Source organism: Petaurus breviceps, unplaced genomic scaffold, assembly GCF_028583685.1.
Source record: "Petaurus breviceps papuanus isolate PSGF00001 unplaced genomic scaffold, PetGlider_PUasm1.0 90515, whole genome shotgun sequence".
In the NCBI taxonomy this organism is placed as follows: domain Eukaryota; kingdom Metazoa; phylum Chordata; class Mammalia; order Diprotodontia; family Petauridae; genus Petaurus; species Petaurus breviceps.
This window is the reverse complement of record NW_027187269.1, coordinates 3690760-3762848: the sequence shown is the minus strand read 5'-3', so window position 1 is coordinate 3762848 and position 72089 is coordinate 3690760. Positions and strand designations below refer to the sequence as shown.

Here is a 72089-nt window from a genome sequence, read left to right as displayed (position 1 = left end):
ACATCAGTTTATTGGGTTTCTCCAAACTCATTTAAAAACAACCTCTCATTAACATTTCTAAAATTTCTAAAAAAGAGAAAATTAATGCAAGAAATCCAACCAGACTGAAATACTGTCTTTATAGGGATTGCAATCTATTAGATGAATCCATTACTGATTGACTTTTCATATGTTGACTCCAAACAATACAGCAGAAAATTATCTGATGAGTAAGGAAAAGTCAAGTGAAGCTTCTAGTCAGTAAGGCAACATATTCAGGCAACCAATAAAATATTGACTAAGAGCCTACTACGTGCCCAACAAAATAATACAAGCTACATTTGTACAATATACTGATAAATTGTTGTCCAGAACAGGGATTTGAGTCCTTTAGACTGTTCCTTGACATTGTCTCAGTGAAGAAGATAAAGGTTTATAGGAATAGCTCCATTTTTCGAGAATTTCAAATTTTCAAAAACTTTCAAAAAGAGAGTTTGGATGTAGAGAAGCCAGTCATAAAACTGTTTAACAATATGGACGTGAGGTGATTAAAAGCCTGGATGATAGCAATGGATGTGAAGAACAGGGAATAGATTGTAGACACAAGGAGAACATATGGTTTTGTTGGCAAATTGAATACAAGGGAGCAAGGAAGATTAGAGACAGACATAGAAAGGACCATAGAAAAGATCTAATTCAATTTCATTATACAAATGAAGAAGGGTGTGCCATAAAGGTTGTAACTTGCCCAAGGTCCAAAAGAAACTAGTTAGAAACAGGGATTTGAACCCAGGTCCTCTGACAAAACATCTAATACAGAACATTTGAGAAATGTATGAGAATAATCTCTGTTTTGAGCAAAGAAACATAATGGCAATAGATGAAGCTATAAAAGTGGAAGAGCTCTCTTAGAGATGAAAGAGAGACAAATGCCACCTCATAGGATCATAGATTTAGAATTGGAAAGGACATGAGGTCATCTAGTCTGTAAAGGTTAAGTGAACCAACCAGGGTCACACCATAAGTAGCAGAGCTGAGAATTTGAATCTAGGTCATTTGGACTCCAAAACCTGAGCTCTTCTCTCTCTATAATCCAAGGTCATTTAACTTCAGTGGAAATATGAATTATGAAATATAATTTTAATTATAGAAAAAAGAGTAAAAAGTTACAAGATTCTAATAAGGAAAAAATATTTGAAGCAAAAGTTTAGGAAATTATTGTTATGATTGACATGCAATGAAACTTTATTTTTTTTCTGAATAATATCACCAACTAGACAAGTAGTTTTATTATGCTCCACATATGAATCTTATCATCTCAAAGAGTCTTCTTGGTGTTGTTCCCTTTCCTGGTATGTCTTTGCTCCTTCATTTTTGTCTCTCCAAATCTCACCTTTTCTTCAATATCTAGCTTACATACCACTTTCTCCAGAAACTTACCCCAATTATTCAAGCATGCAGTAACATTTAGAGTTTCTATATTTTGTGAGGTGAGGTCTCTTTACTATATATAAATGTGATCTTCAATATTCTTGGAAGCAGAATTTCTCTGAGTCTTCTACCTAAAGGAATGCAATTGCTTATGCCAATTGCTGTCAACTATCACAGCTGGGCTGTATTTATATTTTCAAAAGAAAGAAAGAAAGGAAGAAAGAAGGAAAGGAAAGAAGAAAGAAAGAAAGAAAGGAAGAAAGGAAGGAAGGAAGGAAGGAAGGAAGAAAAAAGAAAGAAAGGAAGGAAGGAAAGAAGGTAGGAAAGAAGGAAGAAAGAAAGAAACTAATAGAAACAAAGAAATGAATAGAAACAAAGAAAGAACAATTGTATAAAGTTAGGAAATAGAATATGATTTAAGTGTCCTAGTGGAAGAAGAAAAAAATTCAGAAGTTAGTCATTGTTCAAATAAAATGTAGAAATAATTTTCTATCCTTTAGATTGATTACCAATCACAAGAAACTAGAATCAGGAGGTCTTAGGATAGAGATTTCTATTAGAGTAGTGTCAGTACAGATCCATGGTCCCAAATTTCAGAACAAGGTGTCTTTCCTGGATTAGGGATTGGAATTTTATTAAATAGACAGCAGAAAGAACCTGATTTCTCTGAGGTAAAGAGAATTTAGAAAAGGCTTGTAAGGTTGAAGGTAAAAGCATCACCTGAATTTTTGGATAGATATCTTAGATGACCAAGAAGAGAAACATGGGTCAGTGTAACACCAATACAATATTCACAATGCCCACGGTGGCTATGAATATGCTGGTGTAGCTGTGAATCACAAAAAATGTAACAGGCTCTCCACATGGAGGACAGAACCAAAGCATTTATTCAAATACCAGAAAACTGAGTCCCAAAACCAGAAAGTCAAATCCATTACAGTACCCATATAACCGATGCAGTGAACACCCACATTCCCAAGCCTTCCCAAACCTTCCCTCAGTCAGGCCTTCAAAACAAAACAGACTCCCTCAAGCAAGGATCCTCCTTTCTTCACTCACTTTCTTCATTCCTCACTTTCTTCCACACTGCTTGTTCCCAGAAGTTCTCAGTTCTTCTGAATTCTCTTCTCAGTTCTCAGTTCAGCTCTCAATTCTGTTCTCAATTCCCCTCTCTCTCTCCAGCAGTAGCAGCTCCCAACAGTTCTGTCTCTTTAGCTTGGGCTTTTCCTTATATATGGTATTAGCTCCTCCCTATTCCACCTCTTCCTGCTACATCAGCAAGTTCATCCCACTGTGGGATTCACAAGTTCTGGATCTCAATACTTGATGCAATCATGAACTGAAACAAGGTGCTAAGTAGTTAGATAGATGAAACAAGGTGTTAACTTGAAACAAGGTGCTAAGTACCTGTTTGCCTGCCAATAAGGGGCAGGGAAGATCTTCAAATCCCATTACCATTACAGTCAGAAGTGAGTTAGACAATATAAAAGGATATAGAACTGAGGAATACATAAAGATACCTCTTAAGCTTGAGAGAGCCATGCTCCATAATTTTGCTTTCTACCCATAAATTATTACCTGTGTATATTTTATAAAGTTAAAGTGTTACATCCACAGTAATTTTCTTGTATTTCATATGTATACTAATGTCGTACTCTCTAAATAGGATTTATTATCTCAATAATTCAGGAATTCTCCCTAATAATACAAAATGCAACGTATGCATGGCTCCCCATCTTATGCAAGTTATGTCCATGTATAGATGACTCTCATAAAGATTTTGTGTATGTAGCATAATTTGGCAGCTATTGATATTATGTCCCTCTTTTACCTATTTTTTTTAGTATTAATAATGAGAAGGACCTTATCCATGCTTTTGCTATCTTTTCTTACTTTGGATACCTTGTATATCAGTCTCTCAATATGCTTGCAAGTGCATTACCTTCAGTACAAATTTTCTCTATGTAAACTTGGTGCCATTTAACTACTTTTTCTATCTTTCTTCCCTTTAGTTTCATTTCTACCCCCTCAATAAATACTGGCACTATAGCTTGGCAAATCTTTTCACTATTTTTTTGTTGTACTTCTTCCAAGTTCATCTTTGAATGCCCTTAAGATGAGGTACTTATTCTGATACCTTGCCAAGCTTTCCTTAAGCTGATTTTATCCTCCACTATTTTTTTTTCTGCTTTATAAGACAATGCAGCTCATAATAATCTGCAAACCTTCTTCAAAAGATTTTACAAATGAATTTTTATTTTAACCTTGTGCTGCTTTTAGCATCCCTCTCCAGTTGACAAATAAGTCAGATGGCTAAGATATTTTTTAGGTTATTCTGGGTCCTTGTTTTTCTGGATAAAATTTCTGGATAAAATCATTATAGCAAGTGTCACTGTCATTTCTGTTGTCCATTTCCCATTTTAAAATGTTTAATTACTTGCTTAAATAGTTCAGGGTTAGTTGTTTCAGTTTTATGTCACATATATGTCTTATTATTTTCTTTTTTTTTAAACTAATTCTGATTTTAGCTCTGATGATTTTATGGTCTGACTAAATACAGCTGATTTAAGGATAACCCCCACATAAATGACAAGTCTTTTCCTATCTGTTAATCCATCTTAATTATAGTGCCTTCCTTTTCTTAAATATTTCTTTTGTATCCTAAACATAGCTTGCTTTGTATATATTTGCATGTTGTCTCCCCCCCCCTCCCCCCCCCCATTAGATTGTAAACTCCTTGAGGGGAGGGACTATATTTTGCCTCTTTTTGTATTCTTGGTGCATAGCACAGTGGTGGCACAGTGGATATAGTACTGGTCCTGGAATCAGGAAGATTCATCTTCATAAGAAATGTGGCTTCAGATATTTACTAGCTGTGTGACCCTGGGTAAGTCACTTAACCCTGCTTACTTTAGTTTCCTCATCTATAAAATGAAATGGAAAAGAAAATGGCAAACCCCTCCAGTATCTCTGCAAAGAAAACTCCAAATGGAGTCACAAAGAGTCAGACACAACTTAATAACAACATGTCATATAGTAGCTGCTTAATAAATGTGTATTAATTGGTTGAATGATGAAATGCTATCTATTTTTATTCTTTATGGTATTGTTTGGTGCTCACCTACCAGTTTTTAGCACCTACCAATTCTATTCTCAGAGAAAGTATTCATGAGATAGAAGCACAAGACTTCTATGCAATATTTGTTTTTGTTGCTTTTATTCCTTCTTCTTATACTATATATTTCCACACATTTCTCCTTACTCATACCCTTTCCCTCTCTAACAATGTCAAAAAGTATCAACAATTATATTGATTTGGTTTTTGAGAGTCTTATCAAATTTTTCATAGAATTCCTTTACCACTTCTTCCCCTGCAACTGCCATACCTCCAAGTAATAATTTTAGAATCGACCTTTTATTAAAACGCCATGTTGGCTGATCAGGCCACATGGTGGGCTGAGCAGTTACTACCACATGTCCCAAGTATAGCAATAGCAGTAGCAGGAGCCAGAAACAGCCCTGGTCTGGGGCAAAACCTCAGCTTATAAAGGGGGCCTTATGTAAGCAATGATTGGTCAGTACACACCTTGAAACTCCCAAGCCTGACCCAGAAGCCCACCCACTTCTATGCAGGTGAGCTGACTGGAAAGAGCAGAGACCCAGTGGGGAGGGCAGAGCTGACCTGGCAGTCAGCTCACCTCCTTGAGGTAAGGGGGGATGGGGAAAACCTGCAGAACACAACTAATGCTAATACATAAATCAGAATTATTTTCATGGTGGCCTTTTGCAAATTCTTATCATTAGTGCTGAAATATAGGATAATCAAATGTTCCATGAAATAATGTTTCTTGTTTCTACAAGATGTATAACCAAACCACTCTGCCAATTCCTCTCTCCAAGGTTATGAGCCATCTTTACATTTAGCTAACATTTTCTTTTAGTTTCTTTTACAGCAAAAATGTCAAGATTGATAGGATTCAAGTCCTCTAGGAATATTTCAACTTATTAGTCATTGGACAAACATCTCACATTTACTGTCAACAGTCAAATTAAAATTTATCAATTATCCAAAAACTGTGATTCTTAAGGTAAGAGTGACCCTTAAATGACATCATGTTCCTGTCATTGAAAAAGGGGAAAAGATCAATCAGAACTTTGTGATTTTTAAATTTTTCTGGTGTCATGGATTGCCAAGATAAAGAATGATTATAATAACTAACATTTATATAATGCCTACTATGTGCTGTACTAAGTGCTTTACAATAATTATCTCGTCTGATTCTCACAGTAATCCTCAGAGGTAGGTGCTATGATAATACCCATTTTACAGATGAGGAAAACAGAGACAAAGTGACTTGCTCAGGACCACACAGCTAGTAAGTGTCTGAGGCTGCTTTTGAACTCGTCTTCCTACTCTCAGTGGGTGCTCTGTTCACTGAGTCACTTAGCTACTCACTAGGTAGCCGGCCTCCGGGTGAAATATCTCATTGTGGTTAGCTAAATGGAGGCTTTTAAACTGAAGACAGACTTCAAGCTTTTCCAACATAATAGAACAGCTTTTCTAGCATAGCTTTAAGAGCTCAGAGAGAAAGGAGAAGTTGCATTCCTGAGGCCATCATTGTTGGCTTCAGGAATGAGCTTCCAAGGTCTTTGCTCATGGCAATGCAAATGTAAATTACTCATGAATTTGTAATTTTAGTGCTTACTTTTTTTCCTGGAACATACATTCCACTATTTGCAATTAACCTACATATATTGCTCTTCAATGTTTATGTGTGAGTCTTGTGTCTCACTGAGATTACAAGTTCCTGAAGGTATATCTTACATTGCTTTTGAATTCCTAGGGCAAGACATAGTGACAGAAATGATCAGCATTTTTGTACCTGGGGCAAAGACACTAGCTTTGGTGGACAGAAACTTCAAAGACATCATGCTTTGGAGCTGGTGGATAGGGGGTTGGGGGAAAGTAGTCAGAGGAGGGAAAAAGGAATTAACTTGAGAGTGGTCACCTGAAACACATTGTCTGATATTTTTCAATTGCAACTAATTATTCTTGCTATTTACATGCTAATCTTAATTTTTCCTATGTTGTTGAAGGACTTTAATTATCATCAATGCCCTCTAAATTTCCATACCCTAGTAAAAATTTCATTGTTGTACCCTAGCTAAGTCTATGCTTACATTTATGGACAGATCATTTTTAAAGTCATATATCCCCTACCACACAGATGAGATCATGGATTTAGGGCTGGAAGGGACCTCAAAGTTCAGTTTGCTCATTTTGCAGATGAGGCATAGAGGAATTATATGATTTGCCCAGGATCACAAAGCTAGTGTCTAAGAAAGGATTTGAACCAATTCTTCCTGATTCCAAGTCTAGTGTTCTATCTAGTGTATCTCTTAAGGGCCAATAAACACTTTTAAAAGTTGGTTAAATTTGTTATTAAGTCTGTATGAATGCTGCTGAGAAAAAAATGACCATAAATTAATTTTTCCTCTATCACTTTATCAAGTGTTTTTCCAAGTTCTCTCTTCCCTAATTTTATACACACACAGACATACACACATATATACACACACATATACACATACACACATACACACACATACTAGCTTTAGAATATTTACACTGGATTAATTTGCCTAGAACTTTTTTCTCATCACCATAAAAACACTATCAGGAGCTAAAATATGCAGATTTTGTTCTGAATTCTCAAGTGCTTGTGTCCATTGTAAGCTTATGTAAATTTATGTCAGGATTAATGTAGAAAAGTTTGTATTTGTCTCATTCATTACATGTTTTAGGGATTTGCCTATAGAAAAAGAGTTCTTTTGCCATAACATAGCATGTTGGCTTTAAGAGTTGGCATTTAGGGCAGCTAGGTGGCACAGTGAATAGAGCACTAGTCCTGAAAAGTCAGGAGGACCTGAGTTTAAACATGGCCTCAGACATTTGACACTTAATTAGCTGTGTGAACTTGGGCAAGTCACTAAACTCCAATTACCTTGCCTTCCCCCCTCAAAAAAAAAAAAAGAGTTGGCATTTAATGAAGCTTGGATAGCATGTGGAAACAATTGCCTTTGCCTTAAATTGAAATGCACAGCATCAGTGATCAGTGGCATGTGTCCAGAGGTATATTATCTCTATGTTCAACTTGTTCCCTTTTTGAGGTAATCTACGCCTCTAGAAAATAAACCAATGCTTGATACTTTAGTATTAGGATTTTAATATTCATTACTGCAATATAGTAGGTTCAGTTTGGAAGAAACTTCAGAGTCATAGAAACATAGAATATCAGAGCCAGAAGGGACCAAATCTATAATATTGTCCAACCCCAATTAGAATGTGAATTTCCTCTACAGTAAATTTTATAAGTTATTAGTTAGCCCCCCATTTTATTTCATTTTCTTTAGCAACTCTGTATTATTTAAATCAGGTCAATGAAAGAAATATGAGCTCCTAGTTATCATTTAAAATTCTATTTTTATAATAATTTTTCTTCTTAGAAACTATTGCAATAGCCACTTTAATTTGTTTTTTTTTAATGAGCAGAAATCTAATTTGATCCCTTCTACCAACATTAGAAAAAAGAAAAGAAAAAGAAAGCCTTTGTAACAAACATGCATAGCTTAGCAAAACAAATTCTCTCATTGGTCATGTCCAAAAAATGTGTTTCATTCTGCAATTTTAATCTATCATCACTCTATTAAGGGAGATGTTTCATCATCAGTCCTCTTTAATCATGGATTGTCACTGCATTGATCATACCTCTCATGACCTTCAAAGTTGTTTGTTTTTACAGTATTGCTATTATTGTATAAATCGTCCTGGTTTTGTTCATTTCAATCTGCACCAATTCATACAAATCTTCAAAAGTATTCATTTTATTATGTTATAATGTTTGATGTAGTATTTATTTATTTTAGATATTTATATTATAGTATAAATTAATTTTCTGATTGTCTCGACTTCACTCTGCATCAGTTCATACGAGTCTGTCCTTGAAATTACCTCCTTGAAATTCCTCTCCTTGAAATTACCTTTTTCTTCATTTCTCATAACACAATAGTATTCCATTACATTAAAAACTACATTTTGTTTAGCCACTTGTAAGTTGATAGACATCCATTTTTCCAATCACATTTGAAGTGGATTACTTTCTTATAGTCTTTGGATCCCATATAGTTCTTGCGTGAAGAATCAATGGGATGAATGAGGGTTCATAAATTTGTTTTTATCTTAAATTTTGAGCATTATTATTTTTAATTAAAAAGCATTATTTTTTAGCTGTCTCTTACAAGGGCCAACACAACCCTCCCTTGGAAAAAGAAAAATAAAACAAGACAAAATCCTGTCACAAATACATACAAAGGAGGTCTACAGATTTACACTAAGGTTAAAATTATTCCAGGTCATATCCCACCTACAAGTGAACAAGAATTTATTGCTGCACTTCCTTTTTTTTTTCCCCGTTTAAAAGAATGTCACTCAATGATCTTCAAGGCAATTGGGAAACTCTGGCAGGTCAATAAGATCTTGTAGAGATTAGTATTTTTCTGAAGTGCAGATTAGGAAAAAATGTTTTCCTTAATCTTGCGATGTGTAAGTCATAAACAGCACATGACATAAGCCAATTTAGAGGAATATTTTATAGACTTACACAGGCAAGTTCCTACATCTCAGCACAGCATCATAGACTAAGAGAGGTGATGAGACTATGCTGGAAAATCATTTCAAGGCATGCTTTTAAGCTCTGTCCTTTCCATGCATTAACATGGGCCCAAGACACCTCTGGGCCCTGGGAGACTTCACTAAGCTGAAGCACTGAAGGATAGTGATGGTGGCAGGGTAGCTAGATTTTCTAATTTTTCATTTGACAACATAAAGAGAGATCTCATACTTGGTAAAGACAAATTGTTTTGACATTATAGCCATTACACAGTCTTCCTGCTTTTGTATTTGAACCAATATTTCATCATCTTTTTTGGCCTGCTATATTACAAGTCTATAACAATACAAAAAAAGTGATGATGATTGTGTCATCATCAGAAAAGTATTTGAAAAACAGAGGGGAGCTTGGAAAACTGAGCCCAATTGGTCATTTACTTCTCCTTTTGCAAAATTATAGCTGACAAATACAATAAAACTTCAACTATGAAATATTTATGCAGGTGCTATTTTATTTACCTACACTAAAAAAAAAAAAAGTCTTTTTGTCCCAGGCCTTGTTGAAAGTTCTTTTCTTCTCTTTTTTTGGAAGGGGGAAGGCAAGGCAATTGGGGTTAAGTAACTTGCCCAAGGTCACATAGCTAGTAAGTGTCAAATGTCAAAGGCTGGATTTAAAATCAGGTCCTCCTGACTCCAGGGCTGATGTTCTATTCACTGTGCCACATAGCTGCTCCTGAAAGTTATTTTCAAATCTTTTAGTTCACATGTCTTCTTCACTAAGTACAGAATAGGGAAAGTAAAGTGCCTGGCACTGATGTAAAATAAATTTTTTTTTAAAGAGGATTTCATCATCCTTTCAAGTTTACAAATTTAAACATGAGTTTTCATTGTGCTCTGCCATAGATAACACCATAGGTCCTAGGATTATGAAAGGGGCCTTAGATAAGACAACTGGTTCAATCCTTTCATTTTCTAGTTGAGATTGTTGTGTTTGTTCCTCATTTAAGAAGAGGACCATGGCATCAGGGAAATGATGACATGACTTGCAGTGGACTTTGATTTGAGTGAGGGAGGGCTGAAGAGTTGAGAAAGCCCAAAGTAAATGACTTATCTGAGGTCACAGAATAAATGGAAGATTTTGAGTCTCAAAATAAAGTCATGGGATTATGGGATCACAGATTTAGAGCTCAAAGGTACCTGGAAAATCAATCAGTCCATCTCCAAACATTTCACAGATAAGAAAACAGAGACTCAGGGAGGTGAAAGACTTACAGTCACACAGGTGAAGAAGTAGGATTTGAACTCAGATTGATATAATTCCAAATCCATTGATCTTGCCACTACTCTAATTTTTCCATTTTATCCCCAATATTTCCAATTCAGTATGGTTCCCTCCCCTCTACACCCCCCCCCCCCTGCCACGTTAACTGCATTGTGATGTGTGCTATTCCATGCACGGAATTCTGACTCCACAGAATTTCAACATATAGTGAGGTCCTCCATACGTTCTAAATGGTCCTTCAGAGGCTGACCCTGTGCTGATTGCATCATTTCCCAGCATACCATAGAGCTTCCAAATGAAATCCAACTATCCACCATGGAGAGACCAACTGAAGGAAGAAATATTATTACCCTATAATATATAGTTGATTAGATTAACTATGGAACCTGTCCATTAGTATATTTGCTAGAAAGACCCTGAATATATGAACTTTGAGCTGGTCTCAGAGTTGAGTAGGAGGAACATGGTCTGGACTGACTTTAAGAATTTACAGTTGTCCACCAAGCTTCATCCTAAAACAAAAATTCAACTTTTTAAATAGTGTGTTTAAATTTTTATTTATTTAAATAGTTAAGCATAATATGTGATTAACACACAATATGATACTATATTATATAATAAATGCTATATATAATAATTATATTAATCATATAATTAATATTAATGTATATTTAAAATGATATATAATGAAATACTTATTTAAATAGTTTGAATAGTGATATGCTTCTAGTTACCCTGGCTGGCCTTTTTTGTATTAGCCAGGACCTCAGTTTTAACCTACCTCATGGTTTCAAACTCAAATAGAAAGGACCTTCGCTGGCCACTTACAAATTTTTTTCTTGTTGTTCAGTCATTTCAGTCATGTTTGACTTTTTGTGATCCCATTTGGGGTTTTCTTGGCAAATAAACTGGAGTGGTATGCCATTTCCTTCTGCAATTTATTTTACAGAGGATAAACTGAGACAAACAGGGTTAAATGACTTGCCCGGGGTCACACAGCTAGTCTGAGGCCAGATTTGAACTGAGGAAGATGAATCTTCCTGGCTCTAGGCGTGGTGTGCTATCCACTGCATCACCACTGTACAAGTACAAGTCTAGATAGAAATTCAAGGTTCTTCCTGAATAGGGGGAAGCTAGGTATTCTAAGAAAAAAATAAAAACAAAGCACCTACATGTGTTCAAAAGAATAATGAGGTGCTGTTACATGGGATATGAACCAGAAAGTGTCAGAGGAAGAAGAAAAGAGGTTCAGTGGTTGGTAACTTCCTACAGATGGGGTTGTAGGTAGCTATTACTGAACTCTAATAATAGAGAGGTCTTTTTTCTTCCTTGGGAGAGTATCCAACATATAACAGAGGACCTCCCAAGACTTGTCAAAAGTGATGAATCCTATTTATTTCTGCTTGTTCATGTAAGCACAAAATATACTACTAGAAGGAACCTATTGTATTAACAAAGAGGAAAAAATCTGTAACAAGAAACAGAAGACTAGGGGATCACCAGTGAAGTTTTGTCATTGCTACCCTTTGAAGATAAGGGGTACCAAAAGAAGGGAAAGGAATAGCTCATTAAGAAAACAGTGTCCAGTGTGCCATAATATTCAATTGAAGTCAGTGTGTTCCATTAGATGGCTACTGAGATCTCAGTTTAAAAATTCTGGATTGCTTTGCACATTTCTTTTATTTTATATTATTTCATTTTTTTAAAAATTAATTTGTTTACTTTTAGTTTACATGATTCAATTCCACAATTCCTTGAGTTTCACATTTTGTCCCCCTGCCTCCCATAGCGGCATATAGTCAAGTATAGGATCTGTAAATACTTTCACATTATACATTAGTCAGGTTATAAAGATGGATTGTATCAGATGGAATGAAAAATGGTAAAGAGGACATAAAACCAAACAAGAAAAGGAAAAAGATCAGGTATTTTGCTTCCATCTGGATATAGACTCAGTTCTTTCTAGTTCGTTCTCTGTATGTACACATTTCTCTCCATCATGAGTCTTTTGGGGTTGACTTATATCACTGCATTGCTGAGAAGAGTACAGGCTATCAAAGTTGGTCATCACACATATGTTGTGTCTGTAATTGTGTACAAATTTCTCCTGGTTCTACTCTACTCACTCAGCATCAGTTTGTATAAACCTCTCCAGGAAAATGTGAAGACAGTCTGCTCCTCGTTTCTTATACCCCAACAGTATTCCATAACATGCATATACCACAACTTGTTCAGCCATTCCCCAATTGATGGGCACCCCCTTAATTTCCAATTCTTTGCCACAACAAAAAGAGCTGCTATAAACATTTTTATACATATAGGTCTTCCTCCCACTTCTATGATCTCTTTGGGATATAACCCTAGGAGTGGTATTGCTGGGTCAAAGGATATGAAAGTATTTATAGCCCTTTGGGCATAATTCCAGATTGCTCTCCAGAAAGGCTGGATCAGTTCACAACTCCACCAGCAATGCATTAGTGTTCCAATTTGCCCACATCCTCTCCAGCATTTGTCATTTTCCTGTTTTGTCATCTTAGCCAATCTGACTGGTGAGATGTGGTACCTCAGAATTGTTTTGATTTGCATTTCTCTAATCAATAGTGATTTAGAGCATTTCTTCATGTGCTTATAGATATCTTTAATTTCTTTCTCTGAAAATTGTCTGTTCATATCCTTTGACCATTTATCAATTAGGGAATGACTTGTATTCTTATAAATTTGACTCAATTCTCTGTATATTTTAGAACCGAGTCCTTTGTCACAGACATAGGTTGTAAATATTCTTTCCCAATTTCCCACCTCCCTCTTAATCTTGGTTACATTGGCTTTGTTTGTACAGAAGCTTTTCAATTTCATGTAGTAAAAATTATCCATTTTACATTTTATAATGTTCTCTAATTCTTGTTTAGTCATAAAGTCTTTCCCTCTCCACAAGTCTGACAGGTAAACTATTCCTTGTTTTCCAAGACAGCTTACAGTATCAACCTTTATACCTAGATCATGCACCCATTTAGACTTGATTTTGGTATATGGTGTTGGTCCTGGGTTTGTTTTGGCAGGTAGATTCCCAAATATTTTATAATGTCTACATTAACTTTAAATAGGATTTCTCTTTCTATCTCTTGCTGTTGAATTTCATTGGAAATATATAGGAATGTCAAGGATTTATGTGGGTTTATTTTATATCCTGCAACTTTGCCAAATTTATTTATTGTCTCAAGTAGTTTTTTACTTTATCCTCTAGGATTCTCTAAGTATATCATCATATCATCTGCAAAGAGTGATAGCTTGGTCTCTTCTTTGCCTAATTTGATTCCTTTGATTTCTTTTTCTTTTCTAATTGCTAATGCTAACATTTCTAGTACCAGATTGAATAAGAGGGGTGATAGTGGACACCCTAGTTTCACCCCTGATCTTATGGGAAATGCTTATAGCTTCTCCCCATTATATATAATACTTGCTGATGGCTTTAAATAGATACTACCCTTTATTTTAAGGAAGGCTCCATTTATTCCTGTACTTTCTAATGTTTTTAATAGGAATGGATGTTGTATTTTGTCAAAAGCCTTTTCTGCATCTATTGAGATGATCATGTGGTTTCTGCTAGTTTTATTGTTGATATGATCAATTATACTGATGGTTTTCCTAATATTAAATGATCCTTGCATTCCTGGAATAAATCCTACCTGATCAAAGTGTATTATTCTTGAGATAAGTTGCTGTAGTCTTTTTGCTAGTATTTTACTTAGAATATTTGCATCTAATATTCCTGTGGGATTTTGGTCTATAATTTTCTTTCTCTGTTTTATCTCTTCCTGATTTAGGTATCAGTACCATATCTGTGTCATAAAAAGAATTTGGTAATTCTTCTTCACTAATATTCCCAAGTAGTTTGTAGAGTATTGGAATAAATTGTTCTTTAAATGTTTGATAGAATTCACTAGTAAATCCATCTGGCCCTGGAGATTTTTTCCTAGGGAGTTGACTGATAGCTAGTTCGATTTCTTTTTCTGAGATGGGGTTATTTAAGTAGTTTACTTCCTCTTCAGTTAATCTGGGCAACTTGTATTTTTGTAAATATTCATCCATTTCCCTAAGATTGTCAAATTTAATGTGCATACAATTGGGAAAAATAATTCCTAATTATTGTTTTGATTTCCTCTTCATTGGAGGTAGATTCACCTTTTTCATTTTTGATACTCTTAATTTGGTTTTCTTCTTTCTTTTTTTTTTATCATACTGACTAAGGGTCTATCAATTTTGTTGATTTTTTTCATAAAATCAGCTCTTAGTTTTATTTATTAATTCAATAGTTTTCTTAATTTCAATTTTATTAATCTCTCCTTTGGTTTTCAATATTTCTAATTTAGTATTTAATTAGGGATTTTGAATTTGTTCTTTTTCTAGGTTTTTCAATTGCATGCCCAATTTGTTGAACTCCCTTTTCTCTAATTTAATCATGTATGCACTCAGGGATATAAAAGTTCCCCTAAGAACTGCCTTTAATGCATCCCACAAATTTTGGTATGTTGTCTCATTATTATCATTCTCTTGAATGAAATTACTGATTGTTTCTATAATTTCTTGTTTGACCCACTCATTCTTTAGGATTAAATTGTTTAATTTCCAATTAGTTTTTAGTCTGTCTTTCCATGGCCCTTTATTGTATATAATTTTTATTGCATCATGATCTGAAAAGGATGCATTTAATATTTCTGCCTAACTGCATAGAATTGTGAGGTTTTTATGACCTAGAACATGGTCAATTTTTGAGTATGTGCCATGAACTGCTGAGAAGAAAGTATATTCCTTTTTATCCCCATTCAGTTTTCTCCAGAGATTTATCATACCTATCCTCTCTAAAATCCTGTTCACCTCCTTAACTTCTTTCTTGTTTATTTTGAGGTTAGATTTATCAAGTTCAGAGAGGGGGAGATTAACGTCTCCCACTAGTATAGTTTTGCTATCTATTTCTTCCTCTAATTCCTTTACCTTCTCCTCTAGGAATTTGGATGCTACACCACTTGGTGGATATATGTTAAGTAATGATATTGCTTCATTCTCGATGGTGCCTTTTAACAGGATATAGTTTCCTTCCTTATCTCTTTTAATTAGGTCAATTTTTTCTTTTGCTTTATCTGAGATAAGGATTGCTACCCCTGCTTTTTTTCACTTTAGCTGAGGCATGATATATTTTACTCCAGCATTTTACCTTTACCCTGTTGTATCCCTCTGTTTCAGATGTGTTTCTTGTAAACAGCATATTGTAGGATTATGATTTCTAATCCATTCTGCTATCTGTCTGCTTTTTATGGGAGAGTTCATTCCATTCACATTTACAGTTATGATTGTTTTCTGTTTCTTTCCCTCCATCCTATTCCCACCTCTGTTAATGTTCATATTTTCCCCCTCTTCTCCCTTTCCCCCTTAATAGTTTTCCTTTTGACCACCACCTCCCTCAGTATTCCCTTATCAGCCCCCCTCCCTTTTCCTTCCCTTTACCCTTACTTCTTCCCTCCCTACTAACCACCCTCTGCCCCCTTTTGTATCCCTTTCCCCCTCCTACTCCTTGTAGGATATTTTTATACTCAATGAAGTATGTTATTTCTTCTTAGCACCATGAGTGACAGGAACAAATCTCATGCGTAGCTCCTCTCCCTCCCCTCTTTCCCTCTAAAATGTTACTTTTTGTGTTTCTTCTCCATAGAATCCTATGCTTAACTGGTTGTTATTCCCTCCTTGCACCAGAACCAATGAGGGAAAAGCTCACATGATTCCCATCTCCCTCCCTTCTTTTCCTCTGCTATACTGTTTTTATGCCTCTTTGTGTGGCATAATTTACCCTTTTCCACTTCATTCATTCATCTTCCATTGCAGTCCCTTTGTAGCCCTTAATAAGATTTTTTTTATCATCATTTTGTATATTTTAAACTCATACCCTCTACTTGTCTATAACCAGTCTCCTTTTATCAAATAGCAGGGTGTGTGTGTGTTTTCCTTGCTCACCTTTCTATGTCACTGTTGCATCTCGTAATTGGAGGTTGAATTTTCCTTTGAATGCTGGCTTTTTTATCAGGAAGATCTGGAACTCTGTTATATCGTTGAATGACCATCTCTTTGCCTGGAAGAATATGCTCAGTCTCGCAGGCTATGTGATCCTTGGTTGTAACCTGAGCTCTTTTGCCTTCCGGAAAATTGTATTCCACTGTCTCTGATCTTTCAGTGTAGAGGCTGCCAAAATCCTGTGCAATCCTCACTGTGGACCCTCGATATTTGAATTGTTTCTTTCTGGCCACTTGAAGTATTTTCTCTTTTATCTGGTAGTTCTGGAGTTTGGCCACAACATTTTGAGGACTTTTCAGTTTGGGCTCTCTTTCAGCAGGTGTCCGGTGGATTCTCTCAATTTCTATTTTACCCTCAGGTTCTAGTATCTCAGGGCAGTTTTCCTTAACGAGCTCTTGGAGAATGTTGTCCAGGCTCATTTTTTTATCATGATTTTCTGGTAGGCCTATGATTCTCAGATTATCTCTCCTGGATCTGTTTTCCAGGTCAGTTATTTTTCCATTGAGGTATTTTACCTGTTTTTCTAATTTTTCATTCTTCTTGTTTTGTTTGAGTAATTCTTGGTTCCTCATAGAATTATTTGTTTCCATTTGGTTGATTCTAATTTTTAGCAAATCATTTTCCTTGGTTAATTTTTGGAGCTCCTTTTCCATATATATATATATATATATACATATATTACATATAATATTTTCCATATAATTTTTGGAGCTCCTTTTCCTTTTTCTTTTTAGAGAGATGTTTTCTTCATTATAATGTTTTTCTAATTCTCCTATTTTGGTTTTGAGAGAATTATTCATTTTGTCTTCTTTCTCTGTCATTCAGTTTTCAAAGTTCCTTTTGATGTCATCTAGGAGAATTTTCTGTGCTTGGGACCCATTCCCTGTTGATGTTTCATCTGTGGGTGTGGAGTCCACATTGTCTCCCTCTGAGTTTGGTTCCTCTCTCTGAGGATAGTAGGACTCCAGAGTCTTTGTCTTTGTAGTCTGCTTACTACCCATTTTGTGGCAGGGCCCTAGCCACTCCCTTCCTCTAGGTATCCCAAGCCTTTACTGTAGAGGGTTTTGCTCTGGGGCAATAGTTACCATGTTTTCAGGGTAGGGGGGAAGTTGGAGCTGGTGAGGTTCACTCTGTCATCCTGGTCCTTGGAGGTACTGATACGGGCTTTTTTTTTTTTTTCAATTTCTGGGCTATGAAGTGGTAGCCCCAGGAGTATTTGCTGTCCAGGACAGGGGCCCTTGTATTTGGTTCTTACCTTGCTCTTTCCAGTCCCAGCCCTTTGGTGATAGGCCTGCTAGTGGCCCTTGTGGTTGGTGGAGGACTTGCCTGAGTTGATCAGGCCCCTTCCGGGCCTGCCTCTGAAGCTTTGCACATTTCTTATGCCTGGGAATTTAATTTAGTTGTAAATGTTCTTTTAATCATTTTGCCTCATGTACCACCCCCATGTGACAACCTGCTTTTCATTAAAATGTGTAAGAAGTTAAATTTGAGTAAAGATGGTACTTTGAGAATATTAACTTTTTAGTACACAAAAAAATAAAAACCAAAAAAACCTTCCCACCATCCTGTAATTCAGGCTTCCTGAAAGATGTAAAATCTGCTACTGTATCTTAATGTTGCCCAATGTCTTTTATCAGTTAAAACAAACAAACAAACAAATCCACTTTGAACCTATTGTTTTTAAATCATCTAAGAAAGATGATTTGGTCTTTATTAATTGTGGGAACTAAATTGCATCTTTTTCAATCAGATAAATCCAAGGATTGCTATTTATTTTCATGAGTCACTAAGTGGAATGTGAGTAATTAAAGGGTACAAGTAATTTTCCAAATGTGGTTCACAGCAAAATTTACAGTTCATTTGAATGTTATTTCCCAGTAAGGGGTCAATAATAATTCAGAATACAGAATTTATAGAAGAAATTGTATTTATTTATAACATAATAGCAAAGTCTGATGATGTGACATAGATTAAGGCCAAACTTGGAAAATCATTCACAGTTTTATAAACAGCATATAAGATAAATCTCAGGTGGACCAGACATTTAGAACTTGGCATGTTATTCTTACTACAAACTTTGGTTAATATTTTCATTGTTATTTGTTTCAAATCTTGCAGGCTTGGGTGTTTGGAAACTAATAGCTAGCTTGATATGATTTTAAAAACAAAATATTTTTAAAAGCAATACCCTACATGGTGTATAATTTTACAATTTCAAATGAAAATCCAATATTCCCTAGTGAACTTCCTTCTGCATTCTAATAGTCATGCTTTCCTAATCTAGCTAAGATCCATATTATGGTTCTAAATCTCATATAGACCACAGAATTACACACACTATGATTATGTGATTGTGAATACAGATTGTATGGACATAATATACTCTGTACTGATGCTAATTTGATGTGCCACAGGTGCAGGCCGCATCAGTTACAGAAGTATAAAGAAATGCAGGTACTTCCAATTATTTTAGTGCTCAACATTTTTTCTACAGCATTTAAAACTCATTGGGGATGTTAAAAGGAAAGTGGAGAAAACAGGACTTGTTCTGGGCACATGTGCATTTATTTATTAATTTAATACATATTAATGTATTATCCAACCTCAAATAATTCAACAAATATGTATTATTATTATATTCAGCTGACTTTTTAAGTTCCCTCCTAGCTCTGAAATTATTATTTTATCATCTACATATGTAGGGTGGGCCCCAGGTTTAAGGTGCTTTATGGGTCTGCCCTCCCAAATTCATAACCCATGAACTTTCACTGATATTGTTTATGGAACAGTCAGCCAAAGGACACAATTAGTTCAGAGAAAAGACACTTAATGAAAAAGAGCATTAAACCACTTCTCCCAATCTATCACAATCTACCACAAATAGCCTCAGTGGGGAAAGGGAATATGTATAGGAACTTTTATGGCCGCTGTACACATACAGGGAATGCATGTGGCAAAGATTTTTGTATAGAAGGGGCAATTCATGCTTCCTCTAAGCCTGCTTCTTAGAATGACAGACACAGAATTTGAGAGTTAGAAGGGAACTTAGCTGCCATCTAGTGCCACCCACACGTGAAATGAATCACTGGTGTAATATATTCCCAGCTAGTCTTGTGGTTTCTACCTGACTTTGCCCTGCTGAACTTGCAGTTTCCACTGCCAGACTCTGTTCTGCTGGATTTTGCTCCACTCAACTCATAGAGTCTCTTGAACACTGCTTTCATGGAGTCTCTATTTTCTGGCACAGCTGACATTCTTGGCTAGCTCTTCTTCAAGAGAAGAGCAGGTGTTGTCATGTTCTTTTTAGTTTAAATAAAGCATGTAGATTTTTCTTAATTCTTTTAAAAAATGCAAAACCATCTTCTAGAAACTATACCTCTCCTGCCTTTTTTCCTCAGAATTTTGATTGCTGAGGCTTGATCTTCCCAGGAGGAGAATCTCACCCCCAGGTGGCAAGCTTTTTAAGAATAGATGGCAGGAGCTGTTAGGTGGCACAGTGAATAGAGCACTGGCCCTGAAGTCAGGAGGACCTGAATTCAAATTTGACCTCAGAAACTTAACGCAATTACTAGCCATGTGACTTTGGGCACCTTACTTGACCCCAATTGCCCTCAAAAAAAAAAAAAAGAATAGATGGCATTTATAAAGCACCTACTATTTTCTAGGTACTATTGATGAGGGGTAGTTCCCAATAGGTTCAGCAGGAACTCTGATCTTACCTAAGACCAGAAAACCTGCAATAGCATCTGGAAAGAATTCAAGGTCTCAGGCTTAATTGGAGTGAGAGTTGTAGAAGTTTATTGTTAGGCTTCTATGAGAAGCAGGCAAGAGTCCTTTAGGTGACCTTCGAGTTAGAGGGCTATATGCGTTTACTTTTAAAGGGTAGAGCTGCCATTGTCAGGGCAGACCGGAAGGAAGGGACCTCAGTGCATAGATAAAGGCTGCTGGAGAGGAACTTGAGTTCATAGATAGTTTAGATGAGATTTGGGCCTGATGGGAGGAGACTTGAAGAGATTAAGTAAGAACAAAGGAGTCACAAGTTGTTGCCTAGGCAGAGTTCGGATAGGGGGAAGGGGCAGAGTTTGAGGCTGGGAAAGGGATTTTACAGATTACAATTTTACGATACAAATTGCAATTACAATTGTACAAACTGGTTTTACAAATTGGTTTTACAAATTGATTTAGACCCCAGGTACCCCATCATGATGCTAAGTGATTTGTAAACATTATTTCTTCCTCATAACAACCCTTGTAGGGAGGCATCATTATCCCCATTTTATAGTTGAGGAAACTGAAGTAGACAAAAGTTCATTGATTTGCCTAAGATCACACAGCTAATGCATTGGATCCCAGATCAGATCTTCCTGACTACAGGCCAAGTGTTCTATCCACTGTATCAACTAGCCACCTTTTTTAAAATTTTTTTTCAAAGAAGAAAGAACAGAGTCCTGTCAGCTACTTATGCTTTCAAGTTTATTCTTTTCTTGGGACTTCTTTACTTGATCTGGTAGCTTGAGTCTTTCTACTGGAGACCTCACTCTAGCTAGCTAATGGTGCTGAATTCCATTCCTGAGTGCTAACCTATAAGCCAGGCAAAGGTCATTTGTTCAGTAACTACTGAACAGTTCCAGGATTTGGGGTTCCTCAAATGTTTGTCTTTTTAGTTCTCCCAAGTAGATGAATAAGACAGAAAAGGCCTATACAAAAGATAAGCCCTAAGTGGAGGTTTCTTCTCCCAGCCTAAGAGAATTCCTGGCCCTTTCATATGCAGATATGACCAGTTAAAGTTTGAAAAGGGTTTTAGTGCACCCCTTTCTTTAGGAAAAGCTGAATTAAAAAAATCAAACCCTGTAACTTCCTCTTGTTGGTTCGAGTTCAGTCTTCTGGGACATAGCGGCATAAATTAAATCCCTATTCCACATCAATCAATCAAGGAACAAACATTTATTGTGCCTGCTATCTGCTAGGATTTATACCAATGCATAAGAATTATTCAAATATTTGAAAATTGTGAATGTTTCTACTAAATTTTCTCTTTCTTGGTTAAACATCCACAGTTTCTTCAATTTGTCCTCAAGTGCTGGAAAGCATTCAGAGAAGGATGCCCTGAGTGGTCTTGCAGGTGTGAGGAACCTGTGGCCTCAAGGTCACATGTAGGTCCTCAGGTGTGGCCCTTTGACTAAATCCAAACATCACAGAAACATATCCTTTTATTAAGGGGATTATTAAGACTGCCAAGGGCTCAAAATCATCATGTATGAAAGAATCCATGAGAAGAATGAGCTGCCCAAGGAGTCCGTGAGTTTCTGTTCATTAAAGATCTTTAAGAAAAGACTAGACAGCTAGTTGTCTAACATTGAGTCTTGGTCACCTTCAGATTGGATTTGATAGTCTCAAATGTCTTTCTATACTCCCTGATTCTGTCATTCTGTCATCACAGAATTCATTCCTATTTCTCCACAGGCATCCTGGTCTTTCCTCTACTGGTCACACTCCAGCTTGTCAATGGTTTTCCTAACATATGATACAGTTAGTAGAGCTATATTTATAACATATTTAATCAACACATATTTTTAAGCACTTGCTTACTTGCCAGGGACTGTGCTAAGCTCTTGGCATACAAATACAATGAATGAAATAGATAATCCTTACTCGAAAGGAGCTTATTTATCTAATAAATCTCATCTCAGATGAGAGGCAATGTGGTACAGTGAATAGAAAACTGGCATGGGGGGTTAGGTCTGAGTTCATGTCCTGTGAAACATATAAGCTCTGGATAAATCATTTAAACTCCCATTGTCACACATATCTCTAAGATTGTAAGATGCAAAAGAGTTATTGATCACTAAGTGTTCTGCATTGTTAGTTACCTCAGCAAGAATTTCCCATACCAATAAAAATTATAGGTCTGGACAAAAAAATTTCTTGTAGATATTTTATTAAAATAAAACCAAACATGTTAATTAAGTATATATTTCAAGATATTTACACAAAATTACAGGCAAAACCCCAGTTTCCCAAGGGGTTATGTCTTCTTTTTAAATACTTTTTTATTATGAACTTAATAATTTAACACAAACATAATATACAAAGAGTGAAAAAACAGAGATTGCACCTAAAGCTGCAAACTTTTGTTACATGTAGCTTTTAAAAAGTATATAGGTACCTGTAGCTTTTAAAAAGCATATAGGTACCTATAACTTTTAACAAGGTAGTAATTTTCATTTGTGTTCTCTCTAAGCTTTTGTTTTCCTGTTTTAAAAACACATATTGATAATTTTTTTTGCATCTTTATCACTACCCATTAATTCATCACTTCCCTTATAATAAATTAGTATAGTTAAGTAAAATAAATTAAGTGTCTGAAAATGAATATCTCATTACGTCCCTTAGTCTATGCATCACTACTCTGCCAAGAGTCAGGAGTTAGGTTTCATCTTTCATATTCTGAAGTTGTGATCAATCACTGTATTGATTGGAGTTCTGAACTCCTGCAAAGGTTTCTCAGTTGTCTGATGAATCCCCTCTATTCACACAATCACCACTTTCTCCTTCAGTTCTTCCCTACTAGATTATTTCAACAACTCCTAATTGGTTCCTGACTCAAATCTCTCATCACTTAAGTCTGTCCTCCCCAGGGCTATCAAAGTGATTTTCCTTAATCACATATCACTCCCCTACTCAATAAACTCCCCCTTTGCCTATAGGATATAATATAAGCGCTTCTGCTTAACTTTTGGACCCCTTCACAACTAAGCCCCAACCAATCTTTTCAGTCTCATTGGACATTACTTTTCCTGTACTCTGCGATCTAGATTGATCTCTTTGTACCTTGACCCACAGCACTCCATCTCTAAACCCCAAGCCTTTTCACTGCCCCTATTGCCCTGGAACACACTCAATCCTCATGGATGACTCCAGAATCTGTCTCTCCAGACACAAACATCTCCTTTTACACTATATATTTCCTTATCTTTTCCCACCTCTCCTCCTCTATTTCCTGTCAATAAGCATTTATTAAGTGCCTACTGTGTCCCAGACGCTGTGCTAAGTGCTGGGAAAACAAAGAAGGCAAAAACATTCCCTGTTCTTTATATTTGTTCTCTGTACACTTATAGATGTACTTTTTCTTTCCTGTTAGAATTTGAGATACTTGAGACTAGGGATTATTTCATTCTTTGTGTTTGTATATCCCTAGCACCTTGCAGGGTCCTTCAAGTTTTTGTTGTTCAGTCATGTCCTAATCATCCTGACCTCATTTGGGGTTTTCTTGGCAAAGATACTGGAATGGTTTGCCATTTCCTTCTCTGCTCATTTTACAAATGAGGAAACTGAGGCAAACAGGGTGACTTGCCCAGGGTCACACAAACAGTAAATGTCTGAGGCCAGATTTGAATTTAGGAAGATAAATCTTCCCGATTCCTGGGATGTTACTCTATTCATTTTGCCACCTACCTGGTCACTTCCAGCAAACAGGAGGGGCTTCATAAATGCTTCTTCCCTGTTTCTTTTAGTTGCTTGTGGTCAATGTGTAAATTGTTCTTGTTTTGCTTATTTCACTCTACTTAAATTCATTCTAGTCTTCCCCCTTTTTTAAAAATTCTTTATGTTCATCATTTTGTGTTCAGTGCAATAATATTCCTTTATATCTATATACCATGGGTTAGCCACACCCTGTTGACAGGCATTTCCCTCCTCACCTGTAATTCTTTCCACACTTCATTCGAAGCTTAACACAAAAATAACCTCCTACAGCAGAAGCCTTCACCAGTTCCTCAAATTAGCATCTTGTCCAGGAAAATATTTTTTGTCTGTTTTGTACAGTACTTATATTTACTCGTTGTTTACCTAAGTATTATATAAGCTTGAGGTCAGAGACTGTTTCCCCTTTTTGCCATTGTATCTTCAGTACAGACATTGCTCTTAATAAATTCTTGTTGAATTGAATGGTGTTGAACTATTGATAAAATTGTTTCTATGGAAAAACTATTCTTGGCACAAGCTCCAGATGCCTGTTTTTGTATACATTTGTATACAACTTTGAGTGCACTCACACTTGTTATCTCACGATTCTTAAAACTTTCTGGAAAAGGCAAAAATCACCTCCTTTTTACACGTTAGGAAACTAAGACTCCAGTGAAATGACTGGTATAAGAATGTAGGAGGAGAAACAAAGACTCACATCCTTCCTCAGTCTCCTCTCCCCTCTAATTGGAGGGCTGGGGGATGGAGAACCGGGGGATGGAGAACCAAATTCTTCCCAAAACCTTCCTTTATGAAGGTCAGAAAATGGATTTTAAACTCACTCCACTTTATATCTGCTGCTCTACCTGGTTTCAACTCCAGCATTGCATACCCTTGGCTGCCCTCCTCCTCCATTAAATCTTAAGCTCCTAGAGTGCAGGGGCTGTCTTCCTTTTTATTAATTGTATCCCCATCCCTTGCTTAGTAGTCATCCCAGTGCCTGGCACATAGTAGGCACTTAATAAATGGTTTTTTTTGGATTGGATTGGAAATCCAGGTTCTTGGACACTAATCCAATAGATACTTTCCCCACTACTCCATGCTGTTCAGACTAGAAGGAAAAGTTAAAGTGTCATTGCAATCAGCCCACTATCGTACTTTAATTATGCTTGTGGGCATGAGGCTTATGTGTATTTCCTACCCTCAAGAAGCTTCCATTGTCTGGGTTAAACATGTTGAGCAGCATGCAATCGAACAGGAGACATGTACATTTCTGTACGTATGTATCAAAAATATGTACAAGAAAGGATGTGGAGGGTCAGCCTGGGCAGCTCTCCTTCCCGTACACCGGGATTCCTTTATTTGGCCACGCTGTCCATAAGCATTTTTTGGGAAATTCCAGGAGCGTTGCAAATCTTAGGTGCGAACCCTCCCATTCTTCATAACTACTCGATTTCAACTGTAAATTTCCTTTTTAAAAATGTAACTTCCCCCTTTTAAAGGGGAGAGGGAAGGGAGGCTGCGTTTGCGCAAAGCCAGGGCTCGGGGAGGGCCGCGGAGGCAGCATAACCACACGCTGGGCACCGAGGTCCCAGCAGCACGGCGGCTATTAGCAAACGGCACCCGTGCACGCGTCCTAGCTCGAAGACTTTGGCGCGCCGACACGTCACGAGCTCACTTCAGGGCTCCGGCCCGTCCCCTTCTCCCCCCAACTCCCCACCAGACCCTGCGTTCTTCCGGGCTGCGGCCAAGGCCCGGAATGGAAAAGTCCTCGCACCTCTTCTCCCCCCTCCCAACCCGGCCTAGGGTTTCGGGTATGCTCAGTAGCCCGGGGCAACCCGCAGATCTTCGCGACCCTCTCAACCTCTCCTCTGGGAGGGGGGAGTTCGGCCCTCCAGGCCCCCCCCTCACCCTCCCCACCTCCGTCGACGTCGGCGCGGCGGCGGCGTAAAAATAAAAAAGGGGTGGGTGAGCGCGTGCGCGCCGCGCTTTCGCGAGGGCCAGGTAGCTGGAGGGAGGAACGAGCCAGGGAGATTGGGCGGGTGGGGGGGGCCGAGGGGCAGGCAGGAGCGCAGCCTGAGCGGGAGGCGGAGCCGAGGGAGGGCCAAGGCGGGAGGGGGTAAAATCCGGGACGGAGCAGTCTCTTTCTCCGCCCCCCCCCCCCCCCCCCCCCCCGGCCCCCCCACCGCACCGCACCCCACCCCCACCTCGCACACTGCTCCTAGCGACCTGGATTTTCTCCCTCTGCCACGATGAACAAATGAGCTCGTGCGGGGGAATGAAATTTAAATTTCAGTCAGGGGAGAAAGTGCTGTGCTTCGAGCCCGACCCCACTAAGGCGCGAGTCCTGTACGATGCCAAGGTGCCACTGAACGGGGCGAGCGGGAGGGAGGGGGGAGGCAGAGGGAAAGGATGGAAGGGACGCCTGCGGAGGGCGAGGGAGGAGAGGGGATGGAGATGGGTGCGCGGTTTCCCCAGGGCTGGGAATGGTCAGGACGAAGCTTTGGGGACCGAGCGGGGAGAAAAATGACGTGCTCCTTCCAGGCGGTGCCGATGAAAGGGCGCCAACTGCGCCGGTGGCATCGGACCGGCGCCAACCGTTCGGGTGGATGGGTGGGTCGGGGGAACCGCGCTTGGCGCTGGGAGCTGCGCGCGCGCGGAAGCAAGCCGGCCGGCAGGTTCCTGCGCCGCGCGGAGGACAGCGCGAGGGGGGCGCGCGGCGGTGAGGGGCGGGGCTGGGCCGGGCCGTGGGAGGGGCTGCGGCTCCTGAGGCTGTCAAGAGCTGGGGCGAGCGCCGGCACCCAGCACCCTTTATCCCCTCTCCCCCGCGCTCCCCCCAAACCCAGAGGGTGGCCCTGTGGCTGCGCAGGACCGTGTGTGATCTCGCACCTTGCTAGCTACTTGTGGAAAAGCATTCCGCGTTAAGGAAATTTTAACTACCCGCTTGTGCTTTTTTTTACCCCACCCTTTTTTTTGCGTGTTTCTTCCACGCACGTTAGTGGCGTGTGCAGTAGACAGGAGTAAAATTCTCCCACGGGTGGTTTCCTCTGAAGTTAAAAAAATTGTGGGAATTAGGAACTCTGAGTTTATAGCAGCCGGATTGTCTAAATTAACAATATTTGTTTGTGACTCTGGGCCAAGTCACTTAACCTCTCAGCCTCGGTTTCCTCATCTGTAAAAATGGCGACATTTATAGGACCTACCTCTTAGGGTTGTTGTGAGGAGGAAATGAGATTGTACTTGTAAAGTACTTTGCAAACCTTAAGCTCCACCAAGGCTTGATTTAGTGTCCTGAACCCCTTTGGTTTAATGTATCATGACAAAGGAAACCAGGCATATTAACATATCTAGCTGTAGCCATCTATTTCTTTATCTATACCTATTCATACATATATCCCATCCTTCATCTATCTCTATATAACTCTGATCTATCCATCTATAAGTATATTATCTCTATCTCCCATCTAAATCATCTGTCCCTGTCTGTATTTCTCATCTGTCTGTCTCCTATCAATTTATATTGTCTCTCTACCTGTCTCTATGTGTGTGGGGGGGGTGGGGTGGGGGTAGGTGTATACACACACAGATATTATACCACCAAGTTCACAGAACCCAAGTTAAGAACTGGGGTCTTGATTTAGGGGAAGCCTAAGGCATAGCTCTGATTGTAGGTAGGAAAAGGGATGAGTGACATGCAAATTTAAATTTTTCCTCTTCCTCTCTTCCAGCTCACTTGTAGCATTCCCAGCGGCCCCCTGGCTGCACAGCTCTGCTCACCCTGACACCGGCTTTCAGGCCTGGCTGCATGTTTTCGATGATCTCTTTAGCAATCCTTCGTCCGCCCCCCTTTGCTTGCATCACCCTGGTGTTTTTCTCTCCGAGAGCCGTGTCTCATGGCAGCTTCTGTCCTCCCAGGGCCTCCCAGGGCCCTTCCGTTGTGGCTGCCTGCCTTGTATGACTTTAAAACGGGCGCCCCCAACATGTTCCTCTATGATGCAGCCCCTGAGTAACCACGTAGCTTCCGCTCCCAAATCTTTGAAGCCTGTGACAGGGCTGTGCTGGGAAAAAATTCTCCAGTTTAAGGGAAGAGGGGGTATGTTGTGATCGAGAGGGAAGTGGGAGTTGTGGGCCTTCTCTTGGAGGTGAGCAGGAAAGAAAAAGTTGAAAGAGTTAGCTTAGAATATCCAAGTCTAGCCTGGAAGAGGTGGAGTCCCAGGGACTACATCTCCCAGACTTTCCCAGGGCTGAGGCCAAGTTGTCCTGCCTGTAGTTTGGTGTTTTTTTAATGATAGGTTCCCTGGCCAATGGGGTGAAGAAAATAGCCCTGACTAAAATCCATAGAGACCAATTAGAAGGTAGTTGGGTGGATACTTCCTATTCCTAGTGGGATGCATCCACTAAAGAAAAAAAAAACGGAAATTTGGGAAGAAATTGTCATTTCGGCACAGATTTAAAAAATGAGAGAAACCTGTTAAAAATTATGACTGGTCACTCTGATGAGGCTTATAATTTCTGATGTATGCCTCCTAATTTATAAATGATATCTCATCTGTTTTTTCCTATTTCAGATTGTTGATGTTATTGTTGGGAAAGATGAGAAGGGCAGAAAGATCCCAGAATATCTGATCCATTTTAATGGTTGGAACAGAAGGTAAGTGTATACTCCAGAACAAATGTATCATGGGACTATCAAAAACATTAAAAAACAAACAAAAAACTTTTAATAACACTCTTTACAAAGGAATAATTGTGTTTTCATTTTCTAAAGAATGACAGCAGATTACATATTTTGAAAATGTGTGGATAGTTAAGGAATTTTGATCTTTCAATATACTTTAAAGACTTAATTTCTTAATTATTTAACTACTTTCTGATTTTAAACTACTTGAATATATTTCTGAAATTGAGAAAAAAAAAATCCATGACATATCCCTTCTTCCCCCTCCCCCTCCTGCTTTTTTAGGGTTGGCTTTACTATAATTTTAGAATTTTGGCTATTTCTAGTCATTTTTTCTCCATTTATTTCCTCAGCTGGGATAGATGGGCAGCCGAAGATCATGTTCTTCGTGACACAGATGAAAATCGTAGATTACAACGTAAATTGGCAAGAAAAGCTGTAGCTCGCATGTAAGTATTTTCAATTCATGTCAGTGTAAATTTTTTTTTATCTTAAAGTGATGTGTTGTAGATTTAATATATGAAAAATGAACATTTGCTTAACTCATTTCATTTTAAACATATTTAAATGAACGTGGAGCCATTTAACGTGAATCATTTGATGGAGTATTTATAATGACTGTATTAGGATATTAAAAACTGATATTAACCACTAACCTTGTATTTTAACTGTTTTTTCATTTCTTCTATTTAAGTTGCTAAATTCACTTAGATATAGTTCAATTGGATTTATCTTCTTTAGGAGAAGAAAAGGAAGGAAGAAGAGACGCTGCAGGTTGCCTGGTGTTGACTCTGTGTTAAAAAGTCTTCCTGCTGAGGAAAAAGATGAAAATGATGAAAACTGTGAGTTGGCTAATATGCTAAATAATAAGTTTACTTTCTTAGACTTAACCACCCACATAGATGTGTCATGGTGTAAGGAACGTTGGACATAGGAGAAGTAAGTGCAGGTAACTTAAGTTCTCTAGGTGTCAGTTTTCTCATCTATTTAGTGGAAGTAAAAACCTTTGCAAAACCTACCTTCTAGGACTGCTGAGGTTCAAAATAAGATGGTTTATGTAAAGCCTTAAATAAATGTGAATTATTAGGAGATAATGGATGTGAAATGATTTGAAACTGATTGGACAAAATATTAATATTTTACATATCCAGTACATAAGAATCAGTGCTTCTCCATCACAATTCATTCATCTCCCTGCTTCTCCCCATTGCCTTTCCATCTTTTTTTCTTTATTCTTTCTCAGGTTCTGATATGTTTCACTTAGCATTTTCTGTGTCTGTGTTTGAGTGAAATATGATTAAGTACTCAGCCACAGAATCTTATTTTATGTAAGATTTCTATTTGTTAAAGGTATTTGTTAAACTGTGTCATTTGGCACTTGAGTGTTTTATTTGAAAATTAAGGAAAAAACTCCTACTACTTCTTAAATACTTGAATGTATCTGTGATCGCATTAGTAAGAAGATTCTATCTGTTAATGCAGATCATAACCCAGCCTAACTTTCTAATCCTGTACAATTCTTGCTTATGTTGGAAACATATTTCTAGAACTTTTTATATTTTACAGCACTGGGAAAGTGTCACCTTTTATCCTGCATTTTTGCTGTATGACCAATTCTCCTAATTTTCTGATCATATATTTCCTCCTCATTTATATTCTTAATACAGATTCTTACACATAAATATAATTGGAAAGAATTGCAGCTTACTTTTTTCCCCACCAATAATCTTTCCATTTTCCTTTGGGTCACCCACAACTTTTAAGTTTTCAGCAATTGTGATATTATTAACAAGCTTCACAACTATACCTTATCATCCCTGGGAGAACATTAGTGTTGAAATGATGTCTCTTGTGAGAGGGTACCTGTTGGGATCTTTGGCAGTACAAATGCATTACAGTTTGTACTTTTCCTCTTCTGTTGTGGGCTGAGCTCATTATAAGTCTGTAGTACCTGTCATGTCTACATTTATGAGAGGTACCAACTCAGTGCATTGACCATCCCATTTCATAAGATGCATACAAACATGTTTTATCTGTTTAGTTTTTCCTATATGGATTGTTTGGCTGCTCTTTTTTGAGTAAACATGAATCTCACTGAGGAAGCCCTATGATCTCAAACGCTGAATTGTAAAAATCAGCTTCTTTTTCAATAAATTATAAACTGAAAGCTTTTTTTTGTGAAGATTTTTGGATGACTACAATTTTAGATAGACTAGTGGGATATAAGATAATGATAAAATATGATTTATGTTTGTTTTATATAGCCATAAGTAGCTCTTCTGATGATAGTAGTGAAGAAACAGATGAGGAAATAAGGAGTGAAGAAAGCGACATTGAAGAAAAAACAGAAATGGTAAAAATTTAAGACAATTTAAAAACTTTTAAAATATATTTTAGAAGTAAGAAAACAAATTTATTGTAAAAGAATTTTTCAAATATGATTAATGACAAATATAATTTTAAAAAATTCTCTTCAAATTTTACTTGACTTTGTAGAAAGGGTTTACATTATTTATGATACTGTATTGGATGTATTATTGGTTCTTTGCATTTATTCAGATGTCTAAAGGTATTTGTTCAAGTACTAAATCTTTCTAAGTAACTTTTAAATATGAATAGTTTTCCCTTATAGTGTGAAAAATGCCACCTTTGAAAATTTGTCTCTATAGTTGAATGATGAAATAAAGTGAATGTACAACCTGCAAGGCAATGCGCTAAGCATTGAGGGTACAAATATTTTTTTAAAAGAAAATCCCTGTCCTCGAGGAGCTTATATTCTGATAAGAGAAGACAAGGCATAGAGGGCAATGATGTTCAGGAAAGGGAGTTTATTCTGGAGAGGTGGAAAGTGGGATTAAGGTTGAGATGGTCTGAAGGGGATGTGAAGGTGAAGCATAGTCTGAAGTGTAGAATGATCATTCAGTATAATTAGCTTAAGTTGGCCAGTTTATACACACTCATTGACTAGTCAGCTGGATTGGGTGGGAGCTCCAAAGATAACAGATACATTTTCTCAAGGTCAGTGCATGTAGTTTCTGGAAGACCTGGGTATAGAGGTCCAGTTTTCAGGTCTATTGTGTAAGATGATGGTTGAGGTGAGGAGGAACAAGTCGGTGGTGTCTGACAAATGGTGATACGGCCTGCAGCCATTTACTTAGGTTGTGAAATTGTTTTATTGTTTCTGGAGGCATCAGACACCATTTTCTGGCCTTTTTCATTTTTCTCTCTGGTTACTGAGAACTTAGTCCCCAGTGCTAAACAAGTAACAGAAAAACTATAGAGCTACAGTTACCTTTGGGTCATTAATATGTATGATTAGGGTTTGAGCTGTTTTAAGAATTCATAAATTCTGATATCTCTCATGGAAGGTATTATCATTTTGCAGTAAAAAAAAAAACTTCCTACTGTTGCATATTAAACTGTTAAAAATGGATTTGTATTATTATAGAAAGAAGAACAGGAGTTTCATACAAAAAGGGACATGGAAGAAAGAACAATAAGTATAGAAATACCTGAAGTTTTGAAGAAGAAACTTGAAGAAGATTGCTACTATATTAACAGGAGAAAACGTGTATGCAAAGGAAGATATAAATTGGGGGGCAGCTTACATTTTAAACTTGCTTGAGTTATATCTAACTAATCTTTTTTTTTTTTTTTTAAGCAATTGGGGTTAAGTAACTTGCTCAAGGTTACCCGGCCAGTTATATATCTAACTAATCTTAACAGTAGCTGAGGAAAACTTCTGAGGGTAGAAAAATTGTAGTTTTTGAAAGTTTAATTTTAAAAATAATTCTTGTAGCAAAATATATTTAACAGTATTTTAAAGTGCTAGCTCTGATTTTTCCCCTAATTACCTGTATGGTCTTAAGATATTTCAGAGTTCAAAGATACCTTAGAGGTCATTTATTCCAGCTTATATTTGAACAAGACTCACTTCTACATCATCTCTGACAAATAGTCCACTATCTTTCTATTGCTCTTTGTGGTGCCCACAACTTTAATTCTTTAGAACTTATATTGTTTCATGGTTTACAGCTATACATCATAGTCATTTAAAAATGATCATTATAGCTACTTCATGATATTTACATTGTAGTCATCATAGAAATGTAGTTAATTGGTTGCTATATATGGGAGAAAATATGGCAGGAAAATTGGAACTTTTTCCTCTTTTTTGTTACCTACCTATATTTTTCAAGTAGTTTCTCTATGAAGGTTTACTTGAATAAAATAATTAGGTAGAGAAACTGAGGTGGAATAACTTTTAAGTCAGTGCTTTTTAAAAATTGCTAAAAAGGAAGTAATAGTGATTTGCAGTCATTGAAATAATGATTGTTATTATTTGGATGATTAACAGTTTAAATGTTTGTTTCTTATAGCTTGTAAAACTTCCATGCCAAACTAACATAATAACCATCCTGGAATCATATGTGAAACATTTTGCCATCAATGCAGCTTTCTCAGCCAATGAAAGATCTCGTCACCACCAAACCACTCCACATGTGAACATGAATGTGCATTACATCCCACCAGAAAAAAAGTAAGTCATACTGCATCTGAAATGTGGCATTGTTCTGTAGGGTAGAGAGGGGAATTCAGATAGTGGGGGTAGGGAAGCCACTTGTGTTTCAGATATTTTAAGTTCTGTACTGCAGAAAAGAGGTGGGTTGGGAAGGAGGATTCCCCAAGCTATAGGAGTGGTTCAGTTTGGGTTCTGTGGTTCAGCTTCAAAGCACATTTGTAGTAGTAGTTCTGTCATGCATCTTCATGTCACCATAATGAGTATGCCCTCAGTAAACTGAGGTGGCTGAAAAGGAAGAAATGTTAAAACATGCAAGAGAGGTAGAAGCTCTCTGATGATTCTGTAGCATAGCAGGCTTCGGCAGACAGGCACCACTTTTTGACCACACTGTTCAAGCCACTGCCACACCATTTCATGAAGCCAAAAGTGGTGCCAAAGAACAAACATTATCCTCCTAAGCCAAGTGTGACTCTAGATACACAAATTGCTAGTTTTAAATATAATGGTTACTGTGTATTTTGTTAAATATGGTAATTTGTCAGTATGGTACTTTGTGGCTTGTATAATATATGTATTTTCCCTACCAATTTAATTTACTAACATTGACACATCATTATAGCATTTATATAACATTTCAGGTTTGCAGAGCACTTTACAAATATAACTTCATTTTATCTTCACAACAACCTTGGGAGATAGTTCCTACTATTATCCCCATTTTAAAGATGAGGAAACTGAAGCAGACCAAGGTGAAGTGACTTATTTAGGGTCCCACAGCTAGTAAGTGACTGAGGCCAGATGTGCTTTCTCAAGTCTTCATCTTCCTGACTCCAGGTCCAGTGTTCCTATCCACTTCACCACTTAACTAAATTGTTTCGTTCTTGTTTCTGAAAATTTAGCCTTTTTTAGTTTGACAACATTTAGCCTATAGGCCTCCACTAAAGTCCTACTCTGGGACTACTCCATTATGTGGAGTGAAAGCCCTGCAGACTCCAAAGTTACCAAGAGGCAGCTCCATGCTGCCATCTGCAGTCTGGAAAACTTGGTTATGTGAACTTGACCCGAGTCACTTGACATCTCAGAGTCTGAGGCTCTCCATGAATGTAAGTTGCAGAATGATGCCTGATTTGCATTGGTAGCAAGAGTTTTCTACATCAGTGAAGTCACAGCTCCTGACAAAAAAAATATATATATATTAGCATTTCACTTAACCTCTGTAAGCAAGCTGTAAAATGAGGATAAGTACATCCATTGTACTTACCTTATGGAGTTGTTGTGAGGTCAAATGATATGAAAAAGGTAAAGCACTTTGCAAACTTAAAATACTATATAAGTATTAGTTTTTATTTAGAAAGGGGTGAAATATCAGCCCAGAAAAGTACTATATCATCCAATAACTGAGTATAATTAAGTTCAGAGAGGTACATCTTTAGAAGGTTGGCCACTAGGTGATGAATTTTTTCAGCCACACCAACAAATGAAGACTGCCCACTAAGGTTTAAGAAAGGTTGTCTAATGAGTACCCATGTGAATGAAGTCACATATTTCTGAAGTATTGAAGTAATAGGGCTAAATAAAAACACTGGTTAACTAACTGTCTTCTAAAAGACTAGTGATAAAATTGTCATTACATAGAATTCATTAGATCCATATAAATTCAAAATACTGTTTTAAAATTTGAGGATTTTTTTTGAGACCTCATTAAAGTAAGGAAATTCAGAACTTAATTTACCTGTTTATATTCATTTTTATGTTATTTATTTATATATTTTCAATTTTTCAGTGCCAGGTTTAACGCCTGTATTTCATAAAATATCTTAAAACGATTTCTCTCTCTTTTAACATTTCAGTGTTGAGCTTTGTAAGGAAATGGTTGATGGATTAAGGATAACTTTTGATTTCACACTGCCATTGATTTTGCTTTATCCATATGAACAAGCTCAATATAAAAAGGTGACTTCATCAAAATTTTTTCTTCCAATCAAGGAAAGTGCAACAAATACAAATAGGTAAGTTCTGTATAGTAGTTTGATCAAGTGATTGAAACTTAATAGTTGAAGTAATTTTCTCACATGTGCATTCTTTAGCAAAACCACTACTTTGATATTTCTTTTCTGAATACTATTGTGATTCTTTTAGATTTGATATCAAGATGAACATTATGCAGTGTAATCTAATTTTTTAAAATTATATTCCTATAGCACTTCAATGAAATTTTTTATTTCCAGTTAGAGAACTTAGGTCAAATCCTTCTAAAAACACTATAGCTCTTTGTAAGGTGATGTGATAAAAAGAACCTCGTACTTGCTCTGTTCATAACTTTTGTTCCTCTCTATTTCTTAGTTCCCCATAAGAAGTACTGTCTTGTAAAATCTTTAGGTATTTCTGATAAGTATTTCAATTGAACAGATACTTTTTAAGTACCTATTATGTGCAGTGCACTCGGGTGGGACTTCAGTAAACAAAGATTTAAAAATTTTTGCCCATAAGAAGCTTATCTTGTAATAGAAGAAGCTTATCATAATACATTGTAATAACACTGAATTTAGGTCAGAGATCTTGGTTTAGTTACTTATATTCTGAATGATTTTGGTCAATATGGCTCAGTAGATAGAACCCTGGACCTGGAGTTAGGAACACCTGAATTTGAAGTCTGCCTCAGACACTTAGTAGCTATGTGACCCTGGGCAAGTTATTTAACTTCTGTCTGCCTCAGTTTCTTTTCTTCTGTAAAATAGGCACAATCATAACACCTGCCTCTATGTAACTTTTGATTTCCTGCCTGTAAAATGCAGATAATACTCATTAGAATATCTCATGGGTTTATTGCAAAGATCAAATGAAATAAGGTATGTAAAGTGTTTTATATAAAATACTAGATAAATATGAACTGGAGAGCTAGATGGAACAGTGGATAGAGGGCTGGGTCTGGTATCAGGAAGACTTCATCTTCCTGAGTTCAAGTCTAGCCTCAGACACTGTATGACCCTGGGTGAGTTGTATAACCTTTTTTGCCTTAGTTTCCTCATCTGTAAAATGAACTGGAGAAGGAAACAGCAAACCACTCCAATATCTTTGCCAAGAAAACCTCAAATGGGGTCACAAAGAGTTGGACATGACTGAAAAACAACTGAAAAAAAAATTTAAACTGTTCTAAATAACAGCAATGTTTATTATTTTCATTTGTGTCAGTGTTCCTTTATAATCATAGCACATGATTTAAAGGCATAAATCTTCCCATTGCAAAAAAGTCATTTGTTATTATTGGTGGCTAATATATTTAAAGTTCTTACTTTTCTTCTTTAGGAATCAGGAGGAACTGTCACCAAGTCCACCCTTGTTAAATCCACCAACTCCTCAGTCCACAGACAGTCAGCCTGCTACAGGAGAGCCAGCAACACCCAAAAGGCGAAAAGCTGAGCCTGAAATGTTACAATCTCTAAGGCGTTCTACACGTCACACATCCAGCTGTGACAGATTGTCTGAAAGTAGTGCTTCTCCACAGCCTAAACGAAGACATCTTGACACCTCTGCCACAATGCCAAAACTATTTTTGCATTTGGAAAAGAGTAGGTTAAAACTTTTTAATTAAATAATTCTCTTTATGACTTTTATTGTTATTGTTTTTTGAGGGCAATTGGGGTTAAGTGACTTGCCCAAGGTCACATGGCTAGTTTTTGTGTTAAGTGTCTGAGGCTGGATTTGAACTCAGGTCCTCCTGACTCCAGGGCTGGTGCTCTATTCACTGCGCCACCTAGCCACCCCCTCTTTATAGCTTTTAATGATTAAAACCTTTTATTTTGGATTTTTTATTTATTTTGGCTAACCTAGTGCATAAGCTCTTCTTGCTGATACTCTTCTACTTTTACAAAACATAGTTTAAAACTAGTTAGATTTAAACATTTTAAGATTTATTTTAAGGATTATTTACTGATTCCTCTAACTGGTTTCATTTTAGAGTGAGTAAATCATAATTCAACTCAGCAAACCTTTATTAAGTACTTATGGAATACGTAGCATTTTACTAGGAAGATAAAAATAGAAGACAGGTTCCTAGCCCTGTAGAAGTTTGCATTCTTGTTAAAGAGTCAAGATATTCTCTCTCTTTCTCTCTCTATGTCTCTCTCTGTCTCTCTCTCTCCCTGTCTCTCAGTCTCTTTCTATCTCTGAAACTTTTAGAGAATAGTTAAGTACAAAGCAGCATGTAATAAAATCTTTTCCAGACTTAACATTGTTAAAAGAAAGATCAGAAATTACTGTAGGTTAGACTTCGTGGAGAGAACTCAAGTTTTGAATTGAGCCATGAAAGAAATGGAGGATGTAGAATTAAGGAGAGGGAAAAGGGGGGTGACAATCTTAGGAAGATACAAATAGAATTCCTAAGGGCACAAAGAAAACAGCTTGGCCCCTGTAGTTTTTCTGGGGTTCTGGGCTTGGGCATAGTGAGAGATATGAGGTTGGATGAGAATGTCGAAACTGGTTAATTGAGCATTTCATTTCATAAGTCATAGCCATTCTAAATTATGGCAGAGGAAAATGAAATTAAATCATTTTTTCAGATGAGTAACTTAGGCAGCATAAAAGAGTATTGACTTGAATTCATGGAAGTCTGGGGTTGAAGCCTCACCTACCACTTGCTATTTGTATGACCTTGAGCAAATCAGTCTCTCAGCCTCCATTTCCCCCTCTGTAAAATGGTGGGGGTATTGCTGGCATTAATAGTTATAGATGGGTTGTTATGATAATCAAATGAGATATGTGGAAAATGCTTTGAAAAGGTTAAAGCACTATGTAAATGTTAATTTTGTTGTTATATAGTTCTGCCTTTGCCTATGAGATTTGTAAATTCAGTGACTTCATTCCTATTAATGCTGATTTTAAGGCAAATATATAGACTGAAGATTGATATTTTTGTATAAGTTAGTTAAAGGCATTCTTGAGCCCTTTGTTTCACCTCAGCCAAGTTCAGTCCTTTTTATCTGGACCTTTTAGGCCCAACATCTTAACATAGCAAGCACTATCTAGAACAGTGTATGCTTCTGTCAAGGAAATGGAGATATGGAATAGAGGATGAAGCCAATAGAGGTGGAAGTTACAAATGGACTAAAAGCACTGGCCTTTAGAGTCTGGAAGACCTGAGTTCAAATTAGGCTTCAGACACTTGACATTTAACAACTGTGTGACCCTGGGCAAGTCATTTAACCCTTATTGCCTCCCCAAAAATAAAAACAAAAAACCTCACTACCACCACAACAACAGATGAACTAAAAAGCCTACTAAACAATAAGAATATATGTGTGTGTATGTATCACAGTGATTATTAATTGACTAATAACTGAGTTATCAATTTTAGGTTTATTCCTTATAGTTTTTATAGTTTATGAAGATCTAGACAGTAGCTTTTTATTTTATCAGATGCTTAATGTATACTTGTTTAATTGAATTGAATGTATAATTTGCAGCTGAATTAATTTTTCTTCTCCCCCCCATCTTTTGGAAGAAACCCCAGTTCATAGTGGATCATCTTCACCTATTACTTTGACTCCTAGCAAAGAAGGGAGTGCAGTGTTTGCTGGCTTTGAAGGTAGAAGAAATAATGAATTAAATGAGGTAAAGAACTAATATTTTGGAATTCATCATCATTAGTAGTTGAAGGGTATAAATATTAGTCTTTGAGAATTGCCTATGGTACTGAATGATTAAATAACTTTCCCTGGCTCAGACAACTGGCATTTGTCAAAGGCATCTTGAATCCAGGTATTCCTGGCTTTGAGGTCAGCTTTCTATCCTTTATTCCATGCTGCTTTGCTTCCATAAATCCCCCATGGAAGATTGACCCAACAAGCTGTGTGAAGCATTTGGGTGCTTTTTCATTTTTGATACACAATTGGCCACATCCTTTTCTAGTTCTCTATGCCTTTTAATAATATCAGGGAGCTTAAGAGCATATTATATTCCATTCTATCCCTTCACATATCAATAGATATTCACTATGTATTCACTCTATAATAATATCTATATTGCTACCACCCTATAATAATAATCTCCTTGATTATTGCAATAACCTTTCAACTGGTTTTCCTGACAGTTCTCTCCCCTTTCAAATCTTTCCCCAACATGGCTGCTAAAATTATTTTCCTGAAGTTCAGGTCTGACCATGATATTCAATAAACTCTAAAGGCTCCCTATTTGCCTTTAAGATCAAATAGAAACTCCTCAGTTTGTCATTTAAAGCTCTTCTCAGCTTTATTTTGCCCCACCTTACCTTTCTAGCCTTTCACCCACTCCACCATCCATTGACACTGGCCTTCTTGCTGTTTCTCTTTTGTCTGGTTCAATGGCTTTACACTGCCTGTCTGCTATACCTGGAGTGCACTTCCTCCTCACCTCTGACTCAGTCTCTGTTTATTTCAAATTCAGCTCATGTGCCATCTTCTACATAAAGCCTTTGCTGCTGCTGCTTTCAGCGTTTTTTTCTTATCCTTTCACTGTCCCTTCTTAACTTTGATTGAAGTCTTATATTCCCCCTGATGTTTTTTTAGTTTGTATATATTGGGTATATACTTAAACTGTATATGCACCTGTTGTTTCCCCTGGTAAAATAAAAACATCCAGCAGGTAAGGGACTGTTACATTTTTGATCTTAGTACCTAGAACATTGTTTGGCACATAGTAGGTGCTTATTAATAAATGTTGTTGATTGAATGTTATTAGTGTGGTTTGTGATGTAATAAATGTATGTTATTCATATTTTGCTAATAATCCTTTCGATGTGCTTTCTGGCTTTTTACTTTGAAGATATCATTTAGATTTTAGTCCTATATTTTCAGTTGTTTTTATTTAACTTTAACTTCATTTTTATAAAAATATGAAGAGAATAACTACTTGTATAGAATCACTCTTACACTCATTTTTTGAATCAACATTGGAAAACCAGAAATATTTATATATTTTATAGTAAATGAAATAAATATTTTAGAGTAATGATTTTTGTTTGTAAGTGAAAGTATGATTTAGTAATCAACAAATATTTAATTGTGTACAGTGTACATGGCATTAAGCAAAAGAGAACATGACACAACTCATATTTTACCCCGACTCCAGATCTTTTGTACGAGGGGTATTAGGCAACCTTGCCATTTCCTGGCAAGTTTTACATAGCTAAACTTTGTAGGAACGGGAGAAATTTTGATTGTGAAAATAACAATTGTGGTTTCCACTTTGACAGGGAGAGTCACAGGTTTTAGGAAGCACTACATTGTTATATGCTTTTTTTTTTCTGTAGCTCTTGGGCTCTGAGGTAATAAGATGAGAAAAAGTGGTAGAGAAGAAAAAGAATTAGGAAAATAAGTTTGGGAGCCAAAGATAAAGGACACTACAAAAACAGAAAGAGCCATGTGAAACGCCACAAGATACAATATAAAAAGTGCTGGCTTGAGGGTCAGGGGCATCTGACTCTTGGCTCTGCTGCTTCCATGATTAGCTGTATGAGTTTGATCAAGTGCCATGGTTCCCTCATTTTAAAAAAGAAGACTGTATTAGATTTCTAAAGTCTCTTCTAGTACTGAAATGCAGTTGTGCTTATTTAATTGGTGTAGATAAGATGTTTACTTGTGAAATTTTTTTTCATTTCTTTTAATAAATCCCTGATTTATTGATGTGAATGCTTTCCCAGATAAAGATCACAATTGCTTCTTGCCTTAGTATATTCTCTTTGACAGTTATTGCCTTTCTCCCTTCCTATCTCTCCCCGCCCCCCCAAATAAAAAAAAAAAGTAAATATTGCCTGGTAGCCACCTTTCTGGTGGTGAGCCTGTTTGAACTTAGCTAAGGTGGTCTTCAGATAACCCTTTTGATTTTGATAAGCACTTTTTTTTAGGATATCCTCTGCTGGCATAGCCTTTGATAACAATCCCTGGTCATCACCTGCCATGACACAGCAGAGTAAGACTGCTGTATGAGCCAAGACTTCAATCACAGATGCAGTCCATTTGCTCTTAGAGACAATTTCATGACCTGCTTTGGCCAAAACTTCGTTGTATTGTGACTCTGGTGATGAACCTCTCTGAACTTCTCATAGATTCAGAGCTAGAAAGGACCTTGCTGATTACCTCCTGTCTGTGTAACTTTTGGCAAGTTATTTATCTTTTCTGGGCTTTAGTATCCTGATTTATAAAATGGAGGGTTTGCACTAGGATGGCCTCTAAGGTTCCTTCAGTCTCTGAATCAGTGATTCCATGTATTAATTCAACTCCCTTCCTTTACAGATTAAAGGACTGAGAACCAGAGAGGTTAAGTGATTTACCCAGTCTAACACAGGTGATGGATCTGGCTGTTTGATTTTCATTCCAAATCCACTGTTCTCCTCACTAAACCACAATGGGATGACAGACATACAGACCACACTGGGTCATACTTGAATCTTTGTAGCTTGGAAGCACCTGTTATATTTTGTACCCTGTTGGGATAGCTTTGCAGAACCTAGGCTGTAGGTCCTAGAGCAAACTTCTTTACTACTGAGGGCTTGGAATAGGATTGTAATGAAGAATATATGAAAATAGAACCAAAAATTGCCTCATATGATGTAGGAGTATCAAGAATTGATTTCTGCAAGGAGATAGAAAATTCAGGTAAATAGAACAGTTTGGCTTAGAGTATAGAAGTGGTTCTCAACTTATCTACAGTGGTAAAACACCTAGACTAAATAACAATTGGCAGAATCTTTCTAGTAAAATCCTCTTAAATTATTTTAAAACATAATAATGTAAAGGTCTTTGCAGTATGGTTTGAGAAACACTGAAATAGAATATTTGATTAGGGAAAAAATATACAACTGTTTCTTCTCACTATCTATAACTTCTACAGAGTTTATATGAAGACCTAAAATACCTTTATTTGACTCTGTATGATTTGGTTCACCTGTTTCTCACTTGAAAAAGTAAAATATTCTGACTGGCTGACTCCATGTAAACATACTAGCATTTCATCTTGCCAGTGTGAGATTGCCATCTAGTGGCAAAATGGGTAACTGTGGACATTAGGAGAAACAATCTTAAATTATGTTCAGGAACCAGTTTTAGCAGAAAGTAGGAAGTCTACATAGGAAATAGGGTAGAAAAGTCCCTTCACCCCCAGCTAGTTCATACCCACCAGTTCTCTAACTAAGGATGTAGTTCATTTGTACCATGTGACTTGATTTTATCAAGGAGAACTAGGGGCTTTAAAAAAAAATTCCTTTACCAACCTTTAGTCTCAATTCCTAATTAGCTATTTTTGTTCTGTCTTTTCAGTCCAAAAGTAATTTTATTTTGCAGAGAAAACAAGTAAAATACAGTAGAAGAGCTTTGTCCTCTTTCTGTTGTCATTTTCATTGTCTTTTTTTTTTTTTTTTAGCAATTGGGGTTAAGTAACTTGCTCAAGGTTTCACAGCCAGTGTTCTGGGTGTGGTGCTAAGTTATCTGAGCCCGGATTTGATCCCCAGGTCATCCCGACACTGAGGCCGGTGCTCTTACTCGCTGAGCCACTTGGCCACCCCTAAGCAATTGGGGTTAAGTAACTTGCTCAAGGTTACATGACCAGGTGTTTCTGGGTGGATGCTAAGTGTCTGAGCCCAGATTCGATTCCCCAGGTCATCCCGACACTGGGGCCAGTGCTCTTATTCACTGTGCTACCTGGCCGCCCCTTCATTGTCCTTTTTACCTAGAGTGGCTGTCCTATTCCTTCTTTGAACCTCTTCTCCACTGTAGTTTTAAAAAATAGGAAAACAAAAAAAAATCCTTTTTCTTTAGTATTCATGGCACTGTTTTATGGTACAGTACCACATTTCTGTATACATTCTCCGCTGCCTGCTTTTATGTCAATTTATTAAGTGTCTGCTATAGGCCAGTAAATATGCTAGGTGCTGAGGCTACAAAGATCAAAATGAAGCAGTTTCTGCCTGCTGACATACAGCTTATTGCTAGAGTAGATAAGAGTACTGGATGTGGTGTCAGGAAGACTTGAGAGCAAATCAGGCTTTAGTTAAGAGATTTATGACTCTGTATACATTACCTAATTGCTGTCTGTCTCAGTTTCCTCACATGTAAAAATGAAGATAATTATAATACCTATCTTCCATATTATTGGAATGAGATATTTATATAAAGTGCTTTGTGAACCTTAAAGTACTATGTAAATGAGAGCTAATATTATTAAGTATATATAAAATACAGTACATGATAATTTGGAGGGGCAAGATATTAACATATTGGGAATATAAAAAAAGGTCTAATGTGGGAAGTATAATTAAAGTTGAGCTTTGGAGAAAACAAAATAAATGGAAAATACTTCTAAGAGACACAGGTGAGGAGAAAGCACCTTCCAGTCATAGGGGACAGCCTATGTAAAGGCAGATGGAATGTCATGTATGAGATCAGTTTGCCTGGATTGTAGAGTATAAAGGGGAAGAATGTATGAAGTTAGAAAGGTTATGAAAGCTTTAATTGGCACACAGGAATTTATATTTGATCCTTGAAGTTAATAGAACAACCAAAGTTTATCATCTCTACCTAGCTGTTTAAAATCTAAGTTGGTTGGTGAGATTGTCTTTGCATCCACATCAGTCTCTTTAGATAGCTTCATTTTTTTTTTTTTTACTTATTGGAATTCCCCTTCCCCCTTTCTTTTTTGCAGAATTTCATTCTCAAGAATTGAAATATTTTCATCCAAGTTGTCATTGGCAGTGTGTTGAAACCTACCTTTGTTGGCTATATAACTTTCCATTTATAATTTTAATTGCCCAGAGACTGTGGGTTTTCTATGAAGTGCACTCAGCATCACTGAGAGAATATTGATATTAACAAGATTTTTTTGTAATGTTGAGCACTTAATGAAACAAGGACTACCATATATATATGTATGGGGAGTTTGACTTTGAAAAAGTGTTACCATTTTTAAAAAAGGAAAGCTTGAGAAGATATTAGAGTGCTATGGAGGTTTTTTAAAAGACCTAGTAAGGTGTTGAATAAAGACCTATTGGATAAAAAGTGATTGAAGATGACAAGAAAAAAAAAAAAGAAGGAATGATAAAGGGAGAAAGGGCCTGGAAGAAATAAGTGCAAGAGCACAGTTGGAAAGGTTGGCCTTAATGAGACAAAAAATCACCTCTTCATCAGATACTGGAATAAAGGAGAGAGAATGGGGGTAATAAATAGTGGTTTTGAAGGATAGGGTAGGGGAAAAGAAGGAGCTCCAAAACTGTGGTCTCTGTGTTTCACAAAGTAGGTTATATTCTTTGTTGAGAGGAAGGGAGGAAGAGGTGGTTGTATAGATACTTCAGGAGACAGAAGGTTTGAAATAATTATAGTTAGTGATATCCAAGGAAGAATAAAAGGAAGTTATGGGGAAGAGAAAGAATACATGTAGGAGGAGTGAGGCAGAGGAAAATATTGATGTATAAGAGCTTTTGCACAGGAAGTATTTCAGAGTGATAGGGGAGTGGAATAGTTATGGGTGATGATCAGATCCAAGGATATGTAGTTGTGAGGGAATGAATATAGCCGGGGGGAAATCATGGGAATTTAAGACGTTGATGAACTGAGACAAGAGGGTGTTGAAGAAGAAGTTAGTGCAGGCCTACACAGCATTTGGTCTGTGGGCCACTTCCACCAAAGGATTTCAGGTGGACCACGAAAAAATGTAGAGGTTGTAAAACAGTTCTACACAATGTATCGCCTGCAAGTCCGTATGTTGTACAGGCCTGCATTAGTGTATATATTAGAGACCCCAAGTATGAGGTTGGGTGAAATTATAAGGAGATTGAGAGAAATTATAAGCAGATGTTACCTGTCTCCACTATTTGACCTAGTAATAGAAATACTAGAACAATAATAGAAGAAAAATAAGAGAATATGATTTCACAGAGGAAGCAAAAATATCTGTTTTCAATCTACAGATTGCATGATAGTGTCAATGAAATTAAGACAATAGCTTACTTAAAGTAACATACCTATTAAATCCACTAAAATAATCATTTCTTATATAATTGAGAGTCAGGCTGCTGAGATTTATACTGAACTTTATAAATGCAAAAAAATTCACTGTTTATATTTGGGCTGTTAGTATAGTAAAAAAAAATCATTGTACTGCTAAAATACTAGTATTCATACTATTCAAATTAATCTAAAGATTTAGGGTTATACCAATCAAAACTCCAGGTTGATACTTTATTAAGTTAAACAGAATATTAGCAAAACTCATATGGAAAAATAAAAGGTCAAGCCTATCAAGAGAGTATCAGGGCTGAAAAGAAGCATGGATTGTTAGATAGAGGGCTAGGAGTTAACTATATCAGTAAAAAAAAATTTGGAGAGAAATTAATAGAAAAATCAGTGGAATAGATGAGGTTAAATAGCACCTAAAAGGAAATTTATGTAACAATCCAGTATTTAATAAGCCTATGATCATAAAGTGCTGCCAAAAGGTCTCTCTATTTGAGATTTACTCAAAAAATTATACATAATAATAGAATGCAGAATCAGGGGTGGGAAAACTGTGACCATGAAGCCATTTGGCCTTCTAGGTCCTTGGGTATAGCCTTTTGACAGTCCAAATTTTACAGAACAAATCATTTGTAAAAGGGGATTTGTTCTTGTGAAGTTTGGATTCAATCATAGGGCCACATTTGAAGACCTAGAAGGTCACATGTGGCCTCAAGGCTGCAGGTTCCCCACCTTGTTACTTTAGACCAAATTCTTACATACTACCGAAATCTAAAAATGTATAAATGATCTAAATAATTTTAAAAAAACCCATACCTTAAAAAAATAGAAGGGAATGAAAGGTTATGTTTTTCCCAGTTATAAATTGTGGAAGAATTTGTAACCAGAGATAGGATAGAAGATAATGTAAAAAAAAAAGTAGACCATTTTGATTTCATAAAAATAATAAAAAAATTTGCACAAACAAAATGCAGATAGAGGAAATAAAGAAACTATAATTGAAAGTAAAAAAATTTATGCATTATACATCTCTAATAAAAGCATAGAACTGTAAGAAATTTCTATGTATCATCTAATCCTATATACTTATTTTATAGATAAGGAACCTGAGTTGCTCAAGGTTACACAATAAGTGGTTGTGCTAGGATTTAAATTCCAGTCTTGTGATTCCAAAGCCAGCAATCTTTCTTTCCATGGAACCATGCTATCTCTTGAAGGGATGTAGCTCCAGTGTGATATTTATAGCACCCACAATCATGATAAAGACCGTGACTATAATTCCCACATGGCACTCGATTGCAAAATATAACAAACTCTCCATATAGAGGACAGAAGCAAAGCATTTATTTAGATACCAGAAAACCAAATCCCAAAACCAGTAAGCCGATTCCATCACAGTAGTAATGAAGTTAACAAGCCATAACAACACAGAGAGCAATGCCATCCTTTAGCCTTCCCACAAACCAATATAAGATCAATATTTACTCACAAACCTCTCTATCTTCTTGCTTGAGCATCCTTTAGCTCTGACTCGCAGCTTCCTGTGGGCTAGGCTTCACCCTTCAGAAAACTCCCACCACAGGCTCCATGTGATTACATTCAGCCTATATACTTTCAGAGTATAGGGGCAGAGTATACTTTCAAAGCAGGTAAGGTCTTCAAATTCCCAAGGAATTGACACAAATCTGTAAAATTTAAAAGCCATTCCACAGCAGGCAAGTGGCCAAAGGATATGACTTTTTCAAAATAAGGTACATAAACTATAAACATTTGGATTTCAAGTCAGAAGACCTGGGTTTGAATTCTGACTTTTTTTTTTGTCTTTGTTACCTTGGGCAAGTCATTTCTCCATGGCCCTCAGTGATAGATTATGACTTCTCTTCCAGTTCTAAGTCTGTGCTCTAACTGAAAAAATATTTAAAACTATTAATAATTAATAAAGTACAAATTAAAACAAGTATATTGTATCACCTCACATCCCTCACTTGTCAAAAATAAACAAGACAAAGTTAGAGGGACTTGGGGAAGACATATACATTAATTCTTTTCCTTTGGAGCTGTAAATAAATCCTCTTTTTAAAAAAATTTTAAATTCTTTATTAACTTCTGATTTACATCATTTGTTTCTGCCAGATTTTGAGTTACAATTTTTCTTCCCGTTTTTTCCCTACCCACCAACCCAAAATAGCATTCCCACAGGATATCCCCTCCTCCAATCTGTTCTCTCCCATATTTTCTCCCATACCCCTTTCGACTTTTCCAGTGGCTCTCTATGCCTCAGTGCCTTTATATCTTATTTCCCAATTACATGTAAAATAGTATTAATAATAGTATATACATATGCATATATATATGCACTCATACACACACATATTTGAAAATTTGATTTTAAAACTTTGAATTCCAGATTCATTCCCTTCCTTCCTTGTCACCCACCCTCACTGGGAAGATAAGCAGTTCAGTATAGGTTGTACATGTGTGGCTAATGCAAAACAATAACATAGTAGATATATTGTAAAAGGCTGACCATATTTCCCTCCCTCCTATCCCACCTCCCACTTGTTCTATTCTCTACTTTGATCCCATCCCTTTTCAAAAGTGGGTGCTTCCAACTTCCCTCCCCCCTAGCCTGCCCTTACTTCCATCATCCCCCCTCTCATCCCCTTCCCCCCTACTTTACTGTAGTGTGAGATACCCTATTTAGTGTGTATGTCTTTCCCTCCCTGAGCCAAATTCAATGGGAATAAGTTTGACCCACTCCCTTTTGCCTTCCTATTCTTCCCCTCCATTGTAACCATTTTCCCTTGCCTCTTCTATATGAGATAGTTTACCCCATTCTGTCTCTCCCCATCTCCTGTCATTATATTCCTCTCTTACCTCTTAATTTCACCTTTTAAGTATCATCCCTTCCTGTTAAATTGGTCCTGTGCCCTCTATCTATGTATACCTGGAAACATATACACACATTCACATATGTATTCATATGCCCATATACCCTCATACACATATATATATTTCTATTCCCTTCAACTATTGAGAAAAGTTTCATAAGTTACAATTATTGTTTTTCCATGTAGGAATGTTAATAGTTCAACTTTGATAAGTTCCTTATGATTTCTTTTCCCTGTTTACCTTCTCATGCTTCTCTTGCTTCTTGTATCTGAATGTCAAATTTTCTATTCAACTCTGGTTTTTTCAGCAAGAATACTTATAAGTCCTCTGTTCCACTGAATGATCATATTTTCCCCTGAAACATGATACTCAGTTTTGCTGGGTAGGTGACTCTTGGTTTTAATCCCAGCTCCTTTGCCCTCTGGAATATCATATTCCAAGCCCTTCGATCCCTCAGTGTAGCAGCTGCCAGATCCTGGGTTATCCTGATTGTGTTTCCACATTATTCAAATTGTTTCTTCCTGGCTGCTTGTAATATTCTCTCCTTGATCTGGGAATTCTGGAACCTGGCTATAATATTCCTAGGAGTTTTCTTTTTGGGATCTTTTTCAGGAGGTGCTCGGTGGATTCTTTCAACCCCTCTTTTGCCCTCTGGTACTAAAACATCAGGGAAGTTTTCTTTGAGAACTTCCAGGAGGATGATTTCTAGGTTCTTACTTTGATCATGGCTTTCAGGTACTCCAATAATTTTTAAATTCTCTCTCCTGGATCTATTTTCAAGGTCAGTGGTTTCTCCCATGAGATATTTCACATTGCCTTCTATTCTTTCATTTGTTTGGATCTGTTTAACAGCATCTTGATTTCTCATAAAGTCATTAGCTTCCATTTGCTCCAATCGAATTCTGAAGCAATGATTATCCTCATTGAGCTTTTGAGATTCTTTTTCCATCTGGCAAATTTGACTTTTTAAGGCATTCTTCTCATTGCCTTTTTGAGCCTCTTTTGCCATTTGAGTCAGTCTGTTTTTTAAGGTATAATTTTCTTCAATCAGGCTGTTGACTCTCATTTCATAATTTTCTTGCATTGTTCTCATTTCTCTTCCCAATTTTTCCTCCACTTCTCTTATCTGCCTCTTAAGGTCCTCTATGGCCTGTAACTAGCTCGTATTTTCCTTTGAAGCTTTTGGTGTAGGAGTTCTGTCTTCACTGTTTTCCTCCTGTTCCATGCTTTGCTCCTTTTTGTCCCCAAAATAGGAGTGTAATGTTGGAATCTTCTGTCTGCTTTGTTTCCTTTGCCTGGTCATGTTGCCCCTCAGTCACTTGACCCCTGGGCTTTTTGCCACAGTAAGACTCTGCCCCCAGACAGGGGAGCTTTTGTCCCAAATGCTAGGGTTTTCTCAGCTGCTGGAATTAGATGGGTGCCCTCTCTGAGGTCTCCACATGCTCTGGCAAGCTGGACACACACCCAAGGACCTCCACCCTAGACTGCAATCCAGATCCAAGAAGGTCAAAGCAAGAGCGATTACCCCTCAGACTGATGCTTGGCGCTGGCTGGCTGTGCCGGTGTCTCAGTGGTTTCTCGCCCCAGGGGGCAAAAGCCATGCACTCCCACTTACTGGGTCTCAAAGTCCAGACTGCACTGACCTCTCACTTTGTCCTTTGCTTCTATGTGTTGATAATTCTGGAAACGGCCACAGCTGCTGCTGATTTGGAGTCCCTCTGGCCAGTGGCTGGTGAGGCCCGCCCTGGGGCTAAAGCCTCGGTGCTGGGCTTGGCTCCCAGGGCGCTGTGCTGGATTTCTGCTGGCCTGCCAGGCTATCCTCAATGGGAGGTTAGCTTCTCTGTGTCATTTTGTGGGTTCTGCAGCTCCAAAGTTTGTTTAGAGTCCCCTTTTTACATGGATTGGGGAAGGTAGAAGCCGGAGCCTCGGGGAGGTTGTGCTTCTACCCAGTCATCTTGGCTCAACCCCCAAACCACTCATTTTGTAGAACAATTTGGATTTATATAAAAAGAGTTACTAAAGTGTTCACCCTGTTTGACCCATTGATCCATTGCTGGTTTTATTCTCCAAAGAAGGTTAATGATCTCATGAGAATATTTATAGCAATAGCATTCATGATAGCAAATGGAGGGAAGTATGTCTAGTAATTGAAGAATGGTTGAGCAAATGGTACATGAATGTAGTATAAAATCTAAGCACCTTAAGAGTATTTGTAGCTCCTAGTACAGTGCCTGGTACATATTAAATACTTAAATATTTGTTCATTGACTGAATATAAGTAATTCAGAGACATGTGTAAACATTTGTATAAAATGATTCAATGATTTTTGGTTAGCCAAAAGAACAATTACATAATGACTATAGCATTGTAAATGAGGACAGTGCTAAAGGGCAATGAAATTTAGGTCAAAAAAGGTGGTTAATATAGATATCAAATGATTAAAGCATTAGCATGAATCCTTTCTGTTAAGAAATGGAAAACTCCCCAAAGTGAAAAGTGATGTGTATTCTAACCTGTACTTACTCTCTTAGGAAGTTTTGTTTAGCTGTTTTAGAAATGTACTTTTGTCAAGTGATAGTTGAGGAAACATGCTGTATTAAAATGTATCAATAAAAACAAATCTCTTGTGGTCCTATAAAATATAGGGGAAATAGCTGTTTTAGAAATGTACTTTTGTCAAGTGATAGTTGAGGAAACATGCTGTATTAAAATGTATCAATAAAAACAAATCTCTTGTGGTCCTATAAAATATAGGGGAAATTTGGTTTGAAAAAAGTATATCTTTATTATGTATGGCAGAATTTAAATGTCTTTGCTTATTACTGTGCATTTTCACAAATCAGATTTACAGGTTTCTAAATTTTAAAGTTTTTCATGTTTTTATAAACTAACCATGAACCTATTAAATTATTACTTTCAGATGCTGTCTTGGAAACTTATGCCAGAGAATTACCCCCAAAGTGATCAACCTCCTCCTCCTTCATATATTTATGGGTCACAGCATTTGTTGCGAATGTTTGGTAAGAGGTTCTGTTTTTTTTTTCTTTTAAAGTGCCCCAATTTGGAGTTCTATTTAAAGCATTAGGTTTATTTTGAAATTGCTATCTGTAATGAAAGTAGATTTTTAAATACCCATTACCTATTTTTAGAAACCTTTGCTAGCTAAGACTTCATTTAAAAAAAATGCAAGTTTCATCACAAATGGAAGGAGTAGAAAACCAAACTTCAAAATGAGAAGACTAAAGGTGGTATAAGGATAGATATTTATCACACTGCTTTTGCTTGGTTTATTGATGTGGAATGTTTCTTTATTTACAGTAAAACTTCCAGAGATCCTTGGGAAGATGTGCTTTTCTGATAAGAACCTTAAGGCTTTAGTTAAGCACTTTGAACTCTTTCTGAGGTACCTTGCTTTTTCTATGTAAAATGTGTGCATTTTAGAACATCTTTGAATACATTACTTTAAATAATTTTTTTAAGCAAATGTTTATTGGGAATTAAAACTGTCTCATTCTTTGTATTTATGTACTCAGCTCCTATTACCATGCCTGGGTATTTAATAGTAGATGCTTAATACATGCTTGTTGATTGAGATATCCATTCAGGTAGAGTATTAATCAGCACAGTTATCCCCTAGACTTTGAGTTGTAACTAGTTATCTTGTAGTTGGTTTATTCATCCCATTTCTAAATCAATATATTTAGTATACTTGGAAGGCCCTCTATAACAAGAGGCCTTGCCAACAATATGTGGCTTTTAGATTTGAACTTGAGGGGTAAATTTTACTTTTTGCATAGGGATAGAGCTTTGGTAGACTGTATAGGATATGAATCTAATGCAGTAACTATGAAAATATAAAATTGAAAATATTTTGAAATGAAATTTATTTTTCTCTCCCATTTTCCTCTAAATTTTTCCATGTCTTCACTATCCTTCAGATCACCCAGGTTCAAAAACTTGGAATCATCCTTGAGTCTTTCCTCTTCTTCAACCCAGGCAGTTACCACTTCTTTTTATTTTATTGTCACAAAAATCCCTCCTATCTGTCCCTTTCTCCACACTCATACAACCCCTACTTTAGTTCAGGACCTCATTGATTTCCACTTGGACTGTTTGCTAATTATGTTTTTTGTTTTTGTTTTTTTGCCTCCATTCTCCTCCCTTTGTAATATGTCTTCCACATAGTTGCCAGATTGATATTCCTAGAACACAGATCGGATGACCATGCCACCTTCTGATGCAATAATATTCATTTGTTCCTTTTGCTTCTGGGACAAAATACAGAATCCTTAGGATAGTTGTAGGTTCTTCAATCTGACTTATCTACCTGCCCAGTTTTATTTCGTATTATTCACCTTCATGTACTCTCCATTTCAGACAGCCTGGCAAGCTAGTTGTTTCTCATACCTGACACCCCATACTCTGACACTTTCTTTTTGCTCGAGAGATCTCTCTCTTCCTCCTTTCCTCTGCTTCTTAGACGCTTTAGCTTCCTTCAAGACATACCTCAGGTTCTACTTCCTAAATGAGACCTTTCTTAATCCTTCTCACATGTTAATGCACTGTGTCCCTCTTGAAATTATTTTGTAGTATTTTGTTTATACATTGTATTTGCTTATTTATAAGTTGTATATTCCTAGTGAATGTAAGTTCCATGAGGGCAGGGTCTGTTTAATTCTACCTTCCTCCCTCCCCCCATCTAGTTTATTCCCTCATACAAATTAGGCTTAATATTTGTTGAATTTAGTATAAATGAAATTTATGTGCAAAGATGAATTTCATGTCAACCACTATGAGAAAACTGAGAGGAGGAAAGGATCACTTTCATCTTGGGTGGGGAGAGTTAGAGAAGGCTTCATAGTGGAGGTGATACTTAAGTTGGGTTTTGAAGCAATGAAGGGATTCCCAAGCAGAGATACAAGGGCATAAAGGTGGGAAGGAGTAGAATGAGAAAAGGGGACAAAGAATAGTTCATCTTGATGGAAGAAATCTGTAAAGTGGGGAGTAGTATGAAATATAGCTGGAAAGGTAGGTTGGACCAAGATTTTGGAGAACTTTTTATATGAATTAGGAGTTTATTTTTTATTTGGTTGTAATCATAATATAATAACTAGGATTTACATAGCACTTTGAAATTTACAAAGTGCTTTCCAAATACCTCCACAACAATCCTAGAAGGTAGGTGTTCTTATTCCCACTTTACAGATGAGGAAACTGAGGTAGAGGTTAAGTGACTTACCCACCGTTATATAGCTAGGAAGTGTCAAAAACCAAATTTACATTCATGTCTTCCTGAGCCGGGTCCAGCACTCTATCCATAATGCCACCTAGGGAAATGTGCATAGAAGAGTGATGAGACTACAGTCATTGTCACCCAAGACTCATCCTAAAAAAAAAAAAACTCAAGAGAATGAAGAAATAGTAACTGAGGTTCAACATTCTCTGCCAATCTCCCAAGCACTTTGAATTGTTTAGGTTCTGAATTTTTATTTTGTACACTTGGCTACTTTAAAAAAGTTTAATTGAAACAAATTCACCTGACAGTTCTCACAGTGAAATAATAACAGCTAGCAAGCAATTGAAAAATTATCTTTCATTTAATCTTTACAACCCAGTGAAATGGGTGCTATTGTTATCACCATTTTACAAATGAGGAAACTGAGATTGAGAGGGTTTAAGGGACTTGCCCCAAATCACACAATAAATTATTGATTGAAGCATGTTTCAAGTTCATGTCTCTTTGACTCCCATTCCATCATTCTGTCAGTTATGCCATCTCTCACTGCCTTTAGGACAAGGGTATTGGAATCAAAATTATTGCACTTACTCCAAAAATAGATTGTAGAGGGGCAGCTAGGTGGCACAGTGAATAGAGCACCAGCCCTGGAGTCAGGAGGATCTGAGTTCAAAACCGGCCTCAGACACTTAAACATAAAAACTAGCTGTGTTACCTTGGGCAAGTCATTTAACCCCAGTTGCCCTCCCAAAAGCAAAAAGAACAAACAAACAAAAAATAGATTGTAGAACAGGTGAGGTCTTAAATGTTTTTGCTCAACTATATTTAGCCTCTAGGAATGTATTTGATAATATAACCTTGAGGGGTGGTGTTTTTTTTTTTCCCCCAGGGAACCTGGAGGGAAATCTATTTCTGAAATTTTGATTAAGACTTTTGGGTTGTTTTCCCTCCTTATTAGACTTTAGTTTCTGTTTGGAAGATCTTGTAAGATTAAATATAAAAATCTCATTCATAAAGTTGAAGTAAAGATATTAAAACTAAAGTTTCTTTCAATTTCCTCCTTTTGTTTTAGGTTCTTAGCTGAATACCATGATGATTTCTTCCCTGAATCTGCTTATGTAGCTGCTTGTGAGGCCTACTACAGCACCAAGAATCCCCGGGCAATTTACTAAAAGTAAAAATTTTTGATGAAAATGTAAAAAAATTCTCTCTATAGAGATGTTTATACTTTCATTTTACTATGTCAATCCCAGATGAAAAACTAATGGAAATAACATGGCTTTTCTTTTTAGACCAAAAAGAGACCGAGACAGCTGGATTCTTTGGTAGAAATGGATCACTTTTTTGTCTGAGTTGCCCAATTACTGCAGTATGAATCTCTCCAATATTTCTTATAAATATTGCTTCTAGATGACTTAAGAAACTACATCAGCATCTAATGCTTAGAACTGCATATTTTTTCTTCTAAAATGGGATAAGAGCAGCTGTATTAGGTATAGAACATTTCATAAAAGTGTACATAACTTGATTCAGCAACAAAATGTGAAGTTGAGGTTTATTTTCTTGCCATGGAACTAAGTTTATTCTTATGAGGAAAAATAAATGTCTGTGGATTTTATTTCATAATTGCTCTTAGGGGGAAAACAAATGGATGGAAAAACACATAAATCAAAGCTTTTGGTTTATATTTTTGGAAAAACATTTTCAGTTACTTGAATAAAATATTGCCTTTGTTTTTAGACCAATAGAAGACTTTTATTGCAATTTTGCTGCTTTGGGGGACCAGGTGGTATCAAAGGTAGAAGAATCCTATGTCCTGCAATGCCTTCCTTTTTTGTGCCATTCTTGTTTAATATACCATATTCCTTGTGTTGACTTTACTGGAAATTGAGGAGGCCCATTGCTTCTGTTCTTGGATCCTACTTTTCTGGCTATAGTATGGCTGGAGAAGCTACTGGACACACTAGCAACTTGCTCCTCTAGCAGCTACATTGGCCCTAACCCTAGTTAGGGTTCGTTACCCTATTTTCACTTTTGGTTTTCCTTTCTTTAGATTGATAGAATAGATATCCGTATCATGAAGGTGTTAAATATACCTTTTAGATGAAAGTCATCTTATTCTAAGGACTCTAGAGGATTTTACTTTACTTTTAAAGGATTCCATTTGAACATGAGATTGTTCTAAAATGGTTAGTGAAAATATTGTAGCTACAGTATCATTTCAGACACCTTTTTTTCTTATGGGGACATTAGTTATTGATTAAAGAGTATGTTGGGGGCAGTTAGGTGGTGCAATGAGAAGAGTGCTGGCCCTGGAGTCAGGAGGACCTGAGTTTGGATCCGGCCTCAGACACTTAACACACACAAACAAAAAACCTAGCCGTGTGACCTTGGGCAAGTTACTTAAACCCAGTTGCCTTCCAAAAAAAAAAAAAAAGCAAAAAAAAAAATCTTGAGAGTATGTTGGTTGTTTGACTTCAGAATAGTTGTACCTCTGCCCCTTCCATTTTTAAATCTTTATGCCAAGGTTTTCTCAACTTGCTTTTAGGGAAGAGTAGTTAAAATCTTTTGACCCTTCAATATTCCTGGAATTGTTCAAGAAGATGTAACAGTCTACAGAATTGTGAAAGAAAAGAAAAATAGTTTTTACTTACAAGGTATTAGGTGTTAAATTTTTTAAAATAAAATTTTTGCCTGATTGGGAATTTCTCCAACAAATTCAGTTTGATACTAGCTACATTTTTTCTTTATGACAATGAAATTAATCCCTTACCCCCATTTAATTAATAAACATTCTTAAAAATAGATTGAGAACAGCACACATTGGCTTTGAGACTTTCACAATATATTAGGTAAAATGCTATTCCATCTATTAAAGTAATGTTGCTTTCACAGATAAAATTTGTCAGTGCCTGTGTGTGATATGAATCAGGCTATCTAATGCTATCTTTTCATGTTACAGTTGAAGAAACTGAGACCTGTAGGTACAGTTACTTGGCCAAGGTTAGACAGAGGGCAAGAGCCAGGATTCAAAGCTAGGTCTTATGGTTCCAAACCCAGCACTTTTTCCAATGTACCAGATTGTATCATTTTATGTTCTGAACTAGTGAGATCAAATTTTGTTCATTTGTTAAATTTCATCCTGTTCTTGTTGAAATGCTTTTGTGCTCAATTGGTTTCATTAATATATTACTAACATTTGAGTACCTTCCATCTGGCATTGTGAGAAAGTATAAAAGAATAAAAACACATGATTCTTATACACAAGTTGTTTGCAGATGATTTGAGGAGACTGCATATAAAACTGGAGAATTTAGAGTGTGATGCATCATCTTTTTTTTTTTTAAACAATTGGAGTTAAGTAACTTGACCAAGGTTACACAGCCAGTTATTTTGTGTGGGTGTTAAGTATCTGAGGCCAGAACCAATCCCAGGTCCTTCTGACGCCGGGGCCTGCACTCTTACTCACTGCGCCACCTAGCTGCCATGCATCATTGTCTCTTGCATGATATAGTGAAAAATCTATGGATTTTTAAGTTGAACACTTGCTTCTGAATTATGTTTCTCTCAGAATAGTCAGTGTGATATTGATATCTTATTTGATGTTTCTGACCTTCAGTTTCCTAATTTATAAAATTGAGAGATTGTCCAGGTTCCCTGGTTCAAATCTATGATCCTCTGATAACCCTAGAAATACTTGGATATTCTGAGCAAGTGTAACTATCTTGGGGCATCACTAGATGGCAGTCTTAGATTACTGGCTTAATTTAATTTACCATGTGGGACACGTGCTCATTTGTTTCCTTCAAAACGTATCTTCCCAGAAAAGTTCCAAGACATACATAAATGGATTATCTGATCAATCTGTTTAAAAAATCTTAATTACAATAAATTTCTAAGTTATTTCCATTTATGAAGGACTTTTCAAAATTCAATAGCCTGTCTTTACAACAGAAGTATTTCTGTCCGTATTCTTTTTAGATTAATCCTGATTTTGCTTCTAAGATAAATAATAGCCGAACAAATAAATTAGTTTATCGTGTGGTGTATAGAGCCCTGAACTGTATGTTGAAGGACCTGAACCTTAGTCTTTACTTTGCTACTATCTGGGTGACTCATTGTTCCTTAACTTCCTTAAATTTTTAAGAGTGATTCAGCTTCAATCCTTTGATTCTAAAACATTTATCTGCTTGACTTTTCTACATCCTTTGCTTTCTTGCCTGCTGAACATTCCAGTCTTTTTTTTTTTTTAAGCAATCAGGGTTAAGTAACTTGCTCAAGGTTACACGGCCAGTTATTTCTGGGTGTGGTGCTAAGTATCTGAGCCCAGATTTGATCCCTGGGTCATTTTGACACTGGAGCCAGTACTGTTACTCGCTGGGCCACCTGGCCGCCCCTGAACATTCCAGTCTTGACTTGGAACTACACTCAGAAGCTTTTCCTTTGCCAGTATGTGCTTATGCCAGTAGAATGAATTCACCTTCAATTCAAGAGAGAGAGCAGCGGGCAAATGTCTTCTCCTCTTCCCTTCAGCATCCACTCTGAACACGAACTGAGTGAGACATATCCATTTCTTTTCTTTTAATCTTTTGAATGAAGATCTGAAGTAACTGTTACATGAACTCAATTGGACATCCACAGGAATGGAATAGAAAGTTCCATAGTAATGCAGATACCAGGTCATTTACAGCTCTTTACTTCTCCATCTCTACCAATACTTGTTTTTATTTTTGCTGTGTGGTATGCCTTTTCCAACAAGTCCATCTCCCTTAGAAAGTAGAAGACAAATAATTGTTAAATATACATAAATTTTAAAAATCAGTAGTCTTAATCATACAACAACATCCAATCTGCTTAATAGATATTTGAATGAAGGCATTATTAGGCAAGTGGTAGTAGTAAAGCTTTGTGCTGGGAATCAGGACATGTCCTAGCTATGGCAGTGGTGTGTGATGTGACCTTGGGCAATTCACTGCCCTGAGCTTTCATTTCCTCTTCTGTAAAATTAGGAAATAGTTCATGAACTTGAGATTATCTCCAAATGCTGTTCCAGGTCAGAAATCCAATAATATTACTATGATTTGACTTAAATAATTATTAAACATGTGCAAAGAATTCCACAGAAGTCTTATACTGATAAACATCATGATGTGGAAGTGACCCTGGGGTCTTGAAGGGGAGTAAATGTTGGGAAGTGAAAGCTCCAGCAAATCGTAAGAAGTTAAGAGGGGCTTAGATACTGTTATCTGAGAACCAGCCTTAGTTCAGAGGCTCAAAAGCAGCTTGGGAAATGGTGACGAATTTTCTGTTGCAACTTGAAGATCTACAAAGTAGATTTGAGTGGAAGGGTTTGTGGGGAAGATAATGAAAATAGTATGATTTAGGGTTTAGGGTAGAAGATAAATTCAATTTTTAACATGTTGAGTTTGAAATGCCAACAGAACATCCGGATAGAGATATTCAGTATTGGAAATGGAGGGCTGGGGCACAGGAGAGATTGGGAATGCTCACATAGATCTGGGCATTATTTGTAAGGGTAGGTCCATAAAATTGACTATTGGATCCACAAGGTTGACTGTTCAAATTATAGTAGTGGATGTGATCTCTATGGATGAGATTATATAGAGAAAAGAATAAGGACAAAACTTTAGGGGGCATTCACACTGAGGAGCAAGGGGGAACACAGAAGTTGACTGGGAGCTGCCTGAAAGCTAGCGAGATAGCCAAGTGACAACAGTGTCCGGAAGACCAAGAGAGGAGAGAATAACATGAGGAATTAATTCTACCAAGATAGTGTAGTGAGAGGTTGGGTCTAAGCTCAGTTTCTACTCTTACCACCTCAAAACGGTAAGAAGTGAACCAAACAAAGTAAAATAAACAGTTAAACAAAAAAGAAAAATAAGGAAACGTAGATAAGCAGAGAACAGAACACAGGGCCTAGAGTCAGGAAGACCTGAGTTCAAATTTGACCTCAGACACTTAGCTGTGTGACCCCAGGAAAGTCACTTAACCTGTGTTTGTCTCAGTTTTCTCAATTTCAAAATGGAGATAACAGCACCTACCTGCCAATGTTGTATGAGGATCAAATGGGATAATATTTGCAAAGTTCTTAGCATAGCACTTGGCACATGGCAGTTACTATATAAATGCTAGCTATTATTCTTAGTCATTATTCTCACACAGTATTTTTTTTTTTTTGCCTTTTTGGAGGACAGTTAGGGTTAAGTAACTTGCCCAAGGTTACATGACTAGGTGTTTTGTGTGTGTGTGTGTTAAGTGTCTGAGGCTGGAACCAAACTCGGGTCCTCCTGACTCCGGGGCCAGCACTTTTACTCACTGCACCACTAGCCACCCCTCACACAGTATTTCTTTTATTTTTATTTTATTTTTTAAGCAATTGGGGTTAAGTAACTTGCTCAAGGTTACACGGCCAGTTATTTCTGGGTGTGGTGCTAAGTATCTGAGCCTGGATTTGATCCTCAGGTCATCCCGACACTGGAGCCGGTGCTCTTACCTGCTGAGCCACCTGGCCACCCCTCACACAGTATTTCTTACATAAAATCCACTGAAGACTAATCAGTAGGTCGCTGATCCTATAAGCACAACTTGCTCCCTATAACCCAAGTTCTGCATCCCTGTTGATGCTTCTTGGACTCAGCTTCTGGGTTGCCCCCTATGCCTCAAGGAATGAAGGATAAGGAACCCAGTCTTAGTGGTCTGGGTGGGGAATAGCCCAGTATTGCAGAATACTCTCCAGTATTGCAGAGTCAGTGCAAACACTGAATATGAGGGAAGAATCTTCCATAAAGAAGACAGTTTGGTTATAAGCCCCACACTAACTCAGAACTAAAGAAAAAACACAACTCGAAGGAAAAAAAGGGGACTCCTGGCAAGGTGCCTGGAGATAGCATAGCTACTTTCAGTTCTCTCATCAACTTGTATGAGTTATGTAAATTTCTGGGCCTCAATTTCCTCCTTTGAAAAATGAGATCTCATCTGAAAAACTGCCAACTCCAAAGTCCCTTCCATCTCTAAACATGATAGAGATGAAAATTTATGATCATAGGATCCCTAATTAGGAATAAATGGTCTGAAAAGAGTAAATGAAAAATATGGGATGGAAAAAAAAATCTTTCCCTTTCACCTATTCCTTTTCATCCTCCCCCCACAGCAAAAACAAAACAAAAGCCCACCAGAAATACCAGGAGAAACAACAAAAGAAAAAGCATCAAAGAAATAAGGAATTTATACAATATGATGATAAACACTATGGAGTGATAGAAATCTACAAAAAAAAATTCCTGATGGGAGTGAAATTACTATAACTATCACAAAATCTTGAAACAAGTGAACGTTCAGCTTCAAGAATGATTCACAGAAACAGTAGAATAATGAAATATATTCTAACAGTCCAGTGGATACATGATCATATCAATATGGATATTCCCTTTAATGATACTGATCATTATCCATTCAAGTGTGATTCTTGTCCATGTTGCACCAAAAAAAAAATGTACTTTGTCACCATCACCAAACCAATTCATCACCAAACCTCCAATTTTTCTGAATGTTTTAAAAAGGAAAACACTGTTATTTGAATCTTCTCTCCTTGACCACTAGCTTAAAGCTAAATTTAAAGTTACAAAAGTACGATAGTAATTTTGAAACACTACAAATTTTGTAGCAAAAAGAGACTTCAAAAATAGAGTCTCCAGCAAAGAGCTATTCACCAATCACTTTGTGGGTAAGTATATTATTTCCTAGAGGTTTAAGAACATACTGTTATTCTGAATGTTGGCATTGTGTGAATACCAGTGAAACGGATGGATTGTCCATCAGTTACCTTTTTTTTTTTCTTACTATGTGATCAAGTCATAGTTATATTTGTTTTGCTTTGTTTCTGGTAACACATGTATTTGATACCAGTTCTGCCTAATTCTTTGTAAAATGTTGTAGTCTGCTCATATCCATTTTGAAGTTCTCTATTCCCCTTTGCATGATCCAAAACTTCCATGCTTCAGAGACTATGATATTCTTGTTCTTTTAGCCACATAGCATCACCAAAAGAATATTTTGTTACTTGTCAAAAAGATAGGCATTTCCTTTAAGGAGAAGCTTGAAGTCATTAAAATCAATTCTAAACTCAACTCATTGTCCTTTTTCAGTGTCCATCTCAGGTATGTGTAATGATGGTATGGCATATCATAGTCTGAACAACGAACAGTTTTCATCTACTTGATTTTTCCTATGTGGATTTGACCAAATTCATTTGAGAGGTTATGGAACTCATTTAAGAAGCTATAGGATTCCTGAGATTGAAGCAGTCAATACAATGTCATCTGAGAACAGGAGTATCTGAAGGACCTCACCATCTAGGGAATCCTGCTTCAGTAATTTGGACTCTTTACTGGATGTTCTTTATGAGAGAGGCAATCAATCAATCAACAAGCTTTTACTATATGACAATTACTGTTCTAGGTTCTGGGGTATACGAATAAAAAGAATGAACAAATCTCTAATTGTACAGAGCTTACATTCTAATGAGGAAGGCAACAAATACACCAAAGTGATTTCCCTACAGTACAACTTTGTGACAATTGAAAATTTCTGGAGACAGAGTTTCTGGGTAAATTATAACCAATGTTATTAACAACATCTAGAAACAGTAAAAAAAAAAATTAGGTTGTTCCCCTCAGTGAGCAAAGAGGCAGAGCCTGTTGAACTTTGATATTTATAGTCTTTTGAAAAGGGGGTGCACCTGAGGGTGGAAATCAACTCTGATTGGTTAACAAGTAATGAGAGAATGAGAAGTGGGCTTATTCTTGTGACACTGAACACCCAAATCTTGGTCAAAGAAACATCAATATCCAGATCACCAGTTTGACAAAAAGGAGAGTCCACATTTTCCCAGACCTGTCCCAAGTAAACACAATGAGCAGAAATCCACCAATTCACCTAAAGTTAGAAATTCTTTACTCTCTGATCTTAGCCTTCCTGACTGGGCAAGTCTTGCCCAAGATTTCCCACAATGGTTGATTCTAGATGAGGAAGTTGAAAACCCTTTAGTCCTAATTCAATAATTGGTTATTAATATGTGAAAGAAATAATCATTTCTCTCAAGTCTAAACATGACGCACCCTCCCCACACATACACACTCAATAAACACCAGTGACTCCCTATTGTCTCCAGTATTAAATACAAAATGCTGTTTGGCATTCAAAGCCCTTCATAATTTAGTCCCCTCCTACTTTTCCAGTATTCTTTTATTTACTCCTCACCATTCTTTTTGATCCAATGACACTGACCTTTCGATTGTTCCACAAACAAAACACTCTTGACTCTGGGCATTGTCTTTGGCTGACCCACACCCACATGTCTGGAATGCTCTGCCTCCTCCTCTCTCTGTCTTTGGTCTCCTCTTGTATACCCAGTGCTTAGCACAGTGCCTGGAGTAATAAATGTTTATTAATTGATAAGCTATATATATATATATATACACATCATAAATCTAAAGTGAATAAATACAAATAGTCTTTAGAGTAATCAGAAATGTTTTCATGTGGAAGATATATGCATTTTAAAATTATGAGAAGTAGGAAATTAATTCCAGGCATGTGAAATGACCAGATGGAAAGCATGACTTTGAAAGGTTAAGTGTCCTATTCAGGGGGAGGAGGGAAGGAGAGACAGAGAGATAGATACAGAGACACACAGACATATATATGTGTGTGTGTGTGTGTGTGTACATGTGTGTGTGTATATATATATATATATATATATATATATATATATATATATATATATAGAGAGAGAGAGAGAGAGAGAGAGAGAGAGAGAGAGAGAGAGAGACAGAGAGAGACAGAGAGAGAGACAGAGAGAGAGACAGACAGACAGACAGACAGACAGACCAAGACAGCAACAGAGAGACACAGAGAGAGTATAGGGCTAATTTGACTGAATTGCAGGGTGTGGGAGGTTGAATAATGGCTAATGGCTATTGGAAAGATAGGATAGACCCAGGTTGTGGAGGTTTTTAAAAGTTAAATTGTCAACATGGGCTCTGCAATGACTATTGTATGTGTTAGAACTTTTTTTCTTCCAGGGGAGCAGGACAATGGAGTTACACAACGAACAGCCAATTAGAAGGATTTCGGAAGCTCATAGTTGCTTGACACACCAGTGATCCTTTGCGAGTGAACTCTGGCCAAATTTGGAGATGCCTGTATCTGCCAGAAACCACAGAACCAGCCTTGATCAGCTCAAGCTGCAGACTCAGAAGTCAGATGCTCAGGACTTTCTAAACATCCTGCTCATCCTGTTGTCTATATAGAGCTGAGCCTTGGACTCTCTTTGTCATTGTGCTTGTCTCAATGTACCAAGAACTCAGTGTCCTCGTTCCTGGAATTCTCCACGCCCTTGTACCTCAGTTTACATCCATAACATGCCCCCTTCCCTCCCTGGATCAGCCCATCTCCCACCTCCCTTTGTTTAAACATAATATAAACCCCTTCTTGCTTTCCCAATTTGAGCTATTTCAGCATTAGGAGACATAGTTTAAAATATTATGGAGGTAAAAATGGCATTATTTGGCAACTGATTATGTTGGGTAAAGAAGAATGAGAATTGATGATAGTACCATGGTGAACTGGAAAAATGGTGGTGCCTTCCATAGAAATAGGAAACTTTAGAAGAAAGGGTAATGTGAAGGTAAAGATAATGAATTTGTTTTCTCCAGGTTGTTTGAAATGTCAAATAAAGAATTGATGTAGGATTAAATCTCAAGGTAAAAAAATGCAATTAGGTTTATAGATCTGTTAGTCATGCATAGAGATAATAATTAAACCCATGGGAACTGATTGAGTCACCAGGAGAGAAGTTGTAGAGAAAGAAGAATTGGGGAGGGGAAATAAGACAATATTGCTTTGGAAATAATCACAGATAAGGGCATGATGCAGATACTGAGTCAGCAAAGGAGACTGTCAAGTCAGGTAAGAGAACCAAGACTGTCACAAAAACCCAGAGAAGAGAAAATATCTAGGATGAGAAGGTAGTTAACAGTGTCAAATGAAGCCAGTAGGTCAAGAAGGATGATGCTGAGAAAAGACCATAGAATCTTGCAATTAAAAGGTGATTGTTGGTAGCCCTGAACAAAACAATTTTAATTTAATCATTTATATTAATAATTAATTTTATTTAGTTGAATATTAGCTTGCAAACCAGATTGGTAAGCACCTTTTGTAAGCATACCTTTCTCAAGCAGAGGACCTCAGAAAAAAGTTATTTCCATTGTTATATTTTTCAAGGAATCTTAAAAGTGCCTTTAAGGTGGTATTTTGCTCTACGAAATGATATGCCTTTTAAAAAGTAATCAATAAACAGAGGAGAACTTTTCATATTCTATGTCTTTCAGTCAGTCATGTACAATATCATTTGTGATACTGCTTTCCTCTTTTCTTCTTTATACTTCCACCAAGGAGAGCCTTGATATGCATATAAATTATTGTCATAAAATATTTGCAGAGACAATGTAGTAGGCTTATGGATTGGTTATTGGTATTTTCAGCGACCTTTATTTCATAATAATAGAATTTTCCACCCATTCCTTTGGTATCTTCCTCTCTTTGAGATTTCCCTAACATCATCAAAATTGTGTTGACACTAACTTGTAACTTATCTATATAGACATTGTCTAGTCCAGATGCTTTTCTCATCTTCAGTTTCATTTCCTTTTGTGGCTTACTCAGGTCTATGACATTAAATTCAAATGGGATGTCCTCTATTTCCTTCCTAATGAAAAGTTTGTTCAAATTATCTTTATATATAGTCATTTTTGCCTGTTTGTATTCCTTCCAATTTCATTCTTAGGTGCCTTTAGGATGATTTTGTTTAGTTAGCTCTCTCTCAAAAGTTTTCTTTAAATTTATTTTCTCCTTGAATTCTTAGATGAAGCACCAAGACTATTTGTAGGCTCTAAACCACTACTGATTGGCACAGAAGTTTGAATATGCCCCATTTCCAACCAAAGTTTTTCCTTCTCCATATGCAATCTGATGCTCCAAATACTAACTTACCTGCCTTCCTTAAAATCCCCCTTTCTATAGGAAGATTTCCCCAACCCCTCTTAATTCTAGTGACTTCCCTCTTTTGATTATTTTCTATTTATCCTCTATATAGCTTGCTTTGTATATATTTGTTTGCATGTTGTCTCTCTCATTAGATTGCAAATTCCTTGAGGGCAAGGACTGTTTTCTACCTTCTTTTGCACCCCCAGTGCTTAGCACAGTGCCTGACACATAGTAGGTGGTTATTAAATGTTTATTGATTGATTGATTGATCAGTGGATGTCTGGTTCTCCGGGGCTCACCATAGTGATGCTGAACTTTGTGCATATACTCAATTGGCATGGTTCAGTGCAGCTCAAAATTCCTGAGCTCAATCAAGAGATCCACCAGTCTTAACCTACAGTGACTAGGATTGTAGGTATATGACACCATGACTGGCTCACCATCCATCCCCTTAAGATTCTAGAAATGAGAAAATTGGTGGAATTAACTTGGGGCCAGGATAATTCCTGGAACCCACCACCTCAAACCATTAAGTGATATGATAGGTAGTGACTATCAATCAGAAGCGAATCATCTCCTTATGCAATCTGGTGCTCCAAATACTGACTTCCTGGTTTCCTTAAAATCTTGCCTTATAGGAAGATTTCTCTTACTCCTCATCTACATATAATATAAAGCCTGATCGTCTGAAATTACAGAGTAAGGGCTCCTTAAAATCCTACATGGCCATCACTTCTTCCATTTCCCTCCTCCTGTCCTACTCATATCCTCTTGCAACCCTTTATTCAGGAATCAGCATTATAAGGGGCAAACAACTAGAAGGAGGGGGGAGAAGAGCAAGCAGTGCATGTGAAAATAAGTGAGACAGATATTTAAATCCAGTTGTAGCTAACAGCAGGTGGTGGTTTCCTCATGACATTCAGTCAGCCAGACAAATCTCTAACTCTTTGGTTGGACAAACCATTAATTACAGAGAAAGAGAGGCCAGGAAAGGGTGAGAGGGAAGGAGGAGGAGGAAGAGAAGAAAGGAGGGAAAGAGAGAGAGAGAGAGAGAGAGAGAGAGAGAGAGAGAGAGAGAGAGAAGTAAACGAAATGAGCAAAACTAAAAATACAGAAAAATTTACAATGATCAATGAGAAAACATGTCAGAAACTACTGGGCACTATTATATGGCAGCGAAAATAGGATGGAAGAACTAGAAGAAGATTAATTCAGTAGTCCAATGCTCAGTAAACCCAACAACCCCTAGTACTGGGGGAAAACCTCCCTCACAAGAACTGGTGGGAAAACTATAAAACAGTTACTCAGAAACATGTTTAGGTGACCATTTTAACATAAAACACAATAAGCTCCAAAAGGATATAAAATTTGCATCTAGATGATCATATTGTTTTCTTTTTTACCATTTTATTTTCTCAGTTATGTGTAAAAACAATTTTTAACATTTTAAAAAAGTTTTGAGTTCCAAATTTATCCCTCTCTTCCTTCCCTTTCCCCTCACTGAGACAATAAGCAATCTGATATAGGTTATCTATATGTAATCAGGTCATATAATTTTCTTTTAATCCTCCCTATGGTGAGGATTGTTGACCCAAAAATGGATAGAAGTAATCCTAAGAGACAAACTAGGGAATTTCTATTACATAATTTCCCCCATAAACAAAATGAAAGAGTGAGGGAAAAAACATTTTTGTATTAAATTCCACTAACTAAAGTCTGACATTCAAGACATATAAGGAATCTCCTCAAATATATAATTGATAGCTATTTTCTACTACATAAGCAGTCATAGATATGAGCAAATTGTTTTCAGAATAAGAAAAACAAATGATCAAGAAGCATATGAAAATGGTTCCAAATCATAATATGAATAAAGATAAAACTTAAAACAACTCTGTTCCTCTTCACATCCGTTTGGTTATAAAAAAAATTGAAACATTGAGCATTTAGAGGTGCTGCAGGAAAGACAGGCACACTAATGATCTGTTCATAAATTCATAAAATGTAATTGTATATACATTCATATTCATAAATTCACAAAATCCGTCACTGTGGAAATCAATTTGGAATTGTGAAAAAAAACCAATACAAAATAAAAACAAACACTACAAAAAACTTCACTAAGTATTAATAGGTGTTATTCATGCCCTTTGATCCATCAAACCTGTTGCTGGGCAGGTATACCTATGATGTCAACGACAGAAAAGATGATCCTATATATTACAAAATATTTATAGCAGCACTCTTTATACTGGTAAAAAAAACAAACAAACCAACAAACCCAAAAAACTCCAAAAAAGCCAAAATGAAACAAAATCAACTAATGCGGCGGGGGTGAGGGGATAGCAAATCAATTGTAGTATATGAATGTAATAGAATAATGTTGCATTTTTAAAAACGAATCCTCAAAATCCCATTTTTTTTTTTTTGCAGGGGGGAAGGTAGGGCTATTGGCATTAAGTGGCTTGCTCAAGGTCACATGGCTATTAAGTGTTAAGTGTCTGAGGTTGGATTTGAACTCAGGTCCTACTAACTCCAGTGCCAGTGCTCTATTCACTGTGCCACCTAGCCATCCCTTAAAATTCCATTCTGGAAGTTATCATGGTGTGAAAGTAAGACTACATTGTCAGACTATGCAACAGATATTCAAGTTCTGGGAGGTCATATCAAGCAAGAAAAATTTCTTGTATGGTTCTGGCAACAGAATATCTGCTTTCTGAGAACCAACCTGGAACTAGTTAATAGTAGAAAATTGGAAATAGTGATTGGGAAACTAAGTGGCACATTGAATAGATTGCCTGGCTTGGAGTCAGAAAGACTCATCTTCGAGAGTTCAAATCCAGCCTCAGACACTTATTAGCTGTATGACCCTGGGCAAGTCACTTAACCCTGTTTGCCTCAGTTTCCTCATCTGTGAAATGAAGGAAATAGCAAATCATTCCAATATCTTTGCCTGAGTATCTGAGCCCGGGATTCAATCTCCAGGTCTTCTCAACACTGGAGTCGGTGCTCTCACTCGCTGAGCCATCTGGCCGCCCCTAAGCAATTGGGGTTAAGTAACTTGCTCAAGGTTACACGGCCAGGTGTTTCTGGGTGGGTGCTAAGTGTCTGAGCCCGGGATTCAATCTCCAGGTCTTCTCAACACTGGAGCCGGTGCTCTTACTCGCTGTGCTACCTGGCCGCCCTGATGCTGGATGTTTTTACCTGAAGAAGACAATATGATAACTTTTCCACACAATATTTCTGCATATGCTTTATTAAGATTAGAATTGTTCTGCTTTGTCCCCAAGGGCAAAAATAGGAATAGGTGAAAGTCACAAGTAGACATATTTTGACTTGTAATAGCAATAACCATCCTAACCTAATAGTCAGAGCTGTCCAAGAGTGTTATGGAATCAGATCATACCTGCTTGCAAGAACCAAGCAAATTTTAATTTATACTTTAGAAAGTGGAAATCAATATAAATCAGTGTTTGATCAATTCTTCATCAGGGCTTATTTTGTAGACTGTCTAGACTTAAGAAAGTAATAGAGAAAATGTTAATGATGCTGATTAAATTTAAAAGTGTGTCATGCATACATTATTTCCTTTTCGTCAGAGAACTCTGTTAAAATTTACTAGCACACCCCTGGGACTGTCTCAAAATAGAATGTATTGCTTCGTTGTGATAATGGATTTCCTGTCACTAGGATTCTTAAAGTGGTACCTGGATGATCACTCCTCATAGAAGTTGTGGAAGTCTCTTAAAAACTCCTTGTTTCTGTCAGGGTCACTGGTTGGTAGAGAGGAAGTTCGTGGCTCTTTCAAAGAGAGTAATAGCTTACACAAAGACATGGAAGCAAACTAAATCAATTCATCTAGAACAAATTGATTTCTTTGGTAGCAATGGAAAAATACTGTGATAAAAAAATTATAATAGAATCATAGAAATGAGGAACCATTATAGACCTTAGAAGTTACTTGGTACAGCTCCCTCAGTTTTATGGAAAGTTCAGTGAATTAAGGATAAAACGTTTGGGAGAAGTGCTTTGAAGGTCAAGCAGAGGAATAGGGAGCCACATACCAGAGTAGTGGTAAACCAAAAGACATTTCTAACTTCAACTAGGACACTTAGTTTTTTTGGTTCATATTTTGCCCATTCTTCTAGTTCATCAGCTTAATTTGGTAATCTGGTGCTATTTCATTGAGACCATGATGAAAAAAGTTAAAACTATAATTTTCTGGGGGTTGGGGAGAAACAATATGTTTAAAAAAAAAACTTCCTCAATCTATATGTATAAGTGGGCATAGTAAACTAACCCTTAGTCATCTGCACTGATAGAAAAAAAAACAAGAAGTGATATAGGTCATCCAAAAATAAGATTTGTTTGGATTTTGCTTTGGACTGTATTTGCAATTGGTTTTGAACATGAGCCAGAAACATAATGAAGGCCTGAATCCAGGTGTGGGAAGGGAATACCACACTTGCTTCACTTTCTTTCATTTTCTCCTATGTTCTGACTTTAGAATGAGTAAACAGAACTATTAGTATCAGCAGAGGGCTTCATTAATCAGGAAAGGTAACATCAATAAGAAACTGAAAGTAGGCTTTGCCATTGATAAGCCAAACCCTATGAAGTTAACCATTACCCTTGGAGCTTTTGAAATACTTTATAGCATCAATTCTCATTTCACTGTAAGACATGTAAAATCAGGCAAAGTAAAGGATCTGCCATATTCTCCTGTTAACTCATAAGTAACATTGGGTTTGGGTCTATAACTTTCATTTCAAGGAATGATTTGGCATGCCATTTGCGAGGTCTGCTTATGCTCAGAGTAAAGATGTCAATGTACAACATGTTTTTCCCTCTCAATCTTAAAATTTGTTAAAGTGACTTATGTGACAATTGTAGGCAGTTGGTGGCAATTAGATTTATTGTTATCCAGGAAAGAATTTGGGGAGAAAATGATGTTTAAGATATATTTAGATTCACTACTAAAGCTAGAGGATAAAAGAAGTCTAAAAATTCAGTAGGAAATAGCATCATACTTGCATTAATCTTGTTCACATTTAGTCATGTCCAACTCTTCATGGCTCCATTTGGGTTTTACTTAACAAAGATACTAGAGTGGTTTGCCATTTCCTTCTCATTTTACAGATGAAGAAACTGAGACAAACAGGGTTAAGTGACTTGCCCAGGGTCACACAGCTAGTAAGTGTCTGAAGTCAGATTTGAACTCAGGAGTTTTTCTGACTCCAGACCCAGCACTCTATTCACTGCACCACCAAGCTTCCCAGGGCTACACAGTCAGTATCAGTCAGAGTCTGGACTAAACCGAGGTCTTTCCTGGTTTTAAGGTAAGCTTTCTATTCAAGAGCAGGGCAGGGGGTTGAGGGGGAGTGAGAGAAAGAAAGAGAAAGAGAGAGATCTACATAGATGGTCATATATGTAGATATGTAGACATGTATATTATATGTATGCATATATGTATATATAGATAGATATTATATGTATATATACACATATATGGTGTATATATACATATATGGTGTATGTGTGTGTATATATATGCATATATATACACACATACCTATGGGGTATAGGATATGTTCAGGGAAGAATAGTACCTCTGGTTTGAGGGCTGCTGAGTCCTTTGCTGAGTCTGGTTTGAGGGCTGCTTTCTATCTTTGGGGCCTGCCTGATCCACCCAACTCTCACCTGTGGCTCCAAGAAGCTGTAGCATGCACAGTGGTCAAGTCAGGTAAACTCTTTAGGTAGAAGGGCTAAACCAGGTTGAGGGTAACAGACAGTTCTCAGACTCATCAGTGAGTTAGGGAGTGTCCACCCTGAGCATGTGACAACTTCCCTAGTAGAACGAGTGGATCAGAACAAGTTGTTTCAATGGCCATGAAGACAGCTGGAGCAGATACTGTGGAGTGCCTATAGCTTAGTTAGACATCGAAAATGCCAAGTCACCCACGGCATCTCGAGCCATCACCAGTCATCTTGACTCTGTCCTGCCACTGGACTGTGATGATTCTGGAAGAGAGTGAGGCTGATGATTTTGTACAACTCTGCCTCATTTAAAATTCAATTTACACATAAATTGAAAGACATCACCTGCACCATTTTACCATTTTTACCCATCTCTAAGTCCTGTGGTGACAGGCAAGTGACAAAGTGACAATAGCAGTGTGATAAGTAACAAGTGACAAGTGACAAAGCAACAATAGATTCACTGGGAGCTTGTAGTCACAATCCTGTACACAGGCGGCCCAGGTCAAAGGGTCCTCTTCTCAATGGAAGTAGCAGTGTGATTTGGTAGCCCACTTGGTGTCTGAGCAGCCTTTTAAGGATCACACTACTCACCTCCTGGTGTGAGGAAGGGGTTAGAAAAGGTGCCCTAGAGTGTACTCCCAGGTGGAGACTTGAATTAAAATATGGACAGTAGGTTTCTTAAACAGAAGAGGTGTGTGTATGTGTGTGTGTGTGTGTGTGTGTATGTGAAGTCAATAAGCATTCATTAAGCTATTACTATGTGCCATGAATAGGCATAACAAGGCCAGAAATTTGGTCCCTGTCCTCAAGGAACTCACAGTCTAATGGGTGAGACAACATGCAAACAGACACTGCAGGAAATCTTCCAGACCGAGAATACCATCATGCTTTTGAGAGAGTCATCAGGGCCAGGGAATGTCCATTGAAGGTGGCTCAGACGAGGCTAGAACACAGGACCCAGCACTCTAATGTGGAACTCTGCCAGGATATCCCTCATTTCAAGCTAGTGAATGAAGCATTAACCATTGATGACATTTTGCAGACTCTGAAGTTTCGCTTGTGTGAGAC

General features: G+C 37.1%; 1 protein-coding gene across 3 annotated transcripts; it reads left to right on the top strand.

Moving 5' to 3' along the window:
- Window positions 1-26067: 26067 nt before the first annotated feature.
- MSL3 (MSL complex subunit 3) lies at window positions 26068-54945 on the top strand. Of its 3 annotated transcripts, none has more exons than XM_069062994.1 (14): window positions 26075-26250; window positions 28457-28539; window positions 28920-29015; window positions 29308-29408; window positions 30831-30919; window positions 32015-32137; window positions 32946-33106; window positions 34939-35097; window positions 36395-36657; window positions 38589-38698; window positions 50880-50979; window positions 51278-51362; window positions 54268-54369; window positions 54488-54945. In XM_069062994.1, exons 1-13 carry the CDS (start codon window positions 26149-26151, stop codon window positions 54365-54367), a joined length of 1572 nt encoding a protein of 523 aa, XP_068919095.1. In that variant the 5' UTR covers window positions 26075-26148; the 3' UTR covers window positions 54368-54369; window positions 54488-54945. The 3 variants fall into 3 exon arrangements, with proteins under 3 accessions (XP_068919097.1, XP_068919095.1, XP_068919096.1); XM_069062995.1 differs by having other exon boundaries at window positions 54268-54390; XM_069062996.1 differs by having other exon boundaries at window positions 26068-26250; window positions 54268-54945.
- Window positions 54946-72089: the final 17144 nt, after the last annotated feature.

Bases quoted from the DNA above. Each gene is read 5' to 3' on its own strand.
- MSL3 (XM_069062996.1), top strand. From the start codon at position 26,149: ATGAGCTCGTGCGGGGGAATGAAATTTAAATTTCAGTCAGGGGAGAAA. The intron at 28,540-28,919 runs GTAAGTGTATAC...TTATTTCCTCAG, and splicing joins TTTAATGGTTGGAACAGAAG to CTGGGATAGATGGGCAGCCG. The intron at 30,920-32,014 runs GTAAAAATTTAA...GTATTATTATAG, and splicing joins TTGAAGAAAAAACAGAAATG to AAAGAAGAACAGGAGTTTCA.